General features: G+C 42.9%; 1 long non-coding RNA gene across 3 annotated transcripts; it reads right to left on the bottom strand.

The window, feature by feature from the left end:
- Positions 1 to 19,602: 19,602 nt before the first annotated feature.
- Positions 19,603 to 38,671, bottom strand: LOC309869156. Of its 3 annotated transcripts, none has more exons than XR_014314017.1 (4): positions 38,301 to 38,671; positions 37,771 to 37,999; positions 24,882 to 26,457; positions 19,603 to 21,451 (listed from the first exon to the last, which is right to left on the bottom strand). It is a non-coding gene; the product is annotated as an uncharacterized lncRNA (long non-coding RNA). The 3 variants fall into 3 exon arrangements; XR_014314018.1 differs by having other exon boundaries at positions 19,603 to 21,047; positions 37,767 to 37,999; XR_014314019.1 differs by having other exon boundaries at positions 37,767 to 37,999.
- Between the last annotated feature and the right edge of the window lie 33,418 nt (positions 38,672 to 72,089).

Below are 72,089 nucleotides of genomic sequence, written 5' to 3' on the forward strand. Positions count from 1 at the left end.
AATTGGGTGAACACTGGTGCCAATCACTAAAGAAAAACTTGGGGGCAGGGGGTTAGTTCAGGAGAAGTGTAAGGAAGATGATCTGTGGGTGAGTCAGGTGAAATGAGTCCAGAACTGTGGAATTAGAGAACTTGATATGATCTTTTTAAGCAAAATAAATTACAGTTAAGTTTGAGTGTCAACCAAATATGAGGGTACCTCATAGATCCATAACCTCATATCCATGAAGCATTTATGCCAATGTTGTTAATAGAAGATAAAAGTAAGCTTAAGGTTAAGCCCAATAATTTAAAAACATTCCTTCTTCATTAAATGAGGCTGAATGGTCATATTAGTTGGCTTTAAACCACATTCATGATGCAAATTACTCTTTTTAAATAAAAGAGAATAATGTGTCAATTTCATCAACTGTCATTTGATGGAGTGGAATTCTGTTATGGGGATTTCCCCCAGAAGATATGCTGACATCCTAAGTCCCTGTACCTATGAATGTAGCCTTACTTGGAAAGAGAGTCGTTACAAATACAATCAAGTGAAGATAAAGGGTGAACCCTAATGAAGTACGATCCACGTCCTTATGCAAAGGGGAAATACCCAATGAAGACAGACACACAGACACACAGGGACAATGCCATGTGACTAGGGAGGCAGAGATGGGAACGACTCTGCAAGGCAAGGTTGACAAGTACCCCTGAAGCTATAAAGACACAAGGAGGGACCATCCTCCGTCTTGGAGGAATCAGTGTTTAGACTCCAGGACTGTGGGAGAGTAAACTTCTCTTCTTTTAAACCACGGGTGTGTGGCCATTTGTTTGGCAGCCCTGGGAAAGGGATTCAAAATCTGTCAGAGTTACAGGAGATTTGGGGCTTTATTCTTTACTTCCTAGTACCCAAAATGTCATCATGAAAGAAAATTTAAAAAGCCATAGCTCAGGAAAGTCTCAAAGAAGAAAAAGGAAGGAAGGGCAGACCACAGAGCTCCATTCTTGAAACTTGGCAATCAAGCCAGGTTGAACATGTTTGAAGCAACTTGCCGTCAGGGAACTTTCCCTCATTCTCCTCTCTCGAGTTAGGGAGTTCCTTGGAAAAAAAAAAAAAAAAAAAAACAATAGATTTTAAGTATGTTGAAAGTCTTTATTTTCTTCTGTTGGAAGTAGCATCCAAAGACTTCAGAGCACAGAATGATCGGATGAAGATGGAGCCATCAATTTAATTCAAACGATTGCCCGTCTAAAGAAAAATAGCACTGATAAGAAAGGGAGTCATATCTATTCAATAAAATACTCAAACATTTTTGAGAGAATCAGTGCCATTTTAACAAGGCTGCATTTTTCACTTAAGAAGTAGGAAATACACATTTTTTTTTATTATTTTAAAGAGTATCTAAACTAAAGCTGGTCTTTGGAAGAATGATATTCTGTTTCTCCTTAAAATGCTCACACTGAAAACTATTAACTAAGCATAATGAGCTGTTTAGCCAACAGTTTCTTCAGAACTAAAGACTAGTATATGAATGAAAAAAAAATCACGAGAATTCTGTGTTCTGTCTCAGAGACATTAGACAGGGTGTTTTATATTAGGTGTTAAATTGCCCCATTTAAAATGAACTACATATAATGATTACTGAAAAAGAAATTGGAGTTGGGCATATTTATTATCTAAATCATTCTCTAAACCAAATCACAGCTGTTCATTGTGTTTTAGATTCCTAGCCACTGCATGAAACCATGCTCAGTTTTTCCAGCAGGAAGCTCTTTCTAGGACGGAAGTGCTGTCTCTTTAACTCTTCTCCATTCTAAATCTTCATTTTTTATTTATCAAGTATCAAGTGTAAAATTTAGCGGGGCAACGTGAGTCAAAGCGTGCAATTCATTTACATGAAATAGACTCCTTTGTAACTGTATCCCTTATGAGAAAATTACAGGAAGCAAACAAAACAAAACAAAAAACAAACAAACAAAAAAAAACCCACAAAAAAGAGGAAAGAAACCCCAAATGCCCTCCTCCCCCAAAACCCTCTTGGAAATGAAGTTGCTGACACATCGCATATTTTGAAGCTATAAGACCTTCGAAGTGATTACTTACGATTTTTCATACTCAACAATGGTTTTTGCCAGAATGCTGTTAGACTTAGGATGGTTAACAGAGCAGACACTCATGTTGGATGGCAGCATGCTACTAATTCATTTCAAAATAAATTCAGACTTGCTAGCAAGAGGAAACAAAACAACAAGAAGACATTTCCCAAGTTACCTTTCTAAAATCATCCATTTTTCATATAAGCCCCAAAACTCATATGAAGTCTACATATGTCCCAAAGGGTCTCTAAGTATAAAGTCTGACATATTGTAATACAAATATAAATGCTCCACCATAAGCCTACAACACTTTCAAATATAGGACTCTGCATTCTCACCCGAACTTATACAATAGATAAGCCAAAGCCAGTAAAAAAAAAAAAAAAAAAATTTAATGTGTGTAATTACTTCTCATTTTAATAGGTTGTTCTAATTTGTAGTTTAAAAGGAGAGACAGATGAAAATAATTACAACTGCAACAATTGCATTAAGATGCAACCATTGAAATGCTATCAGGGCTGGACTGCTGATATTCCTTTCTAAAACACAGACCTTGATTAATAGGACAAATTATGCTAATGATCGTGCTGAAAAAGGCTCTATTGACCTTAGGAAAAAGCTTTAATGACAATGTTGGTGGAGTAAGGCTGCTCTAAGATCAATTTCAGAACAAGCAAGTCAGCAACATGGTTGTTGGAGAAGGTCCTAATATGTGAATACAGTCTATGTATAAACCACGTGGGCCCACACCTTAGAGAATCCAAGATGCTGGGCCAGTAAGAACAAATATTTGCTTTAAAGTCTCATGATATATCAATGACAGGCTTTGGTTAGATGCGGGAAATTAAGAGAATACACTTAATTTTATGTTAGAGGACTAATTCCACTTTTGGCCAAGATGGAGTAATAGGGGCCCAAATCGCTTTCCTTTGGGAAACTAAAAGACTGAGCAGAATATATAAGCATTGGACATCAGGAAATAATGATCCTTGAAAAGGAGAAAACATCAGGTGAGCCCTATGGCTGCTCCAGGTTTCTTCTTGGGCAGCGAGCATCCTGGCTAAAGTGTGGGGGAGGGAGGAGGACCCAAGTATAGTGCAGTGCTTTGCCTGGGCTGAAGAGACAGTGCTGAGATGCCAGGGGGGCCAGTGTGAGTCTGTGAGGGCAGAGTATGGAGCGGGAAAAACAGTCCAAAAAGAGAGCCCATTGACCCACAGAGGCACCCTCGAATGTCCAGCTGAGTCATAATGAACTCACACATGTAGAAAAGTACACAAAAGGAGAAAAAGAAATAATCCCAAGAGCTCTCACAGGACCAAGAGCTATCTGTGTTCCCACCAGCAAGAGTGGGAAACTGTAATCTATGGACATCAAATAGCTTTCAGAAGGCCTTGCCTCAGTGGTGCTGCAGAATTACACCAGACTATAGACTGCCAAACCGTCTAGAATAAGACCTTAAAAGGAGCCAACTCTTTTAATGTCACTTACCTGCATGCCAGAGCAAAGGTTGAGAGTATTAAAGGAATAACATAAGAGCTTGGATCCAATCAAGTAAAATTCACATTGCCTGTCATCCAATAAAGATACTGGACAAACAAAGAAGCAGGAAAATATGACCGTGATGAGAAGAAAAATCCATCAGTAGAAACAGACACAGAAATGACAGCAGTGATAGAACTGGTGGATGAGAACATTATAACAACATCCAACCATAAGTATCTTCCATATGCTCAAGAGGGTAGATGAAAGATTGAGAATGTTAACCAGAGACACAAAATATAAAAGAGAGTCACATTGATCATCTGGAAATTCAAACAATGCGTCCCACATTACTCTGAAACTAAAGACATTATATAGAAAGAAAACTATTGACCTATATCTCTCATCAACATAGATGTAAGAATTCTTAATTGGATGTTAGAAAATTGAATCCAACATTAAGTTCGAGTGGATCTATCCCAGGAATTCAATTTGGTTGAACGTTTGAGTAAATCCATCCATATAAGTTTCCACATCACAGATTAAAAAGAACTCAATAGATGCAAAATTCAATTTTCATTCCTGAGAAAAACTTTCAGCAAACTAGCAATAGGGAGGTATTTCTTCATACAAATAAGGGAATCTGTGAAATGTCTAGAGCTGATATCATACTTCATAGTGAAAGACTGAATCTCTAAGAACAGGAACAAAGACAGGGCTCCTGCTCTCCACCCCACCCCCAACTTCTATTCAACATTGTTCTGGTGGTTCTCATATTAATCAAGGAAGAAAACAAAAACAAAAACAAAAACAACAACTGGATGGGAAATAAAGACATAAAATTATCTTTCTGTTTGGTAAATCATGATCATTGACATAGAAAATCTTATGAAGTCTACAATAGATTTGGCAATGATATGACACCAAAGTCACATACAACAAGAGAATAAATACACAAATTAGACTTCATGAAAAGTATAAAGTTTAAACATAAATGATTGTTGAGTTTTAGGAATTCTCTTTATATTCTGGATATTAATCCCTGATCAGATATATGATTTGCAAATATTTTTTTCCTGTCCCGTGGGTTGCCTTTTCCCTTTTTAATAGTGTCTTTTGGTGCAAAATAGATTTTAATTTTCATGAAGTCTAATTTATGTATTTATTCTTTTGTTGTGTCTACAACTGGAAATAATATTATACTATGTGTTTGCTAATGAATTTAAATAAAAACTTAAAAGAAACCCCTCAACAACTCAAAACAACCCAATTCAAAAATCAACAAAGGACTTCAATTGGCATTTCTCCAATGAAGATATACAAATGGCCAATAAGAACATGAAAAGATATTCAACATCACTAACCATTAGGGAAATGTAAATCAAAGCCATAGGGTGATATCACTGCACACCCATTAGGACGGCTACTCTCAGAAACCCCAGAAAGTTACAAGTGTTCATGAGGACGTGGAAAATTGGAACTCCTGTGCACTGTTGATGGGAATGTAAAAATGGCGCAGCCACTGTGGAAATACTATAATGGGTCCCCAGAAAGTTAAAAATAGATTTACCCTATGGTCCAGAAATTCTCCTGCATATATACTCAAAACAACCAAAAGCAGGGTCTTGAGGAGATGTGCATACCCCATGTTCATAGCAGCAGCATATTCACCATAGCTAACACATGGAAGCAACCCAGGTTCCTTCCACAAAAGGATGGATAAACACATGTAGTCTACCCCTGCAAAAACATCATTCAGCATTACTAGGAAAGGAAATTCTGACTCATGCTATGACATGAATGAACCTGGAAGACATTGTATTAAATGAAGTAAAGCAGTCATTACTGTATTTGGGCACCTGGGTGGCTCAGTGGGTTAAGCCTCTGCCTTCAGCTCAGGTCATGACCTCAGGGTCCTGGGATCAAGTCCCGCATCGGGCTCTCTGCTTAGTGGAGAGCCTGCTTCCTCCTCTCTCTCTGCCTGCTGCTCTGCCTGCTTGGGCTCTCTCTCTCAAATAAATAAATAAAATCTTTAAAAAAATAAATAAAGCAGTCACAAAAAGACAAATGATGCTTGAATTCACTTATATGGAGTAATTAGAGTAGTCAAAAGACAATGGTGGATGGCAAGATGTGTGGGGAGAGAAGAATATGGAGTCATTGTTTAATGGGTGTAGAGAGTCAGTTTTACAAGATAAGAAGAGCCATGGAGATGGATAGTGGGATGGTTGCACAGTCTATGAATGTACTTGATACTAATGAACTGTAAACTTAGAAGGGGGTAAGATGAAACCTTATGTTATGCATAGTTTAGTGCAATAAAAAAAATTGGAAAAAATTGTATTTCTGTATACTAGAAATAAACACTCAAAAATAGAATTTAAAAAAACCAATACCACAGTAGAATAAAAAATATGAATCTTAGAGATAAATCTAATAAAGTATATATAAATTCTGTCCCCTGAAACAAAACATTACTGAAACAAATTAAAGAAGATCTAAATAAATGGAGAGAGAGAGTTCATTCTTAGATTGAAAAATTCACTAGTGTTAAAATAGCAGTCCTCCATAAATTCATCTTTAGATTCAATGTAATTTCAACCAAAATCTCTGTGGATTTTTTTTTTTTTTAGTAGAAAGATGATTTGAAAATTTATGTGAAATTGCAAAGACCCAGAATAGCCAAGACAACTTGGAAAAAGAAGAAAAATGAAGGACAAATAGTACCCAACTGAAAATTATTCTACAGCTACAGAAATCAAGACAGTGTGGTTTTGGAATCAATAGGTTAATAGATCAATGAATCAGAGCACAGAGTTCAAAATAGACCTGTATACATGGAGTCAATCAAATTCTGACAAAGCTACAAAGGCAGTTCAATGAGGAAAGGATAATTTTTTTCTTTTTTTAACTTATTTGACAGAGAGAGAGCACTCAGGCAGGGGGAGCAGCAGAGCACGAAGGAGAAGCAGACTCCCCATCCTGCAGGAGCCCAATGAGGGGTTAGATCTCAGGATCCAGAAATCATTTCCTGAGCTGAGGGCAGACACCCAACCAACTAAACCACCTTGGCGCCCCAAGGATAATCTTTTTAAGAAATGGTATTCTAGCAACTGTAAATTCATATGGGAAGAAAAGAAAGAAGAAGTCAAAGATTAACTCAAAATGTGTCATAGGTCTAAACATAAACTTGAAACCATGAAATTTCTAGACTATAATGAAGGAGAGAATTTTTATTTCCTTCAGTTACATCAAGATTCCTTAGGTAGGAAATCAAAACAAAACACACACACACACACACACACACACACACACACACACACACTGACACACACACATTAAAAATTGATGTTAGGGGGCGCCTGGGTGGTTCAGTGAAAGCCTTTGCTTTCAGCTCAGGTCATGGTCCCAGGGTCTTAGGATCAAGCCCCGCATCGGGCTCTCTGCTGGGCAGAGACCCTGCTTTCCCCTCTCTCTCTGCCTGCCTCTCTGCCTACTTCTGATCTCTGTCAAATAAATTAAAAAAAAAAAAATTGACGTTAGACTTGAGAGAAGTTAAAAACACATACTTTTTGAAACCTACTGTTAAGATGGCAAATAAGTATGTGAGAAAATAGTCAACATCCAGTAGTCATTATGGAGGTGAAAATGGAAACCACAATGAGATACCACTGCATGACCCATTAGAACCTCTAACATCAGAGGGAGTAACCATCCTAGTGTTGTCAGGAATGTGGAGCAACTAAGTACTGCTGGTGGGAATATAACATTCCCTGCTACTTTGGGTAACATTTTATCAGTTTCTTAAAAAGTTAAACACATGTCTACTCTATGACTGTACGTAGTCATTCAAAAGAAATTAGAGTATATATTTAGTATATATGAATAATCACATTGTAATGTATCTTTTCAGTGAATATAATTCAGGAATAAACTCAAATGAACAACTGCTACACACCAAAATGGGTAGATCTCTATATGACTGTGGAGTGAAGGACGCCCACCTTCCCCCACTCCAAGAGTATGTAGTCTGCTCTGATCAATGCAAAGTCATCTTTACTGAGAGAAAACAGATTAGCTGTTGCCTGGGTATGAGGCACTGTGAGAGGAAAGGGATGATTCCAAAGGGCAGAGGAGATTATGGGGGTGATGCAAATGTTTATTACTTGATTGTGGTTATGGATTTATGGATTTATTCTTATGTCAAAACTCATCAAATTGCATACTTGGTATACATACAGTATATTGTAGATGAATTATACTAAAAAATTACATGCAAATTAGAAAATAAATTAGATAAAGCCAGGCAAGAAAAATAGAAATTTGACATCCAATTGTTTATATATATATATATAATGCATACCATTACACACACTTACTACATCCTTGCGCACTCACGTGCATATACAGAGTGATCTTTGCAAATAAAGAGCCTTTTTTGAATGAGCAGATAGCAGGGAGTGTTTGCTTTTAGTCTTGCTTGTTTCCAACTGCTGGATTCAATCCTTCATTCATAATCATTAATTATGATTTATTCATTCATTAATCATTCATAAAATTAGGAGGAATGGTGAGTTGCATTCTGAAGCCACTTCTAGACCTGAATTTTATGTGTCAGATGCTTAACACAACACCGCGTTGTAGAAGTGTGGAAGAATGATAGTGACAAGCCACAGGCATCTTCTTGTTTATTCAATTGTTCATTCAGTAGGTAGGTTTGTTCTGTTTAGGAGGATGGATGGTGTGTAGCTCTAATATCAAGGAATATATATGTCAGCGAGGAGTGGATTTATTGGATAATTCTTGCTACTCTGAAGAATTAAATCCCAATGTTAGTGGCTTCGCATGATTTAATTGTGTTTCTTGCTTACATGACAGACACGGGTGCATGTTGGTTGGGTACCTGCCCATCCAGAGACCTCCAGACCTCCTCTAGATACCCCCACATGCCTTCTCTTAACAGGAGGAGCCACAGAAGAGGGTGTGAGGGGGAATTTTATATCAAGGAACTTTCTATCTTTAACTTTAGTTTTGGAATTCTGCTTTTGAATACTGGCTTTATGGTTTCCTATCCTCTATTTAAAGAGATTGGTAGAGGGATGGTCTTTATTAGCCAAATAATCATAGTCCCAGGTTTCTAGAAATGTACAGAAATTGTTGTGAGATGCTATACCCTCTGCCACAGAGTCACCTTTCACCATACCTTTCTGATTTCTCATTTTGTACAGTCAGGAATTGCATTTGCCTTTCGGCCTCTCTGCTTGTACAATGATTTCTCAAAGTCACTCTTAAGCAGCATTAAACCAACCAACCAACAAACAAACAAACAAAACAAAAAACTGAAGTGATTTGGGTGAATAGGAACAATAAAGCAAAAATGAGGATTATTACCTCTTCAGGGGATTAATTCGTATATTTATTAAATATTTACTAAACCCCAGTTGGAGGGTTTAGTAAACCCATTCTGGCCCTGTGTATGTATTAGGGAACAAGAAAGAAAAAAAAATAATCCTGTTTTGATGGAGCTTAATAAATTAAATAAGCGGAATGAATAAATTACATAATATTTTAACAGCTGTTGAGTTTTGTAGTATGAGAAAGCTGTGGAATGGTACCGAAAGTGGAGAGGAAGAGGTAGGATATCATGGCCAGTGTCAAATGCGTATGAATGAGATAGTCAGGGAAAGGCCTGCTGAGAAAGTCACAGATGATCGAAGACTTGAGGAAGGAAAGCAAGAGTGTGGCCAGCAACAGTGTAAAAGCAAATGGATGCATGTCTAGAACGTTCTGTGAATAGCAAAGAGACCAGTATGTATAGAGTGGTGCAAGCCATAAAGACAGTAGTAGGGTGTGAGGGCACAGAAGCATGGCAGAGGGAAAAAAATGGTGCATCACCCATGAGGTGACTGGCTGGGCTTTGACTTTGACTCTGAGTCAAACTAATTTGGTTAAGTCAAGCTCGATTTTAGATGAGTCCTAATATTTAGGAGACATTCATCTTAAGGTTACATTAACTCATTTCCTATTCTTTCTTTACACTGATAGACATTTTTCCTGAGGTACAGAAAAAAAAAAAAAAAGGCAGTTAAAAGATAATGAAATGATGAGCACTGGGCGTTATAGGCAACTCATGTATCATTGAACGTTTTCTCAAAAGCCAGTGATGTAATATATGTTGGCTAGTTGGATTTAAAAATTTAAAAAAAAATGAAATTTTACCTATATATGATTTATTCCCCTGCCTTAAATTTGGGCAAGAGTTGGAGTATGGAATGTTGTTCTGAAAAACAAAGGTCAGATCACTGTCCCATACTTTTGTAGAAACCCATGGTTAATACATATACTGGCCTCACCCCCCCCCCCCCCCCCCGCTGTAGGCTGAGTGTTTGTGCCTCCGCCCACCCTGCCCAGATTCTGATGTTGAGAGCCTAATCCTTAATGATGGTATTTGGAGATGGGCCTTTGGGAGGTTATCAAGTTGTGAGGGTGAGGCCCTTATGAACGGGATTAATGCCCATGAAGAGACACACAGACGTGATCTCTCTCTCTCTGTCTCTCTCTCTTCCTTGTGAGGATACAGCGAGAAGGTGACCATCTGCACACCAGAAAGAAAGCTCTCACCAGGACCCCCATGTGCTGGTGCTTTGATCTGGGACTTCCCATTCTCCTAAACTGTGAGAAATAAATGTTTGTTGTTTAATCTGCCAGGTCTGCGGTGTTTTGTTACAGCAGCCAGAGCTGACTGAGACAATGCATGGCACCATGTTAGAATGAGTGCACAGCTGACGGCGAGGCTGAAGGTGCTTCTCCGTCCGAATGGATCTCTCTCGTCCACGAGGATCATTCTGAACCTGCACAATCCCAAAATTATTTTCATGACAACTTTGTCAGAATTTCAGGCCCAAATTTTCAAAGTTGGACTTCTTATTCAAGCACGGTAATATCCCATCGCCCTCAGCTTCGGATGCGCTCCTGCGGGCGTGCTGTCCATCCTTGCAACACCAAACAGAGGCTCGGTCCCACCTGGCACATTTGTTGATATTAGGAGCCTTCTGGTGCATGGCTGAATGTAATTCAGGGAAGAGATTTTTCAGAAGCCTTTTTTTCTAGAACAAACTTCGTGCTAAGGATTTACTGCTTGGACAACTTTAAATGTGCTTTATCTTTAACTACTGAAAATGATTCAGTGTTCATAGCAATAATTTGAAATTTATTCCATCAGCTTCAAAGAATTTCTTATTGCAATGACTGAAATACAATATTTAGAAGATTAATTAGAAGAATAAACATAGTTCTTTTTTTTTCCTATCATTTTGTTCTTTTCTTTACAATTTTTATAAAATACACTTGTGTTCTATTCTTGGTACATCTTTCTCAGGCTCCTTTGTCATGTATGGCATAAATTTTGGAATTTTTCTTTATTGAGAAAAATTTTTTTTAAAGATTTTAAGATTTGACAGACAGAGATCACAAATGGGCAGAGAGGCAGGCAGAGAGAGAGGAGGAAGCAGTCTCCCTGCTGAGCAGAGAACCCGACGTGGGTTTGATCCCAGGACCCTGAGATCATGACCTGAGCTGAAGGCAGCGGCTTTAACCCGCTGAGCCACCCAGGTGCCCCCTTATTGAGAAAATTTAACCTGGTACAGTCGTTAATGTTTTTTTAATCTCATCCTCGTAAAATGTGAAATATTCCCTAAAGGGGATTTTTCCTCTTTTCTATTCTGTTTCCTCTTTCTTTCATTCTTTTTTTTTTTGAGACATTCATATCTAAATTATCCAAATTCAATATAATTCTTGAAGAATACTTTACTTTTGGGACACCTGGGTGGCTCATTCAGTTAAGCCGGTGCCTTCGGCTCAAGTCATGATCCCAGCATCCTGGGATCTAGTCCCACTTCGGGCTCCTTGCTTGGCAGGGAGCCTGCTTCTCTCTTTGCCTCTGTCTGACCCTCTGCCTGCTTGTGTGCACTCTCTCTCTCTCTCAATCTGACAAATAAATAAATAAAATCTTAAAAAAAAAAAGAATACTTTCCACTATAAATGGCAATGCACCAGATTTTTCTGAAGAGAATTATAATTTAACCAAATCTCTATTAACCTACTTTGTATTATTATTTCAATGCAAATATTTGATTTAATATCAAATGTGACTTAGAAAGTTATAATGATCTTACTATGGGAACATTCCAAAGGATTGCCCCTTAACATCATTATTTTAATGTAATTTTCTACTCAACTATTCAAAAGTTCTTAAAATTGTACCTACATATACAATTAATAGTTTTCACAAGCATTACTACAGATATGTGTTTTCAGGTAGCAATAATAAACATATATTACACTTTAAATCCTCAATGTATTTTTGGAAATAAAGCAAACAAATTTCTCCCTTGAGGCTACAAGTGCATGTGACTCTCAATACTCAAATACTAACAATAAATCAGAATGGCATTCCTTGTGCAAACAATGGGTGTGTTTACCCTGTTTAGGTAGGATGGAAACCTGGAAGCTTGCACACATTACTCAAGCTCAGAGACACCAGAAATGATGAGGCACTTACTTTTTGGCCTCCTGAACAGCCAACAAACAATAGCGGATCTTGGCAGAGCATTGAGACGGACAGTAGACCTTGATGTCTCTTTCCTTTTCATATTTTAAAATATATGTGGCTCAATGAGAAAACATACTTCTGAAAACCTATATGCTATGTGGACTTTGCTTTCAACCAGCAAAACAAAACAACAGAATCCTCACACTAAAAAACTAATATAGTACTCAACATGGCCTGTGCCTGCCTTCAAAATGCTGCCAAGACAGAAGTGCCTGGTGACCTAAAAAGAAAGAATGATTTTATGAACATTCTACTTATAATGATCACTTATAATAATTTTTTTTTAGAATCGATACTTATTAATTCATCATAATGACAGGCACGGCAGTTGGTCTGGAGAATATGACAACCGTCAAAACTGAAGCCCTTTCTCCAGGGAATTTCAAAATGGCAGAGAAATGAAACCCCCTTTTTGATCTTTTCAGAGAATAAACCATAATCTCAGCACCCCATGGTTCTATAAAAGTACTCACACATGTATAAAAATAAGAATTGTTTTCTGGATTTTTTGGGAACAATGCAAATAAAGCTTTGTGTTGGCAGTCATAGAATAAACAATTTTCCATAAAAATAAAACAGATTTTTTAACACTTGATTTACATACAGTCCATTGTGTAAAACCATTCAAAACTGGGCATCCCATTCCGTGGTTCTGTGAAAGCTTAGTAACATAACAGAGAGAGAAAGGGACAGAGAAGTCCTACAAACACACGATGCGTTCTCTAATCCACTGTCGGATTCTTTGATTTCTGTTTGTTCTGTTCTATTTTACCTAGTCTGAGGGCATATGAAATCATCTCTGGATCTCCACATAAAGATAAGCCCTAAACCCATTAGGTAGAATAGATGTGCACATGCACAAAATTACGAGTGAGTGACAAAGACGGAGAGACAGATACTCAGTAATCTTTTTTAATATTTTTATTTATTTATCAGAGAGAGAGGGAATGAGAGCAAGCACAGGCAGACAGAGTGGCAGGCAGAGGCAGAGGGAGAAGCAGGCTCCCTGCCGAGCAAGGAGACCAATGTGGGACTCGATCCCAGGACGCTGGGATCATGACCTGAGCCGAAGGCAGCTGCTTAACCACCTGAGCCACCCAGGCGTCCCAGATACTCAGCAATCTTAACCGTATTTCAAGAAGTGTTTCTCTTTTTAAAACATTGTTTCATGTATTAACTTCATATAGAAAAAATCCATTCTTTTCCACATGTATGAGTTTCCTAAGGCTGCTATAATGAATTACTATGAACTGGTCATCTTTAAACAGCAGACATGCGTTTTCTCACATCTTTGGAAGCCAGAAGTCTGAAATCAAAGTTCATCAGGCTTGGTTCCCTGGGCTTGGGAGCTCGGAGGAAGGGTCTGTTCCTTGCCTCTCCCTCAGCCTCTGCTGGCCGCCAGCGATCCCTGGCGTGTAGATGCATCCTGCAGTCTCCGCCTCTCTTCACACGGCCGTCTCCCTGGGTTCATGTCTCTTCACATCTTACAAGGATGCCATCATACTCCAGGAAGACCTCATCATCTTAACCTGATTATCTGCAAAGGCCCTGTTTCTAAATAAGTTCATGTTTACAGGTGCTGAGGGTAAGGACTTCAGCATATCTTTTGGGAAACACGATTTGTCTTTGTCCCTTCAGGCTGCTACAACAAAATACCGTAGATATCCAGTCTGGCTTATACACAAGAGAAATATACTTCTTGCAGTTCTGGAGGCTGAAAGCCTGGGATCGAGGGGCCAGCAGATCCGGTATCTAGTCAGGACCCAGTTCCTGGTTCACAGACAGCGTCTTCTCACTACCTCCGCTATAATGAGTGCATGGAAGGGGCAAGGGAGCTCTCTGGGATCCCTTCTGGAAGGATACCAAGCCTAGGTCTCATGACCTAGTAGCCTCCCCAAGGCCCTGCCTCCTCATACCATCTCACTGGGGTTAGGTTTCAACATGTGAATTTGACAGGGACACAAATAGACTCTTGCCCAAGTCAGCCCATTCATTACAACTCCAGCAAGTCACACATTACTGTATGTGTATTACTGGACGAAGCATTTCCTGAAACTCAGATAATTAAGACCAGAGCAGAGCTGACAAACCACCTAAGATCAACGGCAGCTCCTGGTCAGTCATGAAGCTGGACGTGGCCAGCATTCTTCAAGAATACACGATCTAACACATATGCAGTATTGGAAGGTCTTCCCCACGCAGAGGCACAGCCATCCTGGACGGGGCAGGCAGACAAATGAAAGTCACCTTGTTTTGTTTTAATGTTTCTACTCCAGAATTGGTAAGATGAGTTCTTTGTCTGGGTGCTGCTGATGAGATCATGATAAACAGCTTGAAGTATTTCAAACCCCTGCCATAACCTCAAGGTTTATGCCTAGAGAATTATAAATGAACCATTTGTGCTACCACTTACCATGTGAAAACAATGATATTGAAGAATCAATTTCTCTTTGTTCGAAGGGCATAGTGAGGCATGGAGCACCTTTCGTCGGATAAATTAATCGTTGAGCTCATTCAGAGTCAAGCTGTGGAAAGCCTGGGAACCTTTTGTTCAAGGGAGGCAGGAAATGTCAAAGGAAAATGGTTTCAGTTAGCCAACTGTTCTTTAGCTGTGTCTCCGGTGAAAGCAGCTTATTTTCCCGTTTAGTTTCTTCATATTTTTCTTGCCAAATCCTGCAAAGACAACCATCCCAGACATTTTGAAAGATACCGTCACATTTTCAAAATGGTGTTAATATTTTAGTTTAGGCATCTCCTTTCGGAAAAAATAAGGATCATCTATGAAATTAATGTCTTTGGGGACAGGAATAGCTTGTTGTACTTTCGAAGGTTGACCATAATTTTTGTTAGTATTTCAGCTTCCATTGTTAACTACAGACATTCCCCCTGACCTGAGGGGATATGTTCCAACCCTCCCAGAGGATGCCTAGAACCAGGGATAGTTCCAAATGCTATGTGTACCATGTCTTTCCCTAGGCATGGGTACCTGTGATAAAGTTTAACTTGTGTATTACATTAAGAGACCAACAATAGCATCTAATGATGAAGCAGAATGATTGTAACAATATACTGTAATGAAAGTTATGTGAATGTGGTCTTTCTTTCAAAAGAGCCTCTTCCACTGTCTTCACCCTTCTCCTGGTGATGATGTGAGGTGATAAAACACCCACCTGATGAGATGCACCGGGGTGGAGGGGTGGACTGTCCTTGAGGACCAACTGCTCTGGAGTGTGGTTACGGGGGCGGTCACTGAAGCCATGGAAAGCGAAACTGAAGATAAGCAGGGCTTATTGTATCTCCTTTTCTCTGTAGTCTCAGGCCCAAGTGCTGAGAGAGAATTTTTGGACCTTACAAGTATAGGCTCCAGACCAGCCTACCTGGCCGGCTTGGATCAGGTGCTCACCCTTGATGTGCAAACTGTGTATAAATGGTTCCATGTAGCAAATATGGTCGCCTTCGGGCTTCACTTTCAGCAGAACCACACAGGCTCCTTGATGAACACATTTAAGGCAGTAGAGTCAATGATCTTGTGTGTCCAGAAGCATGTTTAAAAGACTTATTTAATACTTCAATCTCTGGGTCCTGTCCCTTGTATTCATGCAAAGCGTACATGGCTGTGCTCCCGAAATGCTAGACGTTTGTCATCAACATAAGGCAGTGAGGGCACGGAGCACCGTCAAAGAAGGACTGTGAAAAGACATTCCATGTGGCATGTATGATAAAACTCAGCGACAGGAATAGCTCAGCCTATTCTCCATGTTAGACTCTGATAAGAAAGAACATTTTTTTTTTTTTTCTGTATGCTTAGGGGGAAAAAGTAGAAAAAGGAAAGACAGTATTTGGAAGGTGATGATTTCATTGTGCCTATTAAATAGGAGCACATTTTGCATCCTACCACTGTAAAATAGCCATGCTCTACCTGGAGAGCACTCCAGTTGTGTGGAGTAGGACTGGGGTGACATAAGGAGACTCTGGAGCTGGTGGCGAAAGGAGTGAGTAATCATTTTAGTTCTGTTGGCCGTGGAAGAAAAACAGAAGCCCCCCACTCCTCCTCTCTCCCGGGGTTCACAGGAAGAGAGAAAGTTTCCCACAAGCACAGATTAAATTTGAAAGAAGAGATGTTCAAGAACAGTGATCTGATCAAACCACGGGATAAGAAGGGAACAAGGCACGAGATGGGGAGTGGGAACCAAGATTCAGACCTCCCAGGAGAAGGGCACAAAGACCTCTAGGGAGGCCCCTGTGGCCATCGTCCACAGAGGGATAAGTGCTTGACAGGAGCTCAGGTCAGAGGGAATGATTGTAGAGGGACATCTCCTCTGATCCTGAGTGTCTCCCAATGATGAAGCCCATCTGGGCCCTGAAAGGCAAAACCTCACTGAAAACCAAGGAAGGGCAGAGTGGGCTGCTGGTGGTCAGAGGCAGCCCTGGGCCACGTACACTGCCCTCGAGGGGCTCTGCGGGATGGTTCTGATGGAGATTCTGTTCCCTCCTTCTTTCTGCTCTGGCTGTTCCCACTACCGTCTTGAACTTGCTGGTGGACTTTGGTGGTGACTTGTTGGTTGTCAGTGTTTAGAATCATCTATGCCAACTGTTTCATTGAGTATTGGGGTGGGCTGGAGAAAATCCCACTCTATGTTTATAATTAAAGGCCTCGCCATGGCATAAATAAAACCAGAATCTTCTCTTATTATCAAGGCTTTTTTGTTTGTTTGTTTCTTTGTTTGTTTTATTCTTTCCAATTCTAAAAACGAGAGAGTTCATTGACAGGTTAAAAGGCAATGCAAAGTAGTTAAACAAAAACTTGGAGATTTTAAAGAGTGAAGGAATCATCCAAAAGCAGCTGAAGGATAAGATTCCTATCTGTGATAAAAGAATATTAAACATGATGATTGTCTTTCCATTGCAGTGAAGGATTTTTGGTAACTGGGGGGGAAAAAAAAGAATACGCACCATTGCACCAGTGTTTTCTAAGGAGGGAAAATACCGTGATTATTTACAGAGACGTCTACCTTCTTTTGAAATAAAACAGAAAGTTGTGACATGGACTCCAGAGCAGTATCACAGCATCAGTGTGGGCAATCAAAGGTGACATGGAGTCAGGGTACAGCTCTGCTCAGCTCTCCACAGAAGCCCACACATCCCTCATACGTGTTTACAGAAACCCATAGTTACCCGGTGAACCTCGGCATCCCAAAGCCCTTCTTTTCTCTGCAGTCATAAACCAAGCCCCCATGAGACAATACTGTGTATTCGTGGATATTTAAAATAAAGGTGTCACAATAAATTCGTGGTAATGACTCAACGTAGGGAGAACTGACTTTATACTTCCATCATGTAGACCTGAAGACGTCTGGATACTTCCCTCCCTGTGTGGGACAGTACCCCCTGAACCAGATCATCACAGAAAGGAGCGTTCTGGGGCTCCTGGGTGGCTCAGTTGGTTAAGCATCTGCCTTAGGCTCAGGTCATGATCTCAGGGTCCAGGATAGAGCCCCGCATCGAGCTCCCTGCTCAGCAGGAAGTCTGCTTCTCCCTCTGCCCCTCCCCCTACTTGTGCTCCCTCTCTCTCTCTCTCTCCCTCTCAAGTAAATAAAATCTTTAAAATAAAATAAAATTTAAAAAAGAAGATGGAGCCTTCTAGAGAGTTATGAGTACCTCCTACAGCCTCAATTCATCATGCTGATGAAAGGTAATTGTTTTGTGTTGAGCTGCTCCCACCAAACCAGTGGGGTTGTTGAGATATCCATTGTTTGCTAAAAAGTCCATGCAGTCCACCAGGAAGTGGGTTTGAGGAGAAGAAAATGGATTATGAACAGTGAAGCCTGAAAACTTTGTGTTTTCCAGTGAACCTAACCCTGATCAAAAGGAGAAAATGGTAGAACAAAAAGTATTATCTGGATTTTCAGGAAATCAATGTTTGTTCCGAGGCCATAATTTGAGTCGTCCAGCGTATTGTTTCCTTTGGGGCGTTTCCACATGCTTCCCCCAAACCAGAGCTGAGATGCCACCCTCTATGAGGACGCATCAACCATTTTGAGAGGACTTCCTAGTTCCTGCATCTCAATTTGGAGATGATTCTCTTCTTACCCCTGTTCATATCTTCCTGGTGAACATGGGCTGTATGTCTAGCACTAGACAGTGCCACCAACCCCAGGGTGCCCCCCCGTCCTCGGCTCAACGCTGGCTGTGCCTCTGTGCCGGAATCGCTGACCAGCCAAAGGAAATAGGAGTGGCCATGCCGGCGTCTGTTGGTTACGGGCCCCTAACAGCATACCGTAATTACAAACATTATTCCCTCGGTGGGGTGGGGGGCAAGGGCAGAGTTCTTGCGAGCTATTTATGTTGCTGCAGGAATTCTCTGTTCTCAACATTACCAAGGTTTATATAAATGGTCATGAGGAAAAACTGACTACACTGAAGAAAAGTACATTCTGTGCTTGGAAATGTTTTGCACATATTCCAAAAGGGTTGAGAATTAGGAGGAGGGAAGGCGGGAAGTTTGAGGGGGTGGGGTGGGGAGTTTCTTACATTTTTGGGAAAATGTCCCATACATAAGGCTTTTATTAATGTTATAAAAAAATCCCAACTGTAATTAATATTTCAAAGTTGTACACATCTATACCGAGGCCCTCAGACCCAAACATGAGAATGTGGAAATAATGAATTTCACAGGAAGACACTCCCCATCTGGGTTTTAAAGAAAGGATTCTTCCCACCACATTCATGCTCATGATGGCCTCACGGTTTTTTCCGTTTATGATCTTGTGCACAGTTTTAACAACATTTAAACCAAAGCACGGTAAATATCCATTCCATAGCCGAGGCCCAAATATCAGGTTAATACACTGATGGCTTCAGTCTGACCTGACAGCATCACATGAACTACGCCCAACATCTTATTTGGCCTTTTCACCCCTCAGAAGTACCTTCCTGACCTGGGTTCCCACAATACTTGTATTCTTACTGGGAGCTCTGGTGATCATCTTTGTTTCTCGTTTGTTTGTGTTCTGGGTAATCACACCTCCTCAAGTAGCATTTCAAAGAAGCCGTATTCTTTTTTTTTTTTTTTTAAAGATTTTATTTATTTATTTGACAGAGAGAGTTCACAGTAGACAGATAGGCAGGCAGAGAGAGAGAGGGAAGCAGGCTCCCCGCTGAGCAGAGATCCTGATGCGGGACTCGATCCCAGGATCCTGAGATCATGACCTGAGCCGAAGGCAGCGGCTTAACCCACTGAGCCACCCAGGCGCCCGAAGCCGTATTCTTTATACTGAATCCTACTCGTTACTTGAAATATTTGGCGTTTCCATGAGTTTTAATGATTTTAATAAAGTTAATGTACTACCTAATAATTACTTGCTTCCCTTAGAAAGTAATGAAAAAATAAATATGTCCCGGGAAACTAAAAGGCATTGAAAAGAATCGTTGTGATAAATATTGAAATACCACTTTTAATTACTCTGGGAGTATTATGCAGTGTCAGGGCACATGGGTCCAAGCATCAGAAGAGCATCACGCTGGGGGTTCAAGGCTGCGTCTCCTGCTTCCAAGTCCCCCTGGTGTCAACAGGACCCCTCCCGAGGGGTCTCTGTTGAGCTGCTTGGGCAGGACGTGGAGACAGATCTACGAGTCACTTGGTCTCCAAGTCTCAGCAGCATCAAGAGATGATGGGGTAACACCTGCTTCCTGGGGCTGATGAGAGAAAGAAGTGGGGGTGCTTGTAACATCTTCAGCACCAGGCCTGACCGGGAGCACCTGCTATGATACGTACCCGCCGTCTCAGATCTGTGGGCCTGGTCACCTGCTCTTACCTATTCAGTTCACTCTGTCCAGGCAACAGTTTGGGAAAAACTAATCCACATCTCCGACTTACAAGAATAATTAAAACAGTAATTTCATTACTGAGCTGTGGAAGAATTGACTGCCTGATGACGATAAATCGAAATAGGAGGCAATGGGTTTCACTCATTCAACGCTTGTGGGGTGACGGCTGCATGCTAGGTACTCTGCTAAGCTCTGACCGGCCCCAAATAGTTCAGACTTCATGTCTGGCCTGCAGGAATGTATGGTCTGGGCGGGGGGACAGAGCTGCAGGAGGACTCTGGGGGAGGGCCCGCCGCGGCAGGCCCTCTGAATGTGCAGAGTAAACCAGCAGTCGGGACCCAGACTCGGCTTCTCTGAGGCTGAATCACATCCTGTGAATGCCAAAGGGCAGGACAGGATATTGTGCAACAGCCTGGCATTGAGTGCTCAGATCTGTCCTCTGATGCCCAAATATCCCGTTTTGTGTTTGGAGAAAGAAGGCCTGTGGTCAAACGGAAGGGGTCCTTTCACTAACACTATGAGACACTGGGTACTGTGGGGGAGGAAAAATAATTCCCCTCTACTCTTTGGAGTTCTTGGATGACACTCCTATAATAGAAGACAGATGGACAAGGAAAAAAAAAAAAAAGCAAATTACTATGGATATCTCACGGGCACACGGGAGATGCCGAGGTTGATGAACAACACTCTGGGTGCCTTAGGTTCAGGCCCACATGCCATCCTCGTAGGGACAGGGGCTGGTGGAGGCATCTCAGGGGAGTGAACAGCTTCGGGGACAGAAGAGCAGAAGAGATGGGAAGGTAAGGGTTTGTGACAGTCTGTCTGGGTGCCGGGGGGTCTGCTTCATGTCTCCTCTCATGTGACAAGTCAATCTTTTGGTTGGTGAAACTCTTGGGAAGGGGCTGAGTACACGGAGGTCCTTTTGGAGGATCTGTCTTCACATAGTGTGGGGAGTTCAGAGAAAGCCTCCCCCGGCGTCTCTTCCAAAGCCTTCAGCTCAGAAGAACCAGTATGCCAGAGCTGCACATCTTAAGGTAGAAGATCCTGTTGTCCTTTAGACCAAAGCAACAGAGAAGCAGGCCTCTAAGATGGGGAGGAGCCAGAGGGAGCCGGTGTTGTCTATCCTTTCTCAGACTGGTCATCTGGTCTCCCCTCAGGGGGCCCATGTGTGGAGAGTGATTGTGTCCCTCGAGTCCCAGGAGCCCTTCATTGGGCACAGGTATCAAAGAGCTTCCTGCAGGAGAGTAACACTTGCTGCACCCCAGAAGCCACCGACAGTGCCGGGGTTACCTCCTACGGGCGGGGGGGGGGTCCCCTCCTCAGACCCAAGTTGCAGTTTCAGTCCGGGCGGTTGAGGAAGACGGTATGAGGCTCAGTCCTTTACTCAGGCATAAAATTTGCATTTCATACGAACGCTCAGCTCCCAGAAGATACAATACGTCTAGGAGGGTGAAATCTGTGACAGGAAGAGCCAGGCTCAGGCTGCTGGGGCATTCCCAGGACTATGTGACGAGAAGCTGAGCTCAGGCAGCTTCGGGGAATGCAGAGCCCGAGCTGAGGGATATGTAGATGTGACAGGCGGGAGCTGTTCCTCAGGAGGGTGACCACGGCACGTCTGGCCTGGGGGCTCTGTGGCTTCCTCTGTGAGGACAGGAGGAAGGCAGGGAGGGAGCAGGTGGGAGCCTGGATGATGGTGGGGGTGGGGCTCGCTCGCCTCCGGTGGGGGTGCGCGGCCCTGGGGTTCAGGGGTGAGACCCTGGGCTCCAGAAAAGGGTCCGTCGGCAGGATTGGAAGAGAAGAAGAGTCAGAGATGAATTCTCAGGGAACTGCAATTAAGAGGAGGGGAGGAAAGAAAGATTTCAAAGGAGACAGAAGGAGAAGATCTCAGAAGGCAAAGGAATAAAGCCGGACAAACGGAGGGTCGTTGGTCAGTCGTCCGTTTACCCAGCATCTCACGTGATCCATGAGTACGGTGGCCACTGAGCGGGTCGGGACGGACTGAACTCCAAGAGAGCATCAGAGACATGGAAGGGGTTCCGATGATGTCCCCCCAAGTTGTGCCACGTTAGCGGAAGGGTTATTCTAAGCTGAAGATGACGGAGAAGGAGCCGGTAGAAGAAAAGCCGTCTGCCTCATTGGCCTCAAAATAGCACTTAAGTTTATAAAGGTGCTCCATGCCCCCTCCAGGAAAGACAGAAGTTAATCACCAGAATTAACCCTAGACTCCGATCAGCCTGGAGATGACACAGAGGGTCTACACAGCAAACCTCACTAACTAGGCTTTATCTTCCACTGTCCCCAGAGACTCACTTCCTTATAACTTGCTGCCCTAGGAACTCAAAATTCTTTTCCTTAGTCTTGCCACTTCTGTACAAACGTGTTGCTCTTTTGCTAAGATGCTCTATAAGCCCAAGTTCAAACCCCCACCCCATTGAATTACTCTTCTCTGAGTGCTCCCGTGTGTATGCGTGATGTTGGTGTCGGAGCCTTTAAGTTAGCTCTATGACTCAGCCGATGGGTGGCCTTCAGGGTCCCCCATCAGCTCAGCACTGGATGAAGGTGGACTTCAAGCACCACTGATATCCAGTTCCCATGGAGCTCTTCAGAGAGGACGATCTCGGCCAGACATTTCAGTGAATACTTGTACTGGGGTCCCTTGAGCCCCTCATTTCTCCCTTAATTCTCAGAGCATGTCAACAAAGTAGGGTTCGTTTTTATGTTAGTTTTATAGGTGAAGTTGGTGCATAAACATGCTAAGGGGTTCTCAAAGCCCCAGAGCTACTTAATGCAGCAGATCAGGGTCTGGCCAACTCCAGAGCTAGGATTCCATTCCTAAGACCACCAATTAGATAATTAGACAGAGCCCAGTTGTGGGAGGCAGGGAGCATTCACCCTGAATGAACTTGAGGGACACTTAAAATTTTAAGAAATGGGACGTCCAATTTGTGTTTCAGAAATCTCCCTCTAGTTTGAGTCAGTTAGCTTACTCCAAGAAAAAGATGAAGTCCTGAGCTATGTGAGGCAGCCACCAGCAGATGGGGGAGAGGAGGCTTGGCCAACTTCTGAGTATGATAACGAGATTCAGGGGGCATGAAACACTGTGGATCCAGGGCTCCCTGTCGCTGATGACCAGTGAAAAAGACTCTGTGCCTTGTCTGCTGAACCCGTTCACCCGCTTTTCCCTCTCCCTGCTTCCAGCGAACACGGACTGTGCTCCTAGCTTTGAGAAGTACTTAGAGCAAATGCTTTCACAAGCCAGGGAGCGTCAGAGTTCCTCATTAGTGCTTAAGTGCCGTGGACATTTATGGCTAGGGCTATTCCTTTGTCGTGAATGTTATCCCATTATATCGAAATGCTTTATAGGCCTTAGTAGGAAGACACTACAGACTGAAAGTCCTAATTATTATGATTGCCATTATTACTATTACGATTTTTAAAGTATTTGCAGAATGGTCCCATTAAAGGACAGTTTATTACAAGTTTACTGTGTTGCATTTCTCTTTTCCAGTGTTCCCAGTGCTCTTGAACTCTCTTACAATGTTTTATTTGTTCCCACTAATGAAAAGAGAGACTATTAAAAGCAGGCTCACAGAATACAAAGTCATATATTTATTTTAGGTAATCTCTTTATAATAACCTTATTTCTTGCCACAATGGAATACAAATGTCTCGTTGATTTTCTATATATCTATCTAAATCAAGTAATATGTATCAAGCATCCTCATCTGTTGAAAAATGGGCTATTCAAAGAAAGAAAGAAAAGTAATCACAGATAATTGATAGTGATGATATGTCTTTGGCATATTATTATATTTAAGCTCCTTTCTAACAGACTCGCGGGTGGTGGCCATTAATTTGAGGCCAATTAAATATTTTTTTAAAAATGGATGTTTTCCCTTATATCTTTTTGACATATAATTTCAAGGAATTTCAAGACTCTTTGAAGTCAATTCACAAACCCCCAAATATCCTTAGACTCCAATTTCAGAACATTAATTTTTAGATGACCGACATCTATTCTCCTACTTTTGGTAATAAAAAACCCAAAATCTCGATAAAAGAAACCTCTCCTTTTTTCCTATTTCGGCGGGATAGGTCCCACAGCAAGCCCCCCGGGTTGGATCCGTCAGCTGAAATAATCAGTACATCCCACGCCCCTCGAATGTAATGATTGCTGAAGAGCCGGGTGCCCCAAATAGTGAGAAAATGTGTGCTGCTGACTTTTGAAGAGGACTCTGGGCTTAATGGTGCCAGTGGAAAGGCATGGGGCAGCGCAGGCTGCCCTGGGATCTTAGTAAGACAGTTTGAGCCCTGCATCAAGTCCATTCTAAAACAGCTCTGTAGACACCTCTGTTACATGAGCTGAGGTTTTTCCATCTTTGTTAAGCAGGTTTAAGTTGGGTTTGACTATACAACACAAATAGTCCTGAATGATCTGCACTAGCCTCGAGACACAGGTCCTAGTCAACAAAAGAGATACTTCAACCAGGACTGGCAAACTTGTTTGGTTTTGACCATGTCTAGTTGGAATGTGGTGTGTTGGGGATTTTCATTGATTTTTTTAATTTTTTTTTTATCCCTTAGTGATCACTAGAAAGTGTAGAAGAGGGTACAGCCATGACTAACTTTTAGAAAAATATGAATCCTGGAAAGTAGAGAAATGAAGCAAAGTTAAATCATAGGAGAAGTAAGATGTTAGGAAGAGGTTGGGCCAATCAATAGTATATAGCCAAAGACATAGAAATTTCTGGAGGGTTCCTCCTGTAAGAACTAGACTTGAAGAGAATTTAGGATTTCAGGGGTAATGCTTCCTGCTTCTGTGATACATGTGTCATTGAAAGGGACAAGGAAATATTTCAGGTGGGGCAGATTTCCTTGACAAATACCTGGATGAAGAAAGACGATTCCTGAGGTCTTCACACAAGATGACTTGTAAGGAGAGAGAACAGTCTTACTGAGTGTGCACTGGTCCCTTCCGAGGTGAGGTCTGATGCAGATTCTGGGAGGAAAGGAGACGGGAGAAAGAGCAGACTCACTCTTTTAGTGCCATTTGGCTTTTTGTTCTATTGATTCAGGTAGAAGTCATGGGAGTAATTTTTTTTTTTTCAATTCTCAAAATAATATTAAAACAAACCCCAAGTCTTTAAAGAACTAGTGGATATTCTATATTAATATTTTGTATACCATGTATGAACCAAGTTTTCTTTCTGAGCCGGGAGCCAGACAACTTGGGCCTTAATCGCATCACCTCAGATCATGATATGAGCTGAAGGCAAACACTTAACTGACTGAGCCGCCCATGTGTCCTAGTTGTTGTTTGTTTGGTTTTTTTTTCTTCCTAAATAGAATAATGACCATCACTAATACATCAAGAAAGTAACCTAAGTCAATTCAAAAGCAATTGTCACAGAATTTCTGATGTAGTATAGAAATGGTTAAAATTATATTCTCTCAAATAACCAGTTTTGGTAATATTTAACAAAGTCCCTTATTCTAAGTGTTTGATTTTTTATTAGAAAATGTCATAATGGATGTTCTTGGAAGAAAAAAAAAAAGGGGGGGGGGACTGGTTAACTAGTTTTAAAGGTTGTTTTAGTTATACATTTTCACAAGTCATAGTTTCGAGGCAGTTTCCTCTTTCTAAAATTTTACTTCCCTTATTACAGGGTAAACGCCTATTATGTACTAAGATGAGTCAATATTTGTTTTCTCATCTCAGCTTCTCCTTGGATGTTTTAAAAGTATATAGTCTGAATCTTGCTTCTTTCAGATATTAATATTAAATGACTCTTGTATTAGAGTTCTCCAGAGAAGCACAACCACTGGGCTACCCTGCAGAAGATTTACGACAAGGAGCTGGCCCATGCTGTTATACAGGCTGAGGAATCCTACGGTCCGCCAAGCTGGAGACCTGGGAAGGCTGCTGGAGTCAATGCCAGTCCAAAGACAAGAGAAGCCTGGTGTCCCAGCTCCCACTGTCAGGCAGAGAGAGCACATTCGACTTTGCTGCATATTTTGTCTTCTTCAGGCCCTAGAGAGATTGGGTGAGCCCCCACATTGGGAGGGGGATCTGCTTTGCTTAGTCCACAGATTCAAATGCCAGGCTCATCTGGAAACTCCCTCACAGACCTGCCCAGAGTAACATTTAGCTGGATGGCTGGGCCCCCTGTGAATCAGTTGAGTCGATGCATAATGTTGACACATCACAATCCTGGAGCAAGTCTTGGTCCAGGCAAGCAGGCCCCGATATCCTGTGGCCCCGTCAGGGATGTCTCCTTTCCACCAGCTCTCTGTGGGTCACCCCTGCCCACCAGACTGCTCTCGTCCAGCACATGGAGCCGAGGAGAAGCAGAAATGTCTCCAGAAGTAAATATTCTTGAAGAAACTTCATCTCCAGTTTCATAGCAACGAATATGCAAACATTGGGTTTTATGGTAATCCACAAAATACATGTCCAACAAGCTGCAAACAAAAAGAAAACTGATAAAATCATTTTTCTCCTATAATTTCCCATAATAATTACCAAAGATTTCTTCATTTTCTCAAGTTAACCTTCAGCACGTTATATCTATCTACCTATATATAGATATATATAGGATAGGATATATATCTATATAGAATATATAGCAGGATATATATCTATATAGAATATAGATACTATAATAAACAAAAGATCTATCTATCTGTACACATACATATGTATATAGAGAGAAATAAATAATTTAGATAATGAAAATGAAAGTCATTTCATAATTGAATTGTCTGATAAAAATAGTACTCCATTCGGGTAAGGAAGTGTTAGACTTTGATGGAAGAGTTTTGGCATGTGTATGTGTCTATGTGACCCAGGGAGAGAGAATAATGATAAATGTGTTTCTGATTAGGTCCAAGTGAAAAATCTAGATTTTAAAAAATTGCATTTTATTTGAAAGTAACACAAATTCTTCCCTCATCTTTCAAAATTTACCACTGAAGATTTTTCTCAAAGAAAGTGAATTAAATTCATCCTCATTAGCTCTAGTCTTTCAAATGAGTACCCTAGTCCTGCAAAGATATTCTTTCATATAACTGCCCTTTAGAAATGCCAATAAGCATGTTTCTGCTTTCCCATGAGAATATTTCACATCGTCTAAGGACAGAAAGTACCAGCATGAGCAGCTGAAATAAGTCTGTGTAGCACGGGGCTTTCCCATTCGTATTACTGGATAAATAGATTTATGCAGAAAGCACAAATAAGAGAATAAAGGGTCTTTTACTGAAACTCACCACACATTTCTTTTCAAGAGATCTAAAATGTTGAATTTTACAAACAAAAGCAGTAAGAAGTATGGTAATCCTATGCCTCATTTTTATTTGCTAGCCAGATTTAAAATAAATATACATAAAACAATTCTAAAAAAGAATTATTTCAGTGGGGAAAAAAAAAATCCACCCCAAAAAGAATATATGTCTTATCCAAGAAAGACCAAAGTATATATTAAAGGTCTAAAAATGTAAGCAGTTGAGGAGGAGACATTTAACACTAAGGTACATCAGTCAAGAACCAGATGGAACACACAACATTAAAGGGGTGCAGGGTGCTCAGTGTCGGAGTCTCATCCCCTGAGACATCGGGAAGTCTGGGCGTGAAGGCGTGGTTTCGTGCTGTATCCTGGGCACCAGCGATGATCAGCCCTGGTGGGTGAGGGTGAGGAATAGTCTTCTCTGTTCCCGACATTGACATGCTACAGTCTCTAGGAGAATGGTTTGGCAGCATCCAATAAAACTGAAGATGAACATTCAGTTTTACTGTGAAATTGCATTTGTAGGTATTTGAGGAAAGCCTTGAACTTAACTTAAAAAAAAAAAGAGAATAAACAGGCAAACTGTAACAAAGGGAAAGTCTGGCAACAGAACATTCAAAGAAGCACAGGAAATCTTGTTTACACAAATAACGATAAATATCCATAAAAATATGATACAGTGTTGCCTCTCTGAAACAAGGGGAGGCTCCATATATGATGAAAAGAGCAATCGCGGAAGGGGCGCCTGGGTGGATCAGTGGGTTAAGCCTCTGTCTTTGGCTCAGGTCATGATAGCAGTGTCCTGGGATCCAGACCCGCATCGGGCTCTCTGCTCAGCAGGGAGCCTGCTTCACCCCTCTCTCTGCCTGCCTCTCTGCCTACTTGTGATCTCTCTCTCTCTCTGTCAAATAAATAAATACATAATCTATGAAAAAAAAGGGAAAAAATAGAGCAATCAGGTAAGACAGTTTCATGGAATGTAAGGGGAGAGCTAAACTTTTGCTGTGTGTTTGAAGTGTCGGAAGAAAGGTGACCTGGGGGAGACAGCCCAGGAAGTGGAGCGGGGAAAGCCGGATCTGCGCCAGGGGAGACGGACCAGAGCTCCGGGAGCGGGTAAGCCGCACTAGGACGCGGGAGTGTGAGTGCAGGGAGGTGGTGGTGGAGGGAGCCCGGCCCCAGAGCCGGAGCCGACATTGCAACAGAGGGGCAGAGGGCGGCCAGATGTCCCCGGTCCAGTGCTGCTCTCAAGGCCGCCCTTTTGTAGCGACCTTTGTGTTTCCCTCAGGAGCATTTAATTCTTCCTTGAATTCTAACTGGATACATTAAAGTATAATCAGCCAATATAATACACTTTTATTTATTTATTTTCATTTTTAAAAGCTAGAAATGGAACATTAACTCAATGGCTTCCTGAAGAAGGAACATTTTGGGGGGGGATTTCACATGTACAGAGCTGTGGACCATGTCTTCATTACTGATACCTTCAGAAGCTGGCCGAAGAATCCCACCATCTCACGCTTGTGTGATGTGGTGTGGGTTGTGCTAAGCTCCTCCCGGCTTCTACTTCCAAGATCAAGGCTGTAGGGGCAAACACTCTCAGCCATGCAGTTCTCTCGGTGGACTGGGGCACAGTGTACATAAGCCTGCTTTCTGGACTGCTTAGATGCATGTAGGTCAGTGGGTCCCCAACGCATGCTCTTAAAAAAGGTGGCCCAGGAAAGGGGGGCCTTTCCTACCAGCACTGGTTAGAACTGGTGCACATGAGCATAACGGCAAACAGGGAAATTGATACAGCAAAATACTATGTAACCATTCAAAAGATTGCTCATGTGATACATATATTCACCGAAACTTTCTGGAAAAAGCTGCCTAAGCAATGGACTATACAGCACATGAACATTTAAAATGAAAAGTAGACCAAAAATATTTAATCTGATTTAAAGTGGGCAGAGGACCTGAGTAGGTGTTTCTCCAAAGAAGACCATACACATGGTCAACAGTCACACGAAAAGTTGCTCAACGTCACTGATCCTCAGGGAAATGCAAATCAAAACCACAGTGAGATACCACCTCACACCTGTCAGAATGGCTAAAGTCAACAGCACAAGAAACAACAAGCATTAGTGAGGGTGTGGACAAAAAGGAAGGGTCTTTCACTGTTGGTGGGAATGCAAATTGGTGCAGCCGCTGAGGAAAACAATAGGGAGGTTCCTCAAAAGATGAAAAATAGAGGGCGTGGCTCAGTTGGTTAAGTGTCCAGCTCTTGGTTTGGGCTCCAGTCACCATCTCAGGGTTCTGGGATTGAGCCCTGCGTTGGGCTCTGTGCTCAGTGTGGAGTCTGCTTGTCCTTCTCTCTCTGCTACCCCCGCCCCATTCGCCACTCGCATGATTACTGTATCATTATCTACACTAGCCGCCATCCGGAATCAACCCAAGTACGCACAGACCCACGGATGGACAAGGAGGATGTGGTATATATACATACAAGAGAATATGCACCACAAAAAAGAGTGAAATCTTGCCATTTGCGACAACACGGATGGCCCTAGAGGGTATCATGCTAAGTGAAGTCAATCAGTCAGAGGAAGAAAAAAGCCGTATGATTCCACTCATGGGTGGAATGAGCAAACAAAGAACAAAGAGGCAAAAAACCAGACTTTTTTAAATACAGAGAACAAACTGGTGGTTGTGCGAGTGGGGTGGGGGGGGGAGGGGGCATGGGTAAAGCACACGACACGGAGGGGGTCAAGAGCACTGAGAAATGTATAGAATTAAGTCATTGTATTTTACACCTGAAACTCACGTAACCCTGCGTGTAAACCACACTTGAGCAAGAAAACTTGAAAAACAGACAGTATAGAATTTGTGAACACAACACATGAGTGTAGCATAAAATAGGAATGGGATGACAAACTCAGGGTGTTCGTGACCTCTAAGGGGGAGGAAAGGCTCAGTAAGGCACTTCAAACTTACCAGTAAATTTTAATTTTCTTAAAAAAAAAAGTTTGAAATGTGTATATCTTACCGTGAAGACTTGATAAATCTGGCAGTTCATTATATTATTGCCCATATCTTTCTTATATTTTATAATGAATACCCAAAATCCCAACCCTGTATAAAACGTGAAGTGAACCCCACTGCTGGCACCACTAGTGAAGTTTGTGTGGTTCTGGGCAGCGGTGCCCTCGGAGTGCCTGGAAGAAAGGCTGATTACCTTCTTCATCTATTGGTACAAAATGCAATCGATGAACACGGTCTTAGTTGAATGAAAATCCTGACTACAGCAGAACTGGAAACTAAAATGAACATTCCTTCTTAGAGTTATCATGGCCACCTCGTACAAATGATGCTCCAATCAGACACTTGATTGTCTGAAATCCCAGCTGATTGGTAACAGCAACTTTCTCCAAAAGTGGAATTTTCCTGGGAACCAGGGACAGCCATCTCCTTCCTATTTAATCCTGCCTTTTAGGAAAAACCTATCATCCCTGCTTGAAACCCACCCCCTCTGAAGCCTTGCTCTGTAGGGCTCCATCTCCCGGTCTCCTATTTCTTAAATTCCTTGCAACAGCTCAATGGAATAGGTACCGCTTCTTCTTTGAGTAACACAGAGAACAGAATGTAAGTCATCCCAGGAGCTGCCGTCATAAACAGAGTTTGTGCAAGGGTGGCGGGGTTCTTGGAAAGGTTTCAAGCCCTCAGCCTACATAAAGGAAACCTGGCGCGAGGCAGAGTGCTCTGATTCACATGCAGCTCTGCTCAGATGCTTACAAAGGATTTCTCCAGTTCCTTTTTTTTTTTTTTTTAATATTTAAATCACATCCATTACAGCAAGATTTAGTGAGGGATATTCTAGCGGGAGGGGTGTGCCAAGTGCTGACCTGGGCATTTTTCTGAGTCCCAGGATTGAGAAATTACAGAAAGACTGTAGGATGCACAGAAATACACTCAGAGCCCCCGCTCCATGAGAACACCTTGCAGCTTTCCCCTCCTTCCTCTACCAGCTGGCTGCTTCCTGGACGCCCCAGAAGACATCGGCCGAGAATCCTAGCACACACACACAGCCCAGCAAGGTTAGACTGTGTTAATTTTAATGCAGCCTTCGTGGTTTAAGTATATGACAGAACTTGCTCATTCAAAAACGAATGAAAAGAGCAAAGCTCCATTTTTTTTTTTTTTTTAAAGCTGGGTAACAAGTCCAGAAACTAATCAATAAGCTCTTTCTACTCAACACCCAGATTTGTCATCAACTTAATCACCATCCTCAGCACACAATTCCTAAGTGGCCACATCTGCAGGACGCTGGGTCAGGTGCTCGAGGCAAGCTCATCTGTCCCTAGAGGACTTGGGCCTTGAATAGAGATGGACTAGAGCAGGGAGGGCTTGGACCATATGGTATGCACTCACACAACCATATTCTTCACACACACACACACACACGTGCACACAATCCAGTTATCCATACATATTTTCCAATCCACCAGGGTACCCTCCGTTTGATAGGACTGAGAAGCGAATCTGATTGTTGGCCATCATGTTGCACAAATGTTTATGAACTAAAACCAAACAAAATTTCACTGTATATGGCACACAATGGGAAACCACAGCTCTGGTTTCCTCTGGAGGGGACCACCGTCCACTTTCACGGCTCCCAAGGAAACCATAGTATGTAGGGCTCTCACAGAGAACCTTTTTGGTACGCGGTGAATAGTTGTTTCATGTCCATGGTTACTCCCCGATTAATCTATACGGTGAGAAAGAGGTCTTCTCTATTTCTAGATTGAGTTTTATGACGGAGTGTCACACCTAAATTCTACTTCGCGGCCAATCTCTAGAGCTCCAAGTTCTGACATTTCCCCAGACGAATCCATAACTCACTCTAAAGCTCCTGTAAGAATAACCGAAACTGGGTTTCTGGGTTGTCATTTACTGTTCCGCTACTGAGGTAGGAAAGAAAAGGGAGGTCTTACTCAGCCTTTCACTCAAGAGTAATCATGTGTGTATGGAAACGGATACTCCTTTACGGGGTTGGGTCCTGGCTCTTTAGCCTTGTGTTAATGGAGCCCCATTAACACTACTTGGTCATCTTGCTTCCCTGCCGTCCTGCTGCCGAGACAGGGCCTTTGCACCTCCCGTCCCTGCTTCCCATGGATGTTTGCAGGGACTGAGCCCTGGCTGCCTTCAACTCCGCTCAGAGGATGTCCTCTGCCCACTATGCCCCTCCCACGCAGTCCTGTCGTTGTCGCTCTTCCCGGTTCACTATGGGTTTTAGGACATGGCTTTTGTCTTTCTCAGTCAACAAGATATAAACCAAAAGAAAGCAGTAAAGGTGTCTGTTGTGTACACTTTTATATCCCTAACACCCAGACCAGTGCTTAGGACATAGAAAATGCTCAGTAAATTTCCGTGGAATTCCTCTATCATCTGGCTTACTGCGTCACCAGACACAGACTTACCACGCCACTGTGACTTCTGTTCGTCTGCATGCTCTGTCACAGACCTTCGCTAGGGGGTGAGACGCCCTGAGGCCACGGCCTGCTTTCCTTCTGCCCGCCTCTCCCGCACCTACCTCCTCCCTGGGGAGTGTGTAAAACAGACGCCGTGGCCTCTGACCCCCAGGACAACTGGCCTGGTCACACGCCAATCTCCCTGACAACTACCTGGGCGTGCTGACAGGGGTGCTTGCCCCAGTTCACCTCGGCGGAGAACATCCCCCGGGCCTGGCAGCAGCCTCACGTACTGATGTGATTCTCCCACAGTGGTTTGGATCTGGGCACCAGGAAAGGCATTAGGCACGTCTAACCCACGGATAGAGGACGTCACTCATTCATTCCCTCGTGAATCCGCACAGGCTCCGCGCTGACCCCCCAGAAGCCCACAGCTCACCGTTCTCAGTGCTGGATTGGGGGAAGCGACAGGCAAGAATCCACCTTGGAGACCTGACACCTCAGGCAAAGAGAGACCATCTCTCGACTCCCTCCAGCGATGCAGAGCCTGCTGTCCTGTGGGGTGTTCTGGGGACCATGAAGCACAGTAGTGAAGGGTGAGACATTGCTGTTTTCCTGGTGCTATAACACGGCAGGGAGAATGAAACCCAACTAAACGAGGCATAATCTTAGACAAGTGCCATAAAGTGAATGAAGCCAGACAACATAAAAACGTAGATCTGAGGATGTCATTCCCTTGGGGTTCTCTGGGGCCCCCAGAGCCCCTGAATGGGACCTGGGGAAGGGGTTGGAAGGTGGCCTTTGAGACGCCCAGGGACTTTGTCTGCGCTCACGTTCCTCCGAGGGTGTGCCGGGAGAGGAGGATTAATTCGGAAATTACCCGTCAGAGACTCCCTCCACGAGGAGCCAGGCTGGGAGCCAGGCAGCAAAATGGAGAAAGAGAAGCTGGAGGCTCAGGGGAGCCCTGTTTTCCCAGCGGGCTCTGGAGACCACGCCGCCCCCAGAGCTGGCTCGGTGAGAGGGACGGAAGCTGAGCTTCACACACTGGCCCCAGCTCCAGGCAGTCCCCGAGCTTTCCGGGGAGTCCCGGGTGCCCCAGAGAGTCCCCTGAGCAAAGCTGTTCTGCAAAGAACAGGGGAAGGTCACCCTCGGGAGAAGAACGGGAAGGAACAGGCGACTTGAGGAGGGCGGGGCATGGTGTAGGCGGTGGCTGGAGCTCAGTGAGGACCGGAGGGCCACAGGCCAGGGCCCAGGGCTTAGATTAGGGTCTGAGTTCGACGGGACGCCTCCGGAAGGTCAGGAACATTCCTGTTTTATATTCTAATTATTTCAGGAACTGGAAGGAAGACGATTTGCAAGATGCAAAGGTGAAAGCTGGAAATACACATGGATATGGTAGATTTAAAATAGATCAGAATCTTTACTACGATATGCTTCCGGATTTAACGAAGAGCCAAGACTTGAAAATAAGTGGCGAATGAGGTATTTTGCCTCATTGTCTCTATCTACCAATCTACATGCACCCACATACACAGATGACTTCATTCTGATAATTCCTCACGGAATCCCTTATGCCAGACCCGATTTGCATGTCCAGTTACAGGAGAGATATCAGGTGATCTTTTCTCAGATCGTAAACAACTCAGACACAGCGTCACAGAACACCTGAGTGGCCTTTTGTGATATCCGGTTTAATATCTCTTGCAATAAACACGTTCAAAAGATGATAGAGTAAGATGCGTGTTCCTCAAATGACATAGTCTCAAAAAATTTTGGAAAATAACTCACTAAAGCTCTAAAGAATACTCTGAAAGATTATTAAAACCAGCTGGAGGCCGTGATAGCTTCGTTTGAAAGTAAAACATACAGAACTGCCCATTGTCAGTGTCTTCTTAATGCAAAAGAAATGCGAGTCTTGTTTTTGAGGAAGTATGGACACCCTTGGATTCCGTGCCGCCGTTTCTTGCCTGCCCTACACCAGATCATTCTGTTACGCATCTACGTCTTTTCTGGATCTGCCGGTTATCTCCACGTTATTTGAGAAGGGTCAGAAGTATCTCCGTGCCCATTACAATACAGTACTCATTGCGGACACACTGGCTTTCACTGTGGCTTTGGAGTGTATGTCCGTTATAAATAACGTGAAAACTTCAACATTCATAGCTAAGGGATGCTTTATTGCCTTAATTAGTACCGAGTGATACACAAACATTAAACACAACTGCCCATTATAATTTTCACCTGATCTCTGAATTCTATACTTTTCTCAACAGGCTTCTGTCTTATAACTAGTGTCCCCTTTTTTAGTTTAAACATAGTCAATGTATTTTAAAACCAGAGGCATTTGTTTTAGCCTGTTTACTTAAGATTATAGTCAGGGGTTGATTTGCTTAATAGATTCAAGGAAAACACAGTTTGCAATAGGGTTGACCAAAACTGTATTTTAGAGAGCCTGGGTGGCTCGGTTGGTTCAGCGTCTGCCTTCAGCTCAGGTCGTGATTTGGGGTCCTGGAATCGAGCCCTGAGTCCGGCTCCCTGCTCAGTGAGGAGTGTGCGTCTCCCTCTCCCTCTGCCTCTCCCCATGCTCATGCTCTCTCTTTCTCTTTCTCAATAAATAAAATTTAAAAAAACAACAACTGTATTTTTGCCTGTTGATGTCTTTAACCCCATATAACATAAGAACATAGTAACGAAACATAGAGGCTAAGTAAGGATACCACAGACAGAAAAAGGATTGTGCAAATTGTGTCTGGGGAGCCACAGTCTTTTGTCTCAGCCGGGCCTGTAAAGTGCACCTTTACGCGGGTGCTGCTGTACGACCGTCCACTGAACTGGGGTGTGCAGGGAAGTCGAGTGCACAGAAACGTGTAAATCTCACAAGGGCGGCTCCGATGGCCCACATACTTATTATGCCCACGAGTGTACTTCTCCTGTGCAGACAAAAATACACCACCTTCCCAAGGTATGCGAGTCACCCCCCAAAATGAGGACCGGGGACCTCAGGTCCCTACTCCAGTTACGACAACCATGCCCATCGTCTGCCCTCTCCAGTTTCTGAGAGCAAACTTTAAAAAGCCTGTACGAATTACAGTAGATTCAAATTTTCTATTTTTATTTCCTTCACAACCTCTTTCTTCTTAGATAGTTTACATTTTAAAAATCTAGTTTTGTCAAAAAAATGTTTAATTGAAACTTTTTAGAAAGCGTACTTGTCGCTGAGAAATTAATCAGCAAAATCAGTGAGCTAATTTTAATGATGATTACTATTTTAATGGGTGAATATTTTTAGCTCTATCTGGAATGCAAAACCGCTCTCTGACTTGGTGAGATTTGAAGTGAGTACAAACTGCGTTTTGCCACATCTCACAAGTGCAGATAGCACATTATCTTAATTCAAATTAGGAAGGTATTTATAGAGCAGCCGAAGAAGGCATAGCGCAGACGCTGAAGACGGAAGAGACCAGACCCCGATAAGCGGGTAACGAGACCGTCCCCAAGACGGCTGCGCCCAGCTCTGTCTTGCTGAGAGCTCCGAAGATTTCGTTCTATGCCCCTTCCCTTGTTTTACAAAGGAAAAAGTGCATCTGCCATTGCAGGCTGAGGCTATAAACTACTGTATTACACCTGTTGGGGCGTGTGTTTATGGCGCTCGTTAATCAAAAGCGAGTGCTGTGTGTCTAGGATTTGCTCCAAGTCGAGAATGGAATTTTCCATAGAATATGGTGTTATGAATTACCACAACTCATGATAAGTTCCCATAAATAAGCCCTCTGTGAAAAGTGTATTGTAATAGTCGCGCGTGGAGTATCTGCACGGAGAGATTTTGACCTCCTTGCTACTATGTGAACGGCGTCTCCGGTCCTTTGTTTTCACAGTTGAAGCATGAGATGAAACCGTTAATATTTACTAAGCACATTTATACTCTGTTGGCCTGATGTATTGCGAGGAAGTGTCCTGCCTTCATGGCCGGGGGCGGGCAGAGCGTGGAAAGGGGAGCCTCACCGTCGATCAGTTTGGCAGTTATCAAAGCACACGCGTGGCTCACCGGTTCCTAGCCTACCATGGTGAGGAATCCTGATACGTTGAAGGATCTTATTTGTAAAATAATGAAACCAGCGCTTTGAAGAGGAGCTTCATGGAACTGGAGACAATCATAGTCATAGTCATGATCGTAATGGCAAGGCAGCTGGGTCTTATCTGTACCCAGGCAGCTCCGTGGCTTCTGGGAGTCCCACACCTTCCAGAACAATGGCCTCGGGGGCACAAGGCTTCTCTCTACCCATGCCACCATTTCCTCACCAAGAAGACTGTGGCTAAATGAACAATTAGGGCTTTTGACTCTGTACAGTTGACTCTGGCAACTGGTCTGAAACTAAAAATATTTCAACTTTGGCAGCCAGCATCTGTCAGAGTAATGAGAGGCAACCTCTACGGATTTACCTACACTCAGCCCAGAGATTGTCCCCAGGATGAACCTCCAGGGGCAAAAATGGAATACAATTAAATGGAATGATTTTCCCTTCCCTGAGAGACATTTCTGTTAGCTGTTTCTATTACTGAAAGTATTTATTTAACCTTTAATAATAAAAGAGCCACCTTATTAGATAAATGCACACTTCCATTTTCAGGGCTATGATTTGAAATATTTCCCGTAAATGTTCTCATTATTTGCAGAAATATCCCAGAGTCACTGCGCTTAGGACTTAGGTGTGGTCTTTTGTTTTGTTTTGTTTTGTTTTGTTTTGTTTTGTATTTCCCGCATTCTTCAGATGGCGCCGATTATGCTTGCTCGACTGTCCTCAAATCCACCTGCCCCGACCTGCCTCGCCCTCACTTGAGAGAGAAAAACTTAGGTCATACACCACAAAAGGGAAATTTTATTCTTTTTTTTTTAATATAATTTTTTATTTTTTATAAACATATATTTTTATCCCCAGGGGTACAGGTCTGTGAATCACCAGGTTTACACACTTCACAGCACTCACCAAAACACATACCCTCCCCAATGTCCATAAAAATTTTATTCTTTCTAGACACATACCTACCAGGAAATGATTGTCTTTATGTAGGACAGCATTGAACAGCAGCTGGGCATCGGCGGGTGTCTTTCAGTGCTTGTAAAAACAGGCTGAAGAAGGACTGATGTCTTCTCTCCCCGCGGTGGACACACACTGTTTCCCAGCACACGAGGCGGGAGTGGCAGCACTATACAGGTCTGTGACCATTCCTGTTCAGGTCCCATGTCTCCAGCTTGTCTTGTGTAGGCAAAGTGTGCTGAGCACAGAGGAACATAAATATTTATACGATAAAGCATCCTCTTACCTCAGAAGCCTGTCGGGGAAAAATACAGGTAACCGGGCCCTCCCTGACATCAGGTCTTCCTGTCCATCCCGTTTGCCTGCGCTGTCACGAGAATGTCCCTGAAGGAGTTCAAAATTTGCCCACACTCATTTGTGATTCTAAACATCCTCACAAAGGATCTTTTCCCCTCTGGGCTCTGTGGGACACTTTCTCTCATCAGCTTGTCAGCTTGTCAGAATCAAGGCTCCCCACCCCCCAGGTCCATACCCCATACCTGGAACGGTCTGAACGAGGAGACTCCTAAGGACGCCGGGCTGCCGTCTGCCTTGCTTCGGTGTCTCTGCACAGCCTCTTCTTTCCCCGTGCACTGAGTTCGTGCCCCTACACTCACTTAGGCCCTTTTCCTTCCTTGGTTTGCTTTCATTTTCAGTTGAGTTGCCCAGAAACAGACCTTGAGATGAGGAGGGTTTAGGGCAAATATTTATTACGAAAATTCTTCCTAGAGAAACCAACTGGTAAGGGAGTAGGGGAGATCAGTACAAGCAGGGCTCTGGGTGATCCCCGGGGGAGACCCGGGTGACAACCCCCTCCCTGCAGAGTTTGTTCCTGCTGGAGAGGAAGGGGCTCCTGTGCTCTGGGCGTCAGTCCTGGAGGTGGGGCTGTGGAGAGAGCGAAGCAGGGGCAAGGCGGGACTCCGGGCTTCTCCAGGGCAACCTTCTGAAGAAGCCCTTGTGCAGCAGGGAACAGCGTGCTCAGGAAATGCATAGCTGGCTAGTAGCGAGGGCTGGGGGTCTGGACCGGTGAAGACCGTGTGCCACCACGCTCTCGCTGACCAACTAATACATTCACTTTCTGCTCCTGCTTTAGGATGTCAGTGCATCTGTGATGCTGCGTTTACCTTAGAGAGCAATGAAGTGCTAGAACCCAGTGTCCCCTACTTAAGCTGTGCTGTTCACTGGTCATGCTTGTCTTTGAAGCACTTTTCAAATGAAGATTTGCCACCGGGAACATGTAACAGAAGTTGGGACAAAGAAACGAGACAGAAAAGTATCCTTTTCCTGTCCCACCCCCAGCACCAATCGGACCAATCAGTGGCATGAATGATGTTTAAGGTTTAGGTTGGGTATTTTTCTTGAAAATAGAGAAACACGAAAAATGAACAGACCTAGCAAGTCGTGGGTTTTCCGAATTGGGTATTTATGATAAACTTGAGAACGCTTATCAAGGAGATGGGTGAGATGGGTGAGCCTTTGACATTTATTGAGCGTCTCCGGAGTCCGTGCCGAGAACAGACCCCATTAACCCGCACAACTAGCATCACGGTTTAATGAATTCTTCATTCTGGTGACGAATAAACTGAGGCTTCAGTAGAAGTACTTGTCCAAAGCCACACAGCCTGAGTAAAGCTGAGATTCAAGTCTGGGTTTTCCTGACTCAAAAATGGCACTTTGGCTTTTTTTTTTTTTTTTTTAAAGATTTTATGTATTTATTTGACAGAGAGAGATCAGAGAGGCAGGCAGACAGAGAGAGAGAGAAGCAGGCTCTCCGCTGAGCAGAGAGCCTGATGCGGGACTCGATCCCAGGACCCCGAGATCACAACCTGAGCCGAAGGCAGCGGCTTAACCCACTGAGCCAATTAGGCGCCCCGGCTTTTTAATATATACTATTTGTGTTATTAATAATGAATGGGGAGGAAAATAGATACCGAAGGACAAAAAAATATATATATTACTTAGGAGTCAAGTACTTGAAACCGGTTGCTTTACCCAAACTAAAAACCTTAACTAGGTACCTCAAAATGTCCTCATTTTCATTAGATGTTTAAGTGATGTTACACTCTGCTCTATACTTGTAAGCCCATGTTTTCACTATAAAACGGACAATCACTGAGCCATGATTGGGAATCCTACTATGCAGATATATATTCAAACAATTATTCAACAAAGAATTATTTTTTTAAAGATTTTTATTTATTTATTTGACAGACCGATCACAAGTAGGCAGAGAGGCAGGCAGAGAGAGAGGAGGAAGCAGGCTCCCCACTGAGCAGACAGTCCAATGCGGGACTCGATCCCAGGACCCTGGGATCATGACCGGAGCTGAAGGCAGAGGCTTTAACCCACTGAGCCACCCAGGTGCCCCACAACAAAGAATTATTTAACCATTTGTTATGTTTCCTGGAGGACAGGGGTAAAGAGATGATTCAACATAATCCCTACCATCAAAAGGGTTTCCTATGTTGGAAGTACAGTCAGACCAGGTTACTGAAATATTGTAGGGTTTTGTGTCACAAGAGCATGAACAATAGAATGGTCAGTTCTATCAGAACAGGCTTCATAAAGAGGATTCTGTTTAACAAAGTCCTTAAAATTAGTAAGTATTTATTAGCCAGATGGGGGTGGGGAAAGAAATTGTAAGAAGAGGGAACAGAAGGAGAAAATCCACAGGATCCAAACACGTAAAGCAGCATGATTTGTGACCACAATTACAAGGGAGAACTCACGTGACCCAGGATATCTGTGCATTCATAGCAATAGCATATATAATGTATAACCTAAAATCTTAATTAGCTATAAAATATCTGAGAAACTCTCAAGTGTAAGGGGGCTCTTTTTTTGTGTGTTTATTCAAATTTTTATTGCAGTAAGAATACCTAAGGGAAAGTGGACAAGCTACGTGTAACTACCACCCACATCAACAAAAAAGTGTCACAGTGCCACCAGCCCAACCCCCATGCCCGCAGGGAGCGTCCCGTGGTGTGCGCTTGCCCACGCTGGGGGTGTCCTCCGCGTCTGCCAGCTTGTGGAAGGCCGGTGTCCACCTCCAACCTCCTCCATCTCTGCAGTCTTTATCTCCCTTCCCCTTACCCAGCTTTTGAGTGTATAGATCTGCCTCCGTTCTGTTTTCTTTTTTTTTTTTTTTAAGATTTTATTTATGTATTTGAGAGAGAGAAAGAGAGAGAGCAGGTGGAAGGAAGAGGGAGAGGGAAGCAGACTTCCCGCTGGGCAGGGAGCCCCATGCAGGACTCGATCCCAGGACTCTGGGATCATGACCTGAGCCGAAGGCAGAGGCTCAACCAAGTGGGTCACCCACATGCCTGTTTTCTTTACTTTTATGAACTTATATAATGCTCTGTATTCACTGAGACTGCTCAGACAAAATCCTCAGTTTACCTCTCTTTTTCGGGGCAGATGGTTACGCTCTATCTCCCAGCCTCCTTTCAAAGATGAAGTGGCGGGGGCACCTGGGTGGCTCAGTGGGTTAAGCCTCTGCCTTCGGCTCGGGTCATGATTCCATGGTCCTGGGATCGAGCCCTGAGTTGGGCTCTGTGCTTAGTGGGGAGCCTGCTTCCCTTCCTCTCTCTCTACCTGCCTCTCTGCCTACTTGTGATCTCTGTCTGCCAAATAAATAAATAAAATCTTAAAAAAACAACAAAACAAAAACCAAAGATGAGGTGGCCATGTGACAATTGATATGGGCCAGCATAACTTAAGTTACTTGGCCACAGCTTTACAGAAGTGGGCTTGTGCCTCTAAGTTTCTCCTCCTCCTCCTTATTCACTTCTTTTTTTACGTGAGCTACTACATTCTCTGTATTTTGTCTTTAAATTTGGCTCAGTCAGCCATTGTAAAGTAGATACTTAGTCCTTGAAGCAGTATCCAGTGATTCATTCGTTAAGTACACCACCCAGTGCTCATCACAGCATGTTCCCTCCTCAATGCCCGTCCCCATCTTACCCCACCCCTCTGAAACCCCCAGATTGTTTCTCAGTGTCCATAGTTTCTCATGATTCATCTCTCTCTTTCTCTCTGGTGTTTCCCCCTTTGGGTTTCCTCCCTTCCCCTACCGTCCTCCATGCTTTGGTCATCTTCCACATATGAGTGAAACCATATAACAATTCTTTCTCTGCTTGACTTACTTCACTCACCAGAATCCCCTCCAGTTCCAACCATGTCGATGTAAATGGTGGGTGTTCATCCTTTCTGATGGCTGCGTAATATTCCCTTGCATATATGGACCGCATCTTTATCCACTCATCTGTTGAAGGGCATCTTGGCCCCTTCTACAGTTTGGTTATTGTGGACATTGCTGCTGTAAACATCAGGGTGCATGTGCCGCTTCTTTACACTATGTCTGTATCTTTGGGGTAATTACCCAATAGTGCAATTGCTGGGTCGTAGTGTAGCTCTATTTTTAACTTCTTGAGGAACCCCCATGCAGTTTTCTGGAGTGACTGCACCAGCTTACATTCCCATGAGCAGTGTAGGAGGGTTCCCCTTTCTCCACATCTTCGCTGACATCTGTTGTTCCCCCTCTTGTTAATTTTAGCCATTCTAACTGGTGTGAGGTGGCATCTCATTGTGGTTTTATGATTTGCATTTCCCTGATGGCTAATGATAATGAACATTTTTTCATGTGTCTATTGGCCATTTGTATGTCTTTTTTAGAGAAGTGTCTGTTCATGTCTTTTTTATAAATATCATCAGTGACATGTAGAAGACAGGGAAGAGCCCTAAGATGGAACAAAACCATGTCCCTGAACCATCATGTGGCTTCTTGACAACCAGGTATGCCACCTGGAGCTTCTTTGTGAGGAAGAAAGAAATGCTTCTCATATGAAAGCTCTGAAATCCCTCTGTCACGGCAGCTAACATTGCTCGGGCACCAACCAGGAACTGACCCAGTGAGCAGGGAATGTTCATTCTGCATGAAAGGAAGCGTTTGACTGTGATGAATTTTAACTTCCTTGCATGATGAAGTATGAGCCACATAAAGGGAGGAGGGTGGGGTGGATGATGTTGGCCCTGAGAAGCAAGAGAGGGAAGCAGCTTGCAGAAGCCTGATCCCTGGTGTCTCTTTTTCCTAGGAAAGCCTCTTGCTCTCTTTGGGAGGCCGGGGTCAGAACTAAAGATCACTGACGAGGAAAGAAACATGGTAACATTTCTCTATGGAAATGCTTACCCCCACATCTGCAACTGAGATTAACAGATGGAAGCGGGGACACTGGCCCCTCATCTCCCATAAACACAGGCAGAATGTGCAGAGAGCATGATTAAGACAGCAGCCCACCAGGACGAGAGGATGGGAGATCGCAGGAGTGGAAGGGACAAGACCCAGTTGTCACTGAGAAGAAAAATGAAAGCCAAAACCATGGAGACAGAAAACAGGGCAGGGGCTGCCTGTTTGGGGGGGGAGGTTGGAGGGATATACAGGTGGAACACAAAGGGTCTTTAGGATGGTGAAAACACTCTGTAGGATGTTGCATTGGTGAAACACTCCTCCAAATCTATGGAACTAGACAACATAGAGTGGATCCTAATGTAAACTGTGGACTTCAGTTAATAACAATGTATCATCAATCATGCTGGCTCTTCTGGCACAAAAATAGAAACCTAGATCAATGGAATGGAATAGAGAGCCCAGAAATAAACCCGTGCTTATAGGGTCAAATTAATCTGCGACAAAGGAGGCAGGATATACAATGAGGGAAAAGACTGTCCCTTCAGTAAACGGTGCTGGGAGCCTGGACCACCACCTGCAGAAGAACGAGACTGGACCACTTTCTCACACTATACACAAACATAAACTCAAAACGGATTTAAGGCTTAAATGTAAGACCTGGAACTATAAAACCCTCGAAAGAAAACAGGTAGTAACCCTTAGACATCAGCCTTAGCAGTATTTTTTCTAGATATGTCTCCTGAGGTAAGGGAACAAAGGCAGAAACAAACAAGTGGGACCACATCAAACTGAAAAGCAAAAACTGAAAATGTACAAAAAAAACTGTACCTAGTGAAGGACACCAACAGAAAGAACGGGACAAGGTATTTGCAAATAATAGGTCCCATAAGGGAGTAATATCCACAATATATAAAGAAGTCATACAACTCATTATCAAAAAGACAAACCACCAATTTAAAAGTGGGCTGAAGACCTGAATAGTTTGCATGGAACACATGGTGTTATAGGCAAACAATGAATCATGGAACATTGTATCAAAATCTAATGATGTACTGTACCGGTGGCTAACATAACATATAAAATTAAAAAAAAAAAAAAAGAGGAAGACTTGAATAGACATTTCTCCAAAGAAGACATCCAAATGGCCAAAAGACACATGAAATTTTTAACATCCTTTATCATCACGGAAATGCAAATCATAATAACAAGGAGACATCACCTCACCCCTGTCAGAATGGCTAGAAACAAACAGACAAGAAATAACAAGCGTTGGCAAGGACACAGAGAAAAAGGAACCTCATGCACTGTTGGTGGGAATGCAATCTGGTGCAGCCACAGTGGGAAACAGTATGGAGGTTCCTCAAAAAATTAAAAATGGAAATACCCTGCAACCCAGCAATTCAACTTCTGGGTTCTTACCTGAAGAAAACAAAAACACTAATTCAAAAAATATGTGGCCCCTTGTGTTTTTGGCACCATTATTCACAAAGCCAGGATATGAAAGCAACCCAAGCGTCCATGGACAGATGAATGGATGAAGATGTGGTATGTATACACAGTGAGGTAGTACTCGGCCATAAAAAAGATTGAAATCTTGGCAATTGTGATAATACGGATGCATCAGGAAGGTATCATGCTAAGTGAAATCAGTCATACAGAAAAGACAATTGCTTCATGTTTTCACTTCCTTATGGATTCTAAAAAACAAAACTAATGAAAAAAAAAAAACAGACTCATAAATACAGAGAACAGACTTCTTGTTGCCACAGAAGGACTGGGCAAAAGAGATGAGAGGATTAACATGCACAGACTTCCTCTTAGAAAATAGACAAGTCACGGGAGTGAATGCAACATAGGGGATAGAACTGTGATAGAGTCATTGTGGTGATGTCATAGGGTGTCTGATGGTGACTACGCTTATCTGGGTGAGGCTTTTGTAAGATACAGAATTATTGAATCCCTGCTGTACACTTGAAACGAATATAGTATTGATGTGACTTCTGCACTAGGTAACTATGCTCATATTCTATTAAAAAATACTGATAATATTGGCTCATCAGTTCTGACCAGTTTACTATGTTAATGCAAGATGTTACTGACAGAGGAATTGGGGCAGGGAGAAGGGTCAGGGGGGCACACCCCGCTCTTCTCCACGGTTTCTCTGCAAATCTAAAGTAACTTTAAAACATGACTAATCATTAAGAAAAAAAGAAGATGGACCATTTATGCGTTATAAATACCACCAATGTTCTAAATGTTCTAAATCTCCACCTGACTCGCACGTGTGGGTCCTCAGCCTCACTCTGCCCTGGCACTCACACTCACACTGTCCCAGACATGGATGCAGTGTGGACAGAGTCGCAGGCATGACTCGGCGAATGTTCCATCACTTACAATATTTAAATTCACAACCATAACATAAACATTATTAGACCCCTGTGCCTCTAAGCAGTGACCACAAGTTCAGCTGGAAAAAAAAAAAAAAGGTTTTCCTCTGTAGAGTTGCTCAAACAGAGGAAAGTTTGGTGACTTAACCATCACCTCTTTCCAAGAATGTGGATAAGCTGGCGATGAAATAATTTCGAAGCTCCAGAACATCCTTTGTTGCAGAATCAAGCTCAGGTCCCAGAGCCAAGCAGAGCTCCCCGATCAGAGAGTGTACATGTCCCGCTCGGCACCTGACCGCACAGAGGCCGGCCCCGTGCCATCCTGCAGGTACAAAGCTGGGGACTGTTTTCTGTGGGGTTTTCTGCAGCTCCTAGCAGAGGAGAGGGTGAGCGTGGGCAGCCCCTCCGGACGGTGCTGATGGAGTCAGCCACTCCAGAGCCACAGCCACGGCTCCCGCAGCAGACAATTCTCCCGTGTAATCCCCACCCTGGTACCAAGGTGGGCAAGATGAAACAGAAACCTGACCAGCAGCTCAAAAGTCACATGCAGAGGACGCCCACCCCCGGCCCTGGGGTGTTATATTGCCTCCACGGGGGTGTCTCTGGCATCTCTGGTGGACTCAGCACAGGGAATTTCTAGACCCCAGAGGTGGGTGAGTGGGTCAGAGGTGACCCGCCCCTCCACTGAACTGGGGACCACAGGTCCCTGTTTCCTGTGTGGATGGAGTCCATGTCAGAAGGGTCTGGACTGCAAGATGGGGGCCTGAGTCATGGAGAAGGCAGGTCGTCAGGAGATCCTCCTGCCTCGCTAGGATATGAGGGACTTGGCCGAGTACAGAATGCAGTTGCTCAACGCTGATACTTCAGGGCCTGATGCGTGACGCAGGGAGCAGTCCTGGGCACCCAAGTTTCTCTCCGCATTCCCCTCTGCCTCTCCTGCTTGTGCTCCATCTGGATAAAATAAATTAATAAACCTTTAATTTTAAAAAATGCCTCCAGACATTGCCAAATGTACCCTGGGCCAGCACAACCACCCCCTTGAGAAAAACTAGTGCAGGATTGGCCTCTACTGATAAAGAGGGATTTGTTTTGGGCAGAAAAATGTTTTCCATGTTCCGTTTTTACTTTTTAATTAGTTGCTACCATGCAGAGCCCAAAGAAATCATCAACTGGATACTTAATTTTGTGACTGCTCCCTCCATTTGCAAGTAAACTAGGGCTGAGGGCTGAGCATTCATCCATTCGGTACCCAGCAGATGAAGTTGAGCTTTTGCAACCCTGAAAAGTCTTCCCAAGTTCCTAAACCCTACAACGGAGGAGCCATTTCTAATATACTTTACATCTGTGTGGGGAAAATTGCATCAGAATAGTTCAAATAAAAAGGCCAAACTGCATGATTCATTTTGGAAGAGTAGTTCAAAAAGTGAGCCCTATTTTAAAAATTCACATTTTTATTTTTATCCAGGACTCTGATCGTTCCACTAGAGATAAATGATTCCTTCTCAGAGGGGAAATAAGAAGCAGTTTAATCTTGGCCTTCTATTGCTTGAAACTATTCCACCTCTGTGAACTCATTTCATATTTTAAGCTCCCAAAAAAGGACAGAAGAATTTAGCGAACTCCCATGTGACCACATATTGTTAATAGAACAACTTGTCATTTGAAAAATTTCCACCTTACTGAGAAGACGCTCGGTATTATCTACCGTAGGATAAATTTCAGTTGCAGTGTCTTCCCTATTTTTCTGGCCCAAAAGCACAAATATCATCTGTTCATTTACTTACTGTATTTTTATTGAGACCACATTTTTTTTTTCTTTTAGGTATTAAGCCCTGGGAATGATTCTTTGAACAAAATATAATGTGGGTCCACATACAGCTGATAGTCCCATGGAAGAACCGTCAGTTTCCTGGAAACTGAGGCCTCATGCTGCAAGGCTGTGATGGGAAGTCAAGGTACCTCTACATGACAGGCACAGAATGTAGGTTGAGAGCCTGGCAAAGCTCCAGGGGAAGTGGCATCCGAGATGAGGTGTGGTGGGAGACGCTGGTAGGATAACCTGGGGAGAAGGGTTCTGAGCACAGGCGTATGCAACCTCCCAGACATGCCATCATGAAAGTTTTCCCATCACAAGGTCTCATGTCCAACCCTCAGAGCTGAGAACTGGGACTGGCATCCCAGATGGGAGATACAGAAAAGAACAGAAAAGTGAGAGATATTTCATTTGACAATGGTGGAAGATCTGTCCCCTCTCTTGACCCAGGTGCAGGCTGGGTCTCCCAGACAGGTACACACTTAACAGCCCTTCGGATTTGACTGAAAGTCCTTCCACCTAGAAACCTTGCAAGGCCACTCCGGCTTCTACTGATCCCTCCTCCAAACTGCTCTGACTTTCTAGAAGGTTCTGACTTGCTTTCCATTGAGGATTCTAGAACCCTGTCAATTTATTTATTTAAATAGGCGCTTAGTCATATACTTCATTACTTTTGTGTTTCCTGTGCACATGATCTTGACTTTCTCAACAAAAATACCAAATGTTTGCATCACGTTTTGTCCTGTACTTTCCAGTGAGCTATACCCAGTTCTACAAATAAGTCATGTTTTAGATCTGCAAAGAGGTGACTTCAGCAAATGTAAAAGGGAAAGCAAAGAAACACGTATGGGTAGTGAGAAGGACAATGTACACAACATGCCTTCCAAATGCAATGGTTCATACCAGTTAAAGGTTTCTTTCTCACTCGAGGGACAGTCCGGGCTGGGTAGACAGGCTCTGTGCTGAGGGCTCACCTCCAAGAGCAGGCCGGTCTGGTATTTTACCATGCTCATATCTTCCCAAGGTGCTCCAATCTCTGCAACTTATATCCACCCAGAAGAAAAGAGAGGTCCTTTTAGGTACAAGTTGAACATGTTCTCATATGTCTATATTTTGGTGATGCATGTTCTCTTGAGAAGAATTTAGTCACTGGGCACCAGGACGTCTAGGAATTAGAGTCCAGCTGGATGTTATGATCAGGAAGAATGAGAAATCCACCAGAGGAGAGAGGGAAACTGTTTTCTACTAAGCAATCTTTTGAACACTGAAGCCGAGTTGTTTGCTTCCAGCAACCCATTATGAATCCTTTATTTGGCATCTCTACCATAGGTGGAAGGATGGGCAATGTTTTAAGCAGAATGTTACTTTACTTCTGAAAGTGCCCCGAATGATGCTCTGGGGTCTGTGCATCTGAAATAGAACAAAATATTTCTCCACCATCCCCTTCACCAGTACCCCACAATGGGCCACAGTAGAACAATTGTGTAACTTTTTCAGGCTAAAATGAAAAGATCGAAATGAAATTGCCACTTATCAATATGATATTGTTTCCTCAGTACTCTCAGACACAAGACATTTATCCACAATGGTATATACATGTAATCTGTAAAAGTAATTTATTACCGAGTAGCAACTTGCAAAATATCACAGAGGATCAACAACAACTACAAACTAAAAAAACTCCTTAAAAAATGAGCAAAGAACTTGAATAGATGTTTCTCCAAAGAAGATATACAAATGCCAGAACAAGCCTATGAAAAAATACTCAGCATCACTCATCCTTAGGGAAATGCAAATAAAAACCACAAGGAGATACCACCTGACACCTATCTGGATGGCTACTAACAAGGAAACAGAAAGTCTCAGGCATTGGCGAGGATGTGGGGAGATTAGAACCGTTGTGCTCTGTTGATGGGAATGTAAAATAAGGCATCCGATACAGAAAATAGAATGGTAGCTCCTCAGAAAGTTAAAAGTATGATTATCATATGATCCAGAAATTCTACTTCTGGGTACTTACCCAAGAGAACTGAAAGGAAGAATATGAAGAGATATGTGTAGATCCATATTCACAGTAGACAAAACGTGGAAGCAACCCAAGTGTCCACTGGTAGATGAATGGATAAACAAAATGTCGAATGTTATTCAGCCTCCAAAAGGAAAGAGATTCTGACATATGCTCTCACATGGAAAAACTTTGATGACCTCATGCTAAGGTAAATTAGCTGGTCACAAAAACAGAAAAACCACGTGAGCCCACTTACCTGAGGCACTCTGTGCAGTCAGACTCATAGAGACGAATAGTAGAATGGTTGTGGCTGGGGGTTGGAGAGCAGGGGGAATGGGAATTATTGTTTAGAGTTTCAGTTTTACAGAATGAAAACATTCTAGAGATTGGTTGTGCAATGTTATACTTAACACTACTGAACTCTATACTTAGATATTATGTTGTGTGGTTTTAACCACGGTTAAACATATTTAAAATATATTATAGGAGATATATACGAGAAGTAGATATGACACTGAGATAACAGAATGGAAATATTTGGTTGAGCCAATATACTTTAGATTTGGGTAAATGCATTACGTCTTGGTCAGTGCATCATTTTATTAACCACAGAAAATGATTTGCAATTGACTTATTCTTTCTAATATTCATCTGTTCAAGACATTATTTGTTGAACACCTGTCCCAGCAGACTATACTACAAACTCAGGGGAGCTTATCTTCATGTGGAGGGAAAAGACATCAAGTGTAGGATCCCAGGAGAGCAGTGGTTTTCAAATTATGGTCCCTGAACCAGCTGCAGCAGTACGAATGGGAAACTTGTTAGGAAGACAGATTCTCAGGCCTCCTCTCATACCCGCTGAATCAGAAACTCTTGGGATAGGTCTCAACACTGTGCTTAAAGCAACCCTCCAGAAGATAGAAAGCATGCTGACACCCTAGGACCACCAGTCTAGGGAAGGGCAATCAGAGACTGAAGTAAATAGAGAAAGACCCAGGTCAGGGAAGACAAGTGATAGAGCTGGACAAGAGGGTGGCTGGTCCTTGAGGGACTCACATCTGAAGGACGAGTAGAGGTTAACCAGAAAAGGGGTCTTTGGGGCGCCTGGGTGGCTCAGTGGGTTAAGCTTCTGCCTTCGGCTCAGGTCATGATCCCAGGGGCGTGGGATCGAGTCCCACATTGGGCTCTCTGCTCAGCAGGGAGCCTGCTTCTCCTCATCTCTCTCTGTCTGTCTCTCTGCCTATTTGTGATCTCTCTCTCTGTCAAATAAATAAATAAAATCTTTAAAAAAAAAAAAAAAGAAAAGGGGTCTTTGAGGATGAGAGAGAGAGAGAACCAGTGTGCAGATGGCTTTGGCAGGATAAAATCTAGCACATGGAAGGGGCCAGAAACATCGAAGAGAAGGAGGACTCAGAAGGGCACAGCTGGATAAGACCAAAACCAGACCGAGGAGAGGATTTTAGAACTTAATTAGGCTCTTTGACTTCATAAGAAAAGGGAAATAACAGAAGGATTTTAGAAGAAAAGTCCTATAATAACAATTTTCATCTTGAAAAATTCTTCTGGCTACAGCATGATGTTATGAAAGGGTCCCTAGAATGGATGCAGAGACAACGGTTAACAGCTGTTTGGGCATTGCAGGCAAGAGACGATGGCAGGTTTGGACCCAGGTGGCAAGGTAATAGCAGCGGAAGTGACTCAAGGTCCTTCCACATTCAAGGAGACTGCAGGTGTGCAGTGGGATTGGGAGCTTCCCGATTTCCGAAGAGTGCTTTTGGTTTTCCAACATTAGAGTCACTGGTGCTCAGTTGACTATTGAAACCATGTGAGCGACTAGCAAGAGGGTATAGGATAAGAACAAAGACTCAGTCTAAGTAACTCCAGCCCGAAGCGGAGCCTTGTTCCCAGATGATACAGAGAAGGAGGTTGAGAGGCTAGATCGGTGATTAAAGATTGGAAGGAGTGGTCTACAGCGACCCGGCAAGCAGGAGTTTCACAGAGCGCGGAGTCACCAGACGTGATAAATGCTCCCAGTGTTCCAAGAGGCTGTGTGGATGGTGTCATCGGATTTGCCTGCACGAGGGCCAAGCCGGCCTTAGGCTCTATCCGTGGGGTTCTGGGGTAGGAGTCTGTTCACAAGTGGGAACACAGTAAGAGGGTGGAAATGAGATAAGTAGTCAGCGTTTTTGAGAAAATTGCCTGGGACAGGAGACACATCAGTCTACTAGCAGGTCAGGAAGGATCTTGTCTGTTTTTTTCAAAGGATGTAATAAAGATATATTTTGAGAATGTCAAAGCACAGATTTTTTAGTCACGTTGTGAAGATGCTGAATATCAGAAAGTTTAAATATTTAATCCCAACACCCCCTCCCCCCCCATTATCTTCTAAGCAATTAGTTTGAGACTTTCTGTTCGGGTTCTTTCCTTCATTTTGACATCATGTGTTTTGCATTTTCCCCTAAACAAAAGCTCTAAGGCCTGGAGTAATCTAATCCTGGAGCAGACAGCCTGCCCTGTGTCTCAGCTGCTTGCAGAATTCCTGTCCAGTAAAAGTTTGTTCCATGAACCTGTGTGAAAGTCTTATCTTCTTAGAGCAGATTTTGAAATATCGTCCCTTCTCCAAACATTGGCAGTGGGAAGCGATCCCCATCCTTCTGTGTCCCTGAGGGTCATTAGTAAACAGCTCTGCATTTGTACTCTGTCACAGCTTAGGCATGGTCTGTGATCATTTGCAGACCATCTCCTTCTTGCGGGGTTCAACCTCAACGCAAGCCCAGCACAAGGAAAGCCCAGAGTATACCTATCAATCTTGGTTGGGCTCCTCCCATGTCCCCAGGCTATGATCCTAAAAATTCCAGATGTATCTTCTTCAATTCAATTCACTGCTCTTCCAAGACAGGCCAGTGAAGAAGTGACAACCTAGCTCAAGCTGTGGCAGTCCAGGGACTGACCACATCATCATACGTTCCTCATCTGTTGGGTGAGGTCCTGTGAGATCAGAAGAGACCAGACAAGGATACTTAAAACTACGTACCTGACAGTGAAATTTTATCGATCATGGAAGGTCAGGAAGGATTTTTGTATGAAGCTATCCCAGAACCCTCCCTGTGTTATACATCCATTATTTTACAAATATTATATTGTTGATGATGGTGATGACATTGACGAAGAAAGATCCAGATAAACCTTTGTGGAAGATTGAGCAACATTTCATGACCGCGTGCCGGCTCTTAAGAATGTGTCTATATGACTTAAAAGCAACCATTCAGAGGTTCTACTGAAGCAAGAGGAACTCCTGAAACATTTCCTCCAGAATCCAGATAGAGTGGCCACCTCTGCAGCTCCACCGTATGACCGTCCCCAGGGGTGGCGCTTACAAGAAGAATATGGGTTCTTGTCTGTGTTTCTGAGCACCAGCTTATTTCCTTCATCTTCCGTCCGTTGTCTTTCACACCTGCTCTCTGTGGACTGTAAGCTGCAGTACCAGTTACAGAGACAGCGGACTCACGGACGTAACCTAACAGCTGCCACTGCTGTAGAAGGTCACATACCCAAACACAAACCTGTAGACTTGCTAGGCTTCCCTGATTCAAACTTGATGGAGGCAGAATTTGGTGTTAAAAGTGGCTCCAGAGGAACAGAATCTTAAGGATGAGCTCTCTGAGTTGTTTCAGGGTTTTCTAGAACTGGTTTTCTGATCTGATTAGGCGTAGAGGCACTAATGACACTGTTTCTAGTGGTAAAGGAGTATTTAGAATACAGTGGCAAAACAGTTCCTCAAATTATCATCTTTACATACGTGTGATTAAGTGTCTATGAGGACAAGGTTCTGGGTGGCCAGGTATTTACTGAGAACATTTTGATGAAAATAAGAAGTGTAATTGGATTGACTGGTTACTTCTAACCGTGCTAACTTAGGAACAGACGATGATGAGCTCAGGGCTTTAATTTCCCAGATTAAGGTTTGAAGATTAAGGAATCTAAAGCCTTCTAGACTGGCCCTGGAAGAGATTCTGTCTCTTGTAGTCAGAGGGCCAAGATTTCTGAAAATTAAACCCAAAGTCTCATCCTGCAGGTAGACAAATTACAGTCCAATTTGAATTCCCAAATTCACAGGGTCTCTTTTTATTAAAATTAAGACATTTATTGGAAAAGAATGGGATTTGAAAGTTTGCTATGGGTTTATATGAGCAAATTCTAATGAAGCTATGGATCTGGAGTTCCTAATTCCGACAGCTTCCTTTGCCTTCTTTAACTGCGAAAGAGCCTCACCTCTGCCTCAGGATGGACCTACGATGGACCTCTAATGCCCCTGACCTCAGGTACTTAGCTAAGAGTCCTTGTTAAGGTCTGCTTTCTGATCTCTCTTCTCCTTCCTTGGCCTATGTATAGACTCAAGTCTCAGATATGTGCTGGGGAGTTGTACACACCAGAAGAGTCGCATGACAGCGAGTTAGTGTCAGCCGCGGTCTGCAGAGGAAGATGGCAGAGCATCTTAATGTATGGGGGTAAGACGGACAACTACAAAGCGGACTCAGGCTGGATCTACTGAGAATGGTTCCCTGGTTCAGTGTTTTTGTTGAGGGTTAAGAATGGCTCCAACAATTTGCTTGACACGTTGGCTGAACCACGAAACCAAAGGTGGCCTCATGAAGTGGAAATGTCAGAATTTTCTTAGTCTACGGGGGAGAAAAGCATTCAAAGGTGTAGGAAGATCGGGGTGCCAGAATGGATTTACCACCTGAGATCAGCTTACCCACCTAGGATAACTTTCACCTCACTAGGCTGCTGTAGTGACTTCACCCCTGATTCTGAGCCATGAAGTTAGCAGTCAACCTGACAGCCCATCATGACCTAGGTGGTGCTGTCCGACCCACCAATACTCTTTTGTGACTTTTCCGAGGGCTTTCAAATACATTGTTACAACTCAGGAAAATAGGGAAGATTGGTTCTCTTCCTGTTCTTCTGAGTTGAGGAGAGTCGAGAAGTTCATTTAGAATTATGCATTTTTTATATTGATAAGAATGGTACATGTATCAGTACGGCCGTCACTCCAGATGGTTAAGCCATTAAGATAACAGTAGATCAATAGTAAGCTTTATTTGATTATAAGTCCTGCATGGGACCGCATCTACCAATAAATATTAAGTAAGAACAGCTCCAGTTCCAAACTTAAAATACCCTAAGTAAGGTTATACCAGAGCACATGAGGAATATGTCTGTGGTAAAAATACATCCCAGCCCACATTACGTAGAGTAAGTGAGATGTGTGGGAAATGACCTGCCCTTTTCTTCCATTAAAGGGCAGAGTTTTTTGAAAAAAGATGGTTCAATTTCCTCTCTCCAAGCTGCCTTTTTAAAATAACATAACACATATTTTGACACAACTCCGCGTGACTCAGAGGTCCTGCTTAAAATACGACCAGACCACATTCGTGGAGACTGAATCACCCCTAACCTTCCGAACTTGGTGGGGTTACTAGTCAGGATGTGTTTTCATTCCTAAGATAGTATGGGAAAGTTCTGATTTTGACAGTTAACCTAACATTCAATCAATGTATTATCACTGGAGCTCTAGAGAAGTTTTGTTTTTCTTTGCTCATTGCCTCAAGAAGATTAAAAGATAACCCATGTAAAACGATGTGTTTTCCAGTGTAAATAAAGACTGCTCATCTCCAGAAGCAAAACAATTCCCAAGATGGCATTTTAAAAAGGAACAGAGTGTGACATTCATCCACATCAGGACCTCCTGCAAGCCCTCTAGCAAAGACAGACATACCCGTCTTTGGACTTCATTGTGCTGGGAGACAGCTCCTTCTCCAGGCCCAGGAAAACATTTCAGTGAAAGTCAAGCACTGTTTGGCATTTTTCTTCTGATTAAAAATAGAGGAATGGCAGTGCTTGCTCCTATCAGGTACATATAAGCCTGTGGAGTGTTGCACAACATGCATTAGTGATTACCTCCTACTGGTGTGACTCTGTGTGCGTGCAAGCTCACACCAGTGTGTCTAAGCAAAATGCTTTAGTGGAGAACAATGATGCTTGAACTTAGCCCAAATTGGAACCCTTCTTCCGGCCAGACCTAAGCTCTCAATTTCTGTATGTGAAAAATGAGAACGAACGGTGTTTACCTCAAATGTGAGTAAAGCAAACGCATGCATATGGACGTGGTTTTCGGTCTGAAGGACTGTCTGCTTGGTAAATGGGATCCCCATTAATAATAGCCAATACAAGCTGTCATGACTAACTAGCCTGAACTCTGAAGGGACTGATTTCTTTGACTGATTTCTTCTTTTCACTCAGTCAGAGTTTCCTTAGTGACTGGGACCCAGAAGATAAAGAATTGTAATCACTTCCTGTGAGTGATGTCTTTCCCTCCTTTGTACAATGAGTTACATTTATATCATCCATTTCTAAGCACAAGCCTATTTGAGAGCCGTATTTCCCCGCAGGCATTGGGTTAAATCAGCCTCAGCGGAGTGACAGCTCAGGGTTCTCCCTCCCCCTGTCCTCAGGGTTAGGGTGAGCTTTTCACAGCACATTCTCTCCAACGCCTCCCGGACAGCCCACCGCCAAGTCCAAGAGGGGAAAATTCTTGGCTAAAATAGTGACCTTCCACCTGTGCCCACATTCAGGGCTGGTCCAGAGCGTCATATCCTGGTGGGAAATGACCGTGTGTTTTGTTCAGATCCGAGGTCCTGTTGACAGAAGCCGGGGCTGCCGGTGTCCCCCAGAAGTGATCACACAGTAGCTCTCTTAGTCAGAGACACGTATAAATATTATTCGGTCCCACCTCCCAGTGACCTCCGAACAGAGACCTTTGCAGAGACCTTAGACTCTATCTCAGTGATAGATTTTTTTTTTTTTAATAACTCCGTGGGTTTAACAATAATAATAACTGCAGTCCTCCTTCTGTTGCTCACCCTGCCAGCCCCATTTCTTGAGTTTTTAACACAGGGGCATGATCTCTGACAATCGGAGGTGCAAACTGAGGTCCATCCCTCACTCTTGCAACTGCCTTCTCCCAGGTCCCACCGGTCCTCACCAAGGCAGTTAAAGTTCTCGGGGGGTACCTGGGCTCCCTTCTCCTGGAGGCCGACTTTCTCCATGGTGTGACTTGCTCCGTGGAAGGTGGCAATAAGGAAAAGCTGGGGCACACCAAGCACATCAGTGAGGCGCTGGGCGTATGCCCACTGCAGCCCCTGAGCAGCACGCGGGAGAGGGGCCTTGTGCCGCCCACGTCCGGCCGTCTGGCCATGGATGCAGCCAGTCGGGACCACGCCCAGGGGGCCGCACCTGGGAGCGCCGAGCGGATGGGGGTAGCCGGCCTCGCACGCAGCAGGCATCCACCCAGACCACGTGCTCTGTACAGAAGGACAGAAAATCTGTGTTTAGAATATCACTAAGGAAACCCAGATACATTATCTTTGCCAGAGTACAAAAGAGAGTTTAGTTAGTGACTGACTGGGAGGAACAGAGCCAGAGCTATTCTCTGCATTAAGGATGTTGATGAAGCAGAGAGGGGAGAGAAGCAAAGAATGGACAGTTTTTACACACTACCGAGAAGAAGAGTGTCCCTCCCCACAGCTTCCGGAAGATTTCCACAGCTCACGGTCATGGGGGTGGCTTTTTATGGGCCAAAAGCAATGGAAATAAAGGCATGTCAGTCTTTCCACTCACAGATTTGGGCTGCCATAAATTGATCTTTCAAATATCAAGATTTTTGTTCCTGCTTTGACACTTGTAAAACCTATTTTATTCCAATACGTAGTGCCCAGTTGTAAGATTCTCTTTTGGCCCCAGAATTATGCGTGACCTCAGGATTCTGACTTTGACTTTCAAACTCTTACTCCAAGAAAATGTATTATGTGTGCACTGGTGTGTGTGTGTGTGTGTGTGTGTGTGTGTTGTGCATACAGAACCCTAAATTTCATTCAGCAGCTTACATCCATTTTAATGCCAGTTAATTTTAGCATTATTAATAACACAGCAAATTACTCTCTAAAAATAAGTTGAAATATGTTTATATTTGCGAAGTTTAAGGCAATCATAATCTCACCCGCAATATCCTTTAACAGATTACCATCTATAAAAAGATAGCAGGAGCCGTAATTTGTTTTATCATAATAACGTCATGTGCTGTGGACTTGGTTGTTTCCACGTGGGTTGGCCTGCTTCCAAACCGTCTGTCTGAGTCCTCGGGTTCTCCTTCAATGTCGTCACGTGTGATGTTGTCTTCCCTTGTAGCATTTTGATTATAATGTTAAAATTTCACGCTATTAAAATATATAGACATTCATTCTTTTTGACGTTGTCCACATTGAAGAGTCTATAGTTGGCTTTAGAATCCAGTAACAAAGTGACCCAGCTCATCTAAACAAGGATCCCATGGACCGAGGAAGGATTTCATGCCCGGGTAACATGTTGGAAGTGATGGCGGATGTTTCATTGTTACTTAAAGCAACAAATCGTTGGCACTTTTTATACACACATGTATATGGGCGTATCTTCATGGATCATGCTCATGTTTTTCATTTCATTTTTTTTTCTTTTTTTTTTGGCTAACAGCATGAAACAGATGTGGTTCTAAGAAACCAGTGTATAACCCATGGGACTCAACAACAAGTGTATAACCCAAACCTCAAAGCCATAGTCCGTAGAAATACTTGGCGCTTGTGATGGAGACACCTGGAAGCTTATCTACACAACAGGCATGAATCATCTGTTGATAGATTATGAAAGAAGTTAAAGTAACCAGTGCCCAAAAGTTTGTAAGTATAAGCGTGAAATTCAGTCAAGCCACTTAATGTGAAGGCTAAAGAATGAGTTAGTAATTCTTAAGAAAAAATAAAAATAAACCAGGGCAAAAAGACAAACTTTGTAAGTAATAACACCTGCAATTTAGAGATCCCGAGATGTAAGTTTCTGCCATTTAAAACCCTTTCTCCAAAGGGACTGTCTCTATTCCCATTAACCCACTTAGTATAAAGCATTTATGAAATATCCATATTGTTGCAGCTGCCATAAAATTGATACACAAACACAAACCCACCCTGTTCAAAGAATTTTAATGGCTGGGATGCCTGGGGGGCTCAGTGGGTTAAGCATCTTCCTTCGGCTCAGGTCATGATCCCAGGGTCCTATACGGGATGGAGCCCCGCATCGGTCTTCTTGCTCAGTGGGGACCCTGCTTCTCCCTCTGCCTGCTGTTCCCCCTGCTCATGCTCTCTCTCTCTCATTCTGACAAATAAATAAAATCTTAAAAAAAAAAGAATTACAATCGCTACTCCTGACAGTCTAGTGAAAAGTCTGAATTCACACCAAAACCAAAATAAAACAAAAAACCAAAAATAAAACAAACAAACAAAAAATTGACACAATTTGCTTGTGATCACAACCACGAAGTGTAAAGGTGGTAGTTAAATTAGCCAAAGAGAGATTCATATTGTGTGACTTGGAGACCAGCTAAACACAGAGCACAGAGAGGAAGCTTTTAAGGGGTCTTCACAGTATTCAATAATCATTGTCTAAATACATTTGAAATAAATTTCAAGTAACATACTTCATATAGACTTCATAATGTACTTCAAATAAAGACCATGCAGAACAGGGCATTTCATTATCAATATGCAACCATTTAACTATATAACATCATATAATTACAGAACTGAACATTTGTACAAAAACACTTAAAACGCCACTGGTTAAAACACTGCTGTCTATAGAAATGCAAGATCTAGATACTTCTAAGGAAAGACTCCCTCAAAACTCTTTAGCTCAAACCCCGGCAATACCTTTCTCTCAATTAGAATACAAAACACCAGATCATTATAAGCCCTAAAAAAGAAATATATTAAGAAATTATTTCAGATTATAACTTGATTCCAATTATTCTCCTTAAGGCGCAACCAGCTCTCAGCCACATTATGTCTCAGGTAAAGACACATTCACACTACAGACAGTTCCAAGAATCAAATAGGTTTTTTTTTCCTCCCTAGTCTTCCTACTTCCTGTCCAGGTGTCTGAGGTTTTAAATGCATCTATTTTTATACCTGGCATGGGGTGATTTTTGAGGAATAGCTATTCACATGAAATAACAATGGTCAGTAACATCACCTACCATAGTTAGTTTCACATTTCTGATATAAAAGTACCTCTAATCGGTACAGAAGTGTGTCACCTCATTTGTGTCCACAGTCATGATGTTCTATAAGCTGACAGAGCTACATGGGTCTACTCTGAATATCCCTTTTCTAGCCAGCTTTCCTTAAGATGAAAGGGAAGTGCATATCTGCTACTTTACAGCAGGCAAACGACATAGACTACTAATCGGGGAGGGGTTGGTTGATCTTGTCGATGACACATACCTCGAGGCACATTTATATGTTACAACGATCTGGAGTTAATTTTTGGCAGAACGGATAAAAATATCAACACAACTCATGCTTTTCTCCACCAAACCTCCCACTTGAGCAGATCACTGTAATAACAGTGTCCTATTTCTCTCAATCCGCATAAACACGTATCAGATAACATGTACATTCAGAATTCTCACTTAATTCCCATCATGTGTTGACCCCCCATTTAAAAGTCAGACGACGTCTCCTAGAATAATAACAAAACAATTCAGCAACCATGATGGCCGGGGCAAACCAATCAGCAGAGACACTGGGGAGAACACCAGAAAGGACACAGAGGTGTATCAGACCTGCCTGCCCCCCCAGTTCGTCCTCAGAGAACCTCTCCTTCGGACTGCCATCCTCAGGAATGGATGCTGGGAATTTAGGGTGCTGTAGCCAGGACGCCTACATGTAAAACCTAATGCTGTAGTTTTCTGGACAAATCCTCACCAAGGGACTATTTTTATGGGGCTTCCAGAAAATACGACACATTTCATGATGGGACAAACAGATGGTTGAAGGATTCATAATTACATTGTCCTTATGATATGTTTACCTGTACTAAGTAGCTGGACGGCAAAGTCAGCATAAGCAAAAACACAACACAACACAACACAAAAGCATGAAGGATCACTGAACATCAGCTGTAGAGCTCCCACAAATTCTCCTGCTCTCCCTTCCCACCACTGGGCCACAAACCGTATTCCTTACAGGACATCTGTTGGCAGGACAGACCGAGTGGGAGATGAGGCCAGAGCCAGCCATGCAAAAAGGCTCAGTGTGGCAGGTCCCTTCAAGGTTGTCACTGGCTGCTGAGCTGACCGTCCCCAAGTGTCCCCAAAGAAAGGAATTTCTGGATTCCCAGAATGCTAGGAGAACCCTAGTTCATACTCAGAACTGGCCAGGCAGCTGGGAATACATCTCGGTTTTATTGTAAATTCTATGCAAGACCTGTAAGAAGGCTTTTATCTAGACTGTCATCATCAGCATGACCTGACCCATAGTGGGAAAAGGAAGGTGCTCAGGGCTTACCCCAAGGACTAGGAATACTTGAGTAATCTGATAATGAATGCCGTGGTAAATGGGTCTGTGAGCAACGAAAGCAGTAATCACAGTAAAAAAATGAGTATTGACAATTTATTTTCTAATTCTTTAAAAATAGTCAGGGGTGCCTGGGTGGCTCGGTGGGTTAAGTGTCTGCCTTCAGCTCAGGTCATGATCTCAGGGTCCTGGGACGGAGCCCCACATCAGGCTCCCTGCTCAGCAGGGAGCTGCTTCTCTTTCTTCCTGTGCCTGCTGCTCCCCCTGCTCGCTCTCTCTCTCTCTCTCAAATAAATAAATAACATTTTTAAAAATAAAATACAATATTTTTTCAAAATAGCCATCTTTCCATATTTAACGCGAATCAGCAACAAAAACAACACTGCATCTTCTAAAGGATGCCTGACCAAACTCCTGGGCCCAAAGAATTTCTCTCTCAGAAAAGTCGTCGACGTGATGATGGTAATAATCAGAAATACACCAGCAACCATGGGCGAAGGGTCCCACTGACCTACAGTCCCTGGGGGACACACTGTTCTTGGCATCCAGCAGCACAGAGCAGGAGCAAACGAGGAACTATTTTCCGTTTATTGGTGGTCCTGCATGAACAGCAACCTCTGCCCTCTGTCCCCAGGGAGTAAGAGTGGCTCCCTACAAACGTGTGTCTATGAACGAGGGTGGTAGTGCTTGGCCCCCAGGGTTGCAGTTTGCAAGCCCTGTGCTAGAGGTGAACCTGTTGATCATAATAGGAAAAAGTTCCAGAGCATCCACTCTTAGTTGCTTCCAAAAGTCATATCATTAACATACCCAAAGACACCTTGAAGCTCTTTTCACTTAGGAAGTTCCAAGGGCTTTAGGAATTCTGTGCCAGGAGCAGGATGAAGACCAAATACACATTTCTTCCTGTACATCACATCTCACCTGTGGCTTTGGCATCCTGTAGGTTGCTAGTGCCGGGCCTGGGAAGGGTCTTGAGAGGGGCTCACTGGGGCGCATTCTTCTGTGCGGGGCCAGAGCTACATGGACGTTGGAGGCCCTGCCCTGCTGTGTGGACCCTGAAGACAGAGAATAGCTAACATCAACCTTGAGAAAGATGAGAACACCCTAGCACGGGAGGAGAAAGATGGCGGAGGAGTAGGAGACCTAATATCATTGGGCCCAAGGAGGTCAGCTAGTTATCAAACCTTTCTTAACACCTGCAGACTCAACAGGACACTGATGAGAAGAGCGGCAGTCCTAGGAATGGAAAAGTGACCACTTTCTGGAACGTAGGATGGGGGGAGTCCCCGTGGGGACAGTGTGGTCTCAGCACCCATGGGAACACAGAAAGACCAGGGTTGTCTGAGTGCGGCAGAGCTCCCCAGAGCTGGGGAGGGGTCTCTCAGCTCGGGGTTACCTTATACTGTGATCAGGCCCTGGTCTCTGAGGAGGGACCCCACAAGCAGCATATAGGGGGAGACCACCTCCATTCTCCTCCCGGGGGAGCCGCGTGGGAGTACACAGCAGGAATCTGCTGGATCTGGAGACTCCAAACAGAGCCACGCACCAGAGACAGAAACACTTAGTCACAGGCCCGGTGAGCACAGAGTGTGGCCAGAGACCAGGGAGACGGGTTGACTGTGTTTCTTTGAGGGCACACTGAGGAGTGGGGCCCCAAGCTCTTGGCTCCTCTGGCCAGGGATTGGGAGGCCACCATCTTCCTTCCTGTCCCCCAAAGTGGTTTGGACAGCGCTCAGGGAACAAAAGCTCCCGAGAGAAAACCTGAGCAGATTACCTAGCCTGGCCCCTGGCAAGGGCACTGAAATTCTGCCTCCAGCAAAGACAACCGAGAATCACTACAACAGGCCCCTTCCCCGGAAGACCAGCAAGAACATCCAGCCACGACCAAGTTCACCGATCAACGAGAACTGCAAAACCCCAGAGCTACGGGAATACGGCACATGGCTTTTCCCCATGATTCTTTAGTCTATCCAAGTTAAATGTTTTGAATTTTATTTTTTTCTTGTTCTACGTTTAAAAATTTTTCCTCTTTCCCCTTTTAACATTTTAAACTATTTTATCTTATCAATACCTTTTTAAAAAATTATTTTAAAATTTCATTGTTATAGTCATAGTCTATTCCTTTGTTGCATTTAACCTTATTTTTTGTATACATATAGGTTTTTCTTTCTTTAAAATTTTGGGATACAGTTTCTTCTAATAGATCAAAATACACCCTAAATGTAGCACATGGCTTTGTTCTAGTCTCCAGACTGATCATATTCTTTCCTGGTTTTTTTTTTTTTTTTTCATTTTTCAACCAACTTATTATCTTACCAATTCCTTTTTTAGAATCTTTTAAAATTTTCATCTTTACAGTTGTATCCATCCCTGCATCATGTTTACCCTTATTTTTGTGTATGTATAAGTTTTTCTTCCTTTAAAATTTTGGGAGGCAATTTCCTCTCAGAGACCAAAATACACCCCAAACCAAGTGTGTGGCTCTGTTCTGTTTATCCGTCTAATATCCCTATCCCACACTTCTACACTGCCTAACCATTTTTTCCCCTTTTGTCCTACTGATTCTTAAACCTATCAGGGGTCACACTCCTTGTGATCCCTAGCAAAAAATGCAAAACCCAGAAAATGCTACCCAAAATTGCATATAGTTGGAGATCCTTTGAAGCTGGGTGAGCTACACATCTACTAAAGCCACATGAATCCAAGCTTAAGAACACCAGACTATCACATTAACCATGCATCAAATATGTGATATGGTCAGAGGGTAAGACATTTAAAGACATAGGCATGCTCTGAGGGCACCAATTTCCTGGTGTGCTCAGTCTGAACACCAGCACTTTACCTGTGATTGTCGGGTTGAATTCTGCTTGATGCAGCACAATACAGAAGTGAGTTCTTGAATTGGAGGAATTATGATGATATTGAAAGAAGAATAGTTGGTATGTCCTGAACTCACACCACAGAACAACTTCACCAGACATTCAGTTTAATGATGCTTTTATAGGAAGGTAGTGATGGTGATGACACACGGAGAGGGCTTGAGCTAACTCTGATCTCTTCTTATTAAAGAACTGACGAAGCAGGTGTAGATGTGGCGAATGCAGACGTCCCTAACCTCATCCAGTCTAGCATCGCTTGTTCTTTGACGGCTTTGTTTCTGTGTCATTTAACGATCTTAATTTGCACCCAGAAAAGCATTTCATTATATCAGAGACTCTGGTAGTAATTGTGTGGTATCATGAACGGTACTACCTGTATTGGACTTAAGTCAGATAAAGGATAGCATATTCATTAGCCTCACACATTCTCAGTAGTTCAGTTCAGGAATATAAGGTTCCTTTTCTCCTTCAGTGAGCTCCTGAGTTTTGGCTAGACATTATTTCTGTGTGTGTGTTTTGGGATGGGGTTAACATTCAAACGGGGGGACTGAGTAACAAAGACCACCCACTGCAGGGTGAGGGCCTCATCCAATCCCAGAGGGACCTCAATAGTATGAAAAGACAAATGAAGGGTGAATCTGCTTTCTCTGCCTGACTGCCTGAACAGGGACATAGGTCTTCTCTTGCCTTGGACTGGGGTTTGCACCATTGGTTCTCCTGGTTCTCAGGACTTCAGGTTTGACTGGAACTGCCCCAGCAGCCCCCTGAGTGTCCAGCTTGTAGACTGGTAGATCAGAAAATGTCTCAGCCTCCATAACCACATGAGACAGCCCCTCCATAACCACATGAGACAGTCCCTCCATAACCACATGAGACAGTCCCCTTTCTGTACATCTGTATATGTTTTATTGGTTCTACTTCTCCACAAAACCCTAATATAACACTTTTGATATTCCTGGAAAATTAGATAACCAAGCTAACAACCGTGTCATTGTACACAATGGATATATCAACATTCTGATGGAAAATATAAACAAGAGAACATAAGCTTTCACGTTGGTTTACCTTCTCTCCCTTGCAGTCTCTTTGATGTGATCATTAAAATTATGGGGCTGTCAGGAATGGTAACACATATCTGGTGCATTACAAGAGGAAGAGAGGGCCATAATAGGTGAACCAAAGCAGAAGTTTTGCAGAGACTGGAGAACAATATAGAAACCAGAAGAAGTGCCAGCACCCTCAGGCTGAAAGTAAGAGTCAGGAACCCAAGAAGAAAGCATGCTGGGGCGAAGACATGCTCCTGGAAGGCATGTGTCCACTTGTACATCAACCCTCTTCATTTTCACAATGTAGGGGAGAGGACCGTCTTTACACACACCCCCAGGTGCAGGTTGCTGCCTCACCCACCCAGCATTCTGAGATGATGTTAGAAGTCAGCTCCAGAAGAAGGTGCCCTACCACACATGTGCACAGCAAGCCCTCCTCAGCTGCCTGGTGTCAGACATCCTAGTCCATTTTTCTTAAAAAGAACAGAAAACCAAGGAACCTATGATTTATAGAGATAAAGAAATGATCCGGATACTTCAGGAAAATTCCCGTATCTAAAATGAAGGACCAAAATGAACCAATGGATGTGTGACTCTAGAGGGAAAAAAAGCTAATTTAAGAAAGAGAAAAGAATTTTAAAAAAGAAGGGCAACAAGACAGAAATTATGCAATAAATATTGTATGGATAAATAGATTACTATGAAAATAAGCAGTAAGTGTTTTGAAAATTAAAAACACAATCGTTAAAATGACAAGCATTCCAATAGCAGGGTTTCCAAATGTTCTTGTACTTCCAGAAATAAAGAAGGAAATATCTCAAAATAGTACCAAAAACAAGAAGAAAGATGAGGGATAGCATGAGTGAAACGTTAAGACACATAAAGGATCAATTAAAGAGTTTATGAATGTGAGAACAAAAAAAAAATGTGAGGGCTTGAATTATCAAAGAAGTAAGAAAAGCCACATTTACCATGGCTGCAGACAGAAAGCGCAGTATCTAAGATGGGGTATCCAAGTTGGAATCATGTATGAAGAATTCCAAAGAAGATGAATGCTACCCACCCAGGCTACCATCATAAAAATTTAAAAGACTAAGTATGAAGAGAAAAGCCCAAGACCTAACAGAAAGAAAGAACAGGTCAGTTTCAAGTCAGAATTAGATTTTCCTCAGACTTTTCATTAGCAATCTTAAGAGGAAGAAAAAAAAAAAAAAAAACGTATGGAAATGTCCAAAAAAGTCTAGGTCGGCAAAGGAGAGAGGAAACAATTTTGAACTTAAAATTCTATACCCAACAAAAACACCACTAAGTCCGAGGAGAAACACATACTTTTTCAGAAATACAATGACTTAGGAAGTTTATCTGTCCTATACTACCTTTGAAAAATTTGTTTACAGATACTCGCATAGGAAACTGGACCCAAAAAAGAGTGAAATGTTGGGTTAAATTTGCTTTGGGGGTCCATTGGCAAGGATGAGCATTTTAAAGAAATACCAGGTGGATGGTTTCATAGAAAATCTAATCTCCAAGAGGGCAGGAGGGAAAATAATTTAGAACAAAACAAATTCTCTGTAAAAAATAATGAAGCTTAGAAAGTAGAATCTCATTATTTATAATTATTACTAATCATAAGTAATAATAGTTGTTTTGCATGTATGTTGGACTAGATGAGGAGCCCAGAATGCTACCCTTCTCAATGAGCACTTCGAGTAACTCTAAGACAGGAGGTCCATGAAGCACAGTTTTAGAAATACCTCTTATGACTCGTATTCTACCCAACTACTTACCCCAAATTGTAAGAGCTTTGACCATCTAGTACCAAATAGAGCTTGCTTCTAAATGTAAGAAGCACAGGTGAGATGCCATGCTTTAAACTACTAATACCTAGAGGTGTGATGAGCGTAAACCACACAAGGGGGTAATCCCCATTCAAGATCTGTATTGCTGTATGGTTTTGGGGGGAAAGGCACATATCAGTCCTTTCTGGAAGTCATCTTTCTCCTGTTCCTATACAGCCCCTCAATGAATTAACTCCCTGGGTACATTCTTTCCTTGTCATCGTAGCTGATAGATTTTAATTACAAGCATGTGATTCTGTAAGTCATCTTTAGATGATAAATCTTCAAGTTTTCCACTCTTCAGAGAGTTAAATGAAATTCCATGTACAAAATTATTTTCAATACAAACAAAGTCCATGGTATTAAATTAAAGAATGCTTTGCCTGTAGCACTTGGTATATGGCTCTCATTTATGTGGTTTCACGACACCTCGCCTCACCTCCTAACACTGGTGTTTGCACACTGAGCCTCACCAAGACTCAGCCCCTGGCCATCTTCTCTCTTTAATCTATCTTTTCTCTCTGTGGAATTTTACCCACGCTCCTGGCTTCATTGTTGATTCACCAGTTTCAAAATTATTTCCCCAGCTTCTATCTGCAGTCTGTACTCCATGGTTCTGCGCCACCTTGCATCATCTTCACTCGGCATCCCAAGGACTTCTCAATCCAATGTATTCGATGTAGAGTGCACCTTCTCCTGCCGCAGAGAGATCACAAGATGCCATCGGTTTTGAACGTCTCTATGTCCCCTATCTCTTGAAACGATGCATTTTCTGTCTTGTTCCCCAGGCCTGACAACTTGGGGTCATCCTCAATTAAGTTCTCTTTCTTATCCCTCCTGTAGGACCCAGTCAGTCACCTCTGAAATGCCCCTCAGATCTTTGCACTCGTCTCTCTTCCCCTGCTATACCCACAGCTCCACCATCCCACTGGATTCCTGCAGGCACATCGAAGGGGTCATTGTAGATCTACTGTAGGTCACCTGTCAATCCATCCCTTGTTAGCATAGCACCAGTTATCCTTTAGAAACCCAATTCTGATCAAAGTTCCTCACGCCACTTTCCTTCATTGGTTTTTCAAGACACTTGAGTTTATGTCTAGAACCTGGGTCTTAGCCCAGAACCCTCAGGAGCTGGCTCCTCTCTTCTTCTCCAAGACAATCTCCTACTTTTTTCTCCATCCTCCTCTGAGTTATGAAGCATGAGGTATACTCTTCCCCTTGTGGTTTTGCTTTGAGAAATGCTGGTGTTTGCCCAGCTTCTTTTCATTCTTTTGTTCTGACCCATTTTCTCTCTTTTAACTCCTTTGATCTGGGTTACAATGTCATGTATTCAGAGGAGCTAAATAGTTAAGTTTGTCTGTCATGACATCTCGTCTTTCCTCTTTCCTTCAGCAATCAGATTTCCAATTACATCTCTATTTGGTTGGTTGTTTTAGCCCAGTCTTTTCTTAAATATGCTGTAACATTTAACTGGCTGAAGTTTTACTTTCATGAGGTAGGTCTCCTATAGCATATTCGTCAGTGGATACCTGGAAAAGAGCATGATAAATGCCAACATGGGATGTTGGCCAACTTTGATGCATGAGTTTCATAAATTCTTTCACCAGTCCTGAAAGCTCAGTGTTACTCCCATGTCGAATTGTACCTGAGACTCATCAGTAATCCGCAGTCCACCAGATGAACTGAGCTGCTTGTGACTGAAGCCATGCCACAGACCTGTAATGCAGCCCGTTTGTCCCTGATTGTTGAGAAATCTCACTGTATATTATGCAAAAAGATGGTGCATTTCTTCAAAAGGAAAAAAAAAAATAGAACCGGTCTAATCTCATGGTCTACTTCGAGGAATTTCCCAGAGTCTCATTTTTTCTCCATCTGAGGGCCCCATCTTCAAAGTTGTTTCAGAGCATGGTCTCCAGCCACAATTACACCCTCTTGCTGGTATCCCCCCGCACTCCAAGGGAAGCAACGTGGGAAGAACACACCACTCGCCAGGACTGTCCCTTGGAAAGTGTCTTTCCTTTCCGTCAGCTTTCATGTCTTCGTTTGGTAAGTGTGGCCTTCCAGGTGGACCTGAAGTGTGGATTCTATACATTTGCAGACATCATAAGGCACTCATAAACCACAGGCTTCTTTGCCTGCTACAATCTAGATCATTTCGTCTCTGTCTCACAAGTTTGCCACAAATAAATACGTATTCATATTGATTTATGCATCAAGAATAAATATTAAGAAATACCAGGTATTGGTATTTTTAAAAACTGTATAAATAATAATTGGTGAAAATTAACCTATGCACGCACTGTCACATGCCCATAGAGTCTCCTTGCAATGAGTTAGGTTTTTAAAGATTTGGAATAAACAGAGAATATCTTGAAAGTCTAGAATTGGGTTGGCAAGGGTTGCCAGCTCCTGAGGGTTTTGGTGGACAATAAGTTTCTTTTCTTTTTTTTTTTTTTTAAAGAAGTTATTTATTTGACAGAGAGTGAGAGAAGGAGAGAGATCACAAGTAGACAGAGAGGCAGGGGGTTGGCGATGCGGGGGGAAGCAGGCTCCCCGTTGAGCAGGGAGCCCAATGCAGTGCTCGATCCCAGGATCCTGAGATCATGACCTGAGCTGAAGGCAGAGGCTTAACCCACTGAGCCACTCAGGTGCCTCAATAAGTTTCTTAATAAAAACCTTGAGGGTTTTCCTTAACGGACACATAAAAATGCTTTGTAACTACTATATGAAATGCTTTCTTGAAAACGCTTTCTTGAAAATTAGTTTTTCTTAAGTACTATTAGAACTTTTCTCTTAATTCTGTTTTCTTTGTCACACAACCATGTATAACATATAGCAAAAAATATGTACATATATTTAAATATAAATTTAATATGACATATTTGGCTTCTGTGGTCTGCATGAAAATTCTTCCTTACATACAATATGTTCTTCTATAGAATGCAGTTGCAATGTGAATGAGATTAGAATAACTAGTTATGATTTTATAATCAAAACATAGACTTAATGTTCTTGGTAAATTTTAAATGTGAAACCACTCTGATATAACTCTGTTTTCTGGTTTTATCTTTTTGAGGCTCAAATGAATATATCCATATGCCCAGATATATAGATAAAATCTCAGAATTTAAGAAATACTCAGAAGATATTGATGTGGATCTTGGTTTCACAGTCAAGCAGAAATATTTAAGAACTGAGAATCAATCTAACCACACTCTCGGGGAATGAAAAACGTCAGAATCGGTAAAGCTCATGGTTACTCTTTTTAAAGCTCCTTGATGCCATAAAACCGTCAATAATCTTCCGCTCACTTATTTCATCTCTAAGAACTTTGATAATCTCTGCCTAACTCCCCCTCCGGCCTCAAGAATGCCCTCGCTCACAATTGTCATTTTTAAAACAGGCTTTATGAAAATGAAAGCTGTTACTAAAATAAATAATAAAATAAAGAGTTTAAACTTTCTTAGACCACACCCTTCACTTGAAGCTGGACACCGTTTCTAATTTTTTTCATTCTAGTGCTTCGTTCTGTATCTATCCTGCTTGGGAGCGCAGTCTCCCTGGATCTGTGGTCAGATGACGCAGAGTGAAGGGCACAATGCATTTTGATGTGTGGTTGTTATTACTATTATTTATTCAGAGTGTTTTTGTGCCTGATTAGTGATGGTTCCTGACAGTACTTTCCCACGGCATGCTGTCAGGAAAGGGAAGACCAGCTGCTCTGGGGATGTGTTCCATGCTCACCGAGGCAATTTGGTAGAATAAGGACTGTCAAAAGCAATCAGACCAGCACCCAGGTCTCTATTAGCTGTGAGGGAAGACGTTTGGCAGACGGGAGTGGAGAGCTCGGAGCCTGCTCTTGGAAGCGACAGCCGCAGGGTTCCAGCCGTGTGCACTAGCTTTCCTGCCGTGATGTGGCCTGGAAGACTTTGCCCCACTAGAAAGGTCCCAAGATCCACGTTCCCTACCCAACGGCATTCATTCCTGCAGAACCTGGAACCCCGTTGGCTTAGCACCTTTTAAAGGAATTTTCAAGTCTGAGAACACAGAAGACCAAAAAGAAGGTCCTAAACTACCCCTTGCTGTATGATCTCTGTAAACAAATGCTTAATCTTGAACAGGCTTTTCCTCCTTTGCGTGGAACATCCCTGCATGTTCAAACCATCATGATACAGTCACGGTCTGAGTGCCGTGTTCCCTGCCGATGTGAATGAATGGTCATGAAGGTTAAGAGGACAACCATTAGGAAAACAACCTGGCATTTAGGAACACACAGCAATGGGTCGGGTGGGAGTGGGTTGCAACCTGTCAGACGTACTTGGATGTGAAGTTTAGTGACAAAACAAGGTTTAGTGACATCCGGGGCTCCGGAAGGAGGCCAGATAATGTGCTGGCTTCCCCGAGGATTTGCCAGCTTGCGTCTTGTCTTCTGTACTCCCTCCACTTCCTGGCCAAACCTCATGAGCTATCTGGGGGGGACGTCACTTTGTGGGAGCTTATGGATGAGCACAACTGGCTTTCAAACATGAGATAAAATTTATGCAGCCCTACAACTACAGCAGGGAATAATCATAACGTCACTTTGAAGAACATTACATTTTAACAGTCTTTAAAAGAACGCCCTTGAAAAAATAAAAGTGTATTTCTGACTGGCTAATACAATTCCAACACATAATTTGCTTCATCATAAACATGAGCTACATTACACCGAGGGGTTTCTATGTGCCATAATTCACATATCATTTATAATTTACTCTAGATAGGGCTCTTCTGTGTAAAATTTAAATGCTTCATTTTTAGCTAAAGAACATAAAGCCGTTTATTGCTATTTTACGTTTACCCCCTTTTCCAAAAATATATGACACAGTGTTCTTGTGGTGCAGTGTTTCACACTGGAATACAAGGTTTAGTTAGCAATGGTAAACCAGAAAATGGATTAGTAGATTATTTGGAAGGTCGAGAAACCCTGTCTCATCCTTCTTCATCTGCTCTGCTGTTTCTCAAGACACCCCACAGAGAGAGCTGGGGACGCTGGCGTCGCCTAGGTTTCCGATCAGACGCAGGACCACATGCCTCCTCCATCAGCCGCCCCTTCCAGGGAGACACTAAACGCCAAACACTGACAATACTGACAGTTTGTTGTTAATGTTGGGATGCACATTAAAACAAAATTGGGGGGCTGTGTGGACCAGTGGGTTAAACGTCCACCTTCAATTCAGGTCGTGATCCCAGGGTCCTCAGATCCAGCATCGTATGGGGCTCTCTGCTCAGTAAGGAGCCTGCTTCTCCCTCCCTCTCTGTCTGCCACTCCCCCTGCTTGTGCTCTCTCTCTCTCTCTCTGTGTCAAGTAAATAAAATCTTTTTTTTTTTTTTTTTAAATTGGGAAAGTGTGCCAAGACACTAACACGTAATAGCCAGTTGCTACACCAAGTATAGAATCATTCACTTTGTATGTCAGCAATAAGGGAAAAGTCATAGCTTGAAACTTTCTATTTTTTTCCACACTGCGGTGTGTCTCGTTTTATAATAAAAATTCATGCTGACAAGCAGCATAATATTTTAATAAAACAACTTAACACCTATATTCCAATGTTCCCCCTCTCCCATTTTTTGCTAAGTTTTTAAAAATATTCTAAAGACAAAAGTAAAAGTTTATATAGTATGCATACAATAAAATACTTAGTATAAA

This window comes from Mustela nivalis (assembly GCF_964662115.1).
Source record: "Mustela nivalis genome assembly, chromosome: 7".
In the NCBI taxonomy this organism is placed as follows: Eukaryota; Metazoa; Chordata; class Mammalia; order Carnivora; family Mustelidae; genus Mustela; species Mustela nivalis.